The following is a 72,089-nucleotide window of genomic DNA, read 5'->3' as shown; positions in this document are numbered from 1 at the left end:
GAGATTTCCTCTCATCTACCAAGGGTTTTTCTCCATTTCTTTTGCTTCCTACCTTTGATTCTTGGAGTTATTTGGATTTCCGACTTGAGATCGACGTTCTCCTTGGTATAAGGAAGCTTAGGTAAGTTTTTGGTGCGATTCTATCATGGTTTTTGGAGATGTGATGCTATAGGTTGATGTATTGGTTGGTTCTATGGATTATTTGACTTGTATTCTTTGATTTAGAGTTGATTTTGGTGTTTTTTATAGATTATTGTTGTAGGTGGTGTACCAAGAGCTAAGTTTGAAGTGTTCTATTGGTTTGTAAGTGGAATTTCATCCTTTTTGCTCACATGATGATATATGTATTGTGTTTTAAAGGTTTCAAAGTGTTATTCCCTTCAATGGATTCATTGTTATGTATTGATCTCATTGATTATCTATTGGAGGCATTGATGTCTCACTATTGTTAAAAGGAAATACAAGAGAAAATATGAGATTGTGAAACGACGGCTTTAAATGATATTCAGAGTTCAAATGTTTTATTGGATTGATTAATCATAGTCAGAGCATTGCATGCAATTAGATGATCATCGACCATAGGCTTTTATCCCTCAGAGTTATCGGTTTATATCGATAGGGATATTAGCACCAGAGCAGAGATACTATTGATATCAATCCAACCAGAGAAAAGAGAATACCATCTTATTGTTATCTTATTGATATGCTATTGCTACAGTTATTGCTACAGTATTCATGTTTCAGAGTTGATGGTATTTATGATTTCAAAGTCATGTTTTACAGAGTATACTATGTATCATTGCTATGTAGAGTTCCACTTGCTGAGATTTATTCTCATTTCAGTTATTTTCATGTGATGCAGATAAGAGTGACCGACCAGGACAGTGATCGTGGATGGGGTCATATGCATACACCGTTGGAAGGAAGATTATTTTTTTGTATCATTTTGGGGACATGATCATAAGAATGATTATTTTGTATTTTGTATGTCATTTGAATGATCATGTGAATATTTTGTAAACATTTTTATGAAATGTATTTTGAAACTCCTTCCATATTTTAAAGAAAATTTTAAATTTCCGCTGTGTATTTTATCGTTACGGGTCAGGGTGTCACATATTTCCTTAAGAAGGATGAACAAGCTAGTGGGAGTTGGCATGTTTGATATGTCTGATATTAATGCTCTCACGACTTGTGAATCCTGTCTAAAAGGAAAGATGACCAAAATTCCATTTAAGGGCCATGTGGAGCGAGCCAAAGGGTTATTGGATTTGATCCATACCGATGTGTGCGGTCCGCTTAGCATCACCACTAAGCATGAACATGCCTACTTCATCACCTTTATCGATGATTTCTCGAGGTATGGGTATGTGTATTTGATGAAATACAAATCTGAAGCTTTTGAAAGGTTCAAAGAATTCAGAAGTGAAGTAGAGAATCAGTTGGGACGAAGCATCAAGACATTTCGATCGGATCGGGGTGGTGAGTACTTGAGTGCCGAGTTCCAAGAGTATCTAAGGGAGAATGGGATTCTCTCGCAGTGGACTCCGCCCGCTACACCACAGTTGAATGGTGTTTTGGAGCGTCGTAACCGAACTTTGATGGACATAGTTCGGTCTATGATGGGGTTCACGGAGTTGCCGCCATCCTTTTGGGGATATGCGCTTGAGACAGCGGCACTGTTGTTGAACAATGTCCATACAAAAGCAGTTGATAAGACACCATATGAGATATGGATGGGTAAGCCACCCAAATATTCATATTTTGGAATATGGGGGTGCCCTGCTTATGTGAAGCAGGTAGTGGGAGATAAATTGGATAGTCGATCCATTTTATGTTACTTTGTGGGATATCCAAAGAATTCTGTTGGATATTACTTCTATCATCCCCAAGAAACAAAGGTATTTGTTTTTAGGAATGCGACCTTTTTGGAAAGGGAATTTCTATTGAATAGAAAGGGAGAGATGATAGAAATCGAAGAAGTTCGAGAGACACCCACAATTGTAGAACCCACACCCGAAGAGCCAAGGGAGGAGATACAAGTTCCTAGAAGATCCGAGAGAGTCTCGAGACCACCTATGAGGTATGGTCTGCTTCTTGAAGAGGGCCGTGATGAGCCTAACCTTGGATGTGATCCAAGGACCTTCAAGGAAGCGTTATCTGATGCCGATTCATCCAAGTGGCTTGAAGCAATGGAATCTGAGATGAATTCCATGCATTCGAACCAAGTTTGGAATCTTGTGGATCCACCTGAGGGAACTGTTCCCATAGGGTGTAAATGGATTTACAAGAGGAAACTTGGGGCGGATGGGAAGGTATTGACCTTTAAAGCGCGATTGGTAGCAAAAGGATATACTCAAAGACAAGGAGTTGACTTTGAAGAAACCTTTTCTCCAGTCGCAATGTTCAAGTCCATAAGGATTTTGCTAGCCATAGCTGCATGGTATGACTATGAGATATGGCAGATGGATGTTAAGACAGCATTTCTTAATGGGGATATTAAGGAAGAAATTTACATGTCTCAACCCAAAGGGTTTACATCTGTAGGAAGTGAGCATATGGTATGCAAACTTCAGAGATCTATTTATGGTCTAAAACAGGCATCTAGGAGTTGGAACCTTAGATTCGATAGTACAATCAAAGAGTTTGATTTTACTAAGAATCCTGAGGAACCCTGTGTGTATAAGAAGGTCAGTGGGAGTGCTGTGACATTTTTGGTGTTGTATGTTGATGACATTCTACTCATTGAGAATGATGTAGGAATGTTGCAATCAACCAAGATATGGTTAGCAAGCAAGTTCTCGATGCAAGACTTGGGTGAAGCATCTTTTGTATTGGGAATACAAATCTATAGAGATAGATCAAAGAGATTGCTTGGTCTCACCCAGTCCACATACATTGATACCATCCTGAAGCGATTCTCGATGGATGAGTCCAAGAGAGGACATCTACCAATGTGTCATGGCGTGACCCTATCCAAGTCTATGTCTCCCAAGACTGATGCGGAGATAGCGGCGATGACACACATTCCGTATGCTTCGGCAATTGGTAGCATCATGTATGGAACGATATCCACACGTCCTGACGTGGCTTTTGCACTAAGTGTAGTGAGTAGATATCAATCGAACCCTGGTCTTCCACATTGGAAAGCTGTGAAGGACATCCTCAAGTACTTGAGGAGGACCAATAAATTGTTCTTGGTCTATGGGGGTGGAGAACTAAAATTGGAAGGCTATACCGACTCTAGCTTCCAAAGCGATATTGATGACTCAAAGTCAACCTCTGGATTCATATTCATGCTCAATGGTGCTGCTGTCTCTTGGAAGAGTTCCAAGCAAGACAGTACAGCAGATTCCACCACTGAGGCAGAATACATTGATGCATCAGCTGCAGCAAAGGAAGCAGTTTGGATAAGGAATTTCGTCCAAGAGTTGGGCGTCATTCCTAATGGAGTTGCTCCTGTCCCGGTGTTTTGTGACAACACGGGAGCCATTGCTCAAGCAAAGGAGCCGAGGTCTCATCAGAAGTCCAAACACGTATTGAGAAAGTACCACATCCTAAGAGAGATCGTGGAAAGAGGAGATGTCATGATTGACAAAGTCGACTCCGCAGATAATGTTGCTGATCCACTAACTAAGCCTTTACCTGGACCATTATTCGAGAAGCATCGCGAATCAATGGGTTTGAAGCATATGGGTAGTTGGCTCTAGTGCAAGTGGGAGATTGTTAGAGTAGGTGCCCGTCGAGCCAAGTGTTGGCCGAGTGTTCACAATGAAACTCTATGTGTAAACGATCTTTATTTTAATTATATTTGAAATTATTGTTTTGGCACATCTTTATCTGTATACCCATGCTAGTTGCATAGATAAAGTCCTTGAATATACAAATAGTAGAAAGAATATGAGATGCTCATATGATGAGTATCATGAAACTCATATTTGGAATACTGTATATTCTAAACAGTTCCTAGTCGATTCAGCCGCCGCTAAGAAGGATATAGGCCGCTAGAGTTAGAGACTAGTATCTGCGATGTGAGTACCATGTTTCATTGGTAGGGGACATTGTGATGTCCAAGCACGCAGACAGGTGCTCCTGGTAGAGTGCACTGAACAACCCTCCATTAAGGACTTTCCAAGTGGTTCTCACTTATCGAGTGGAAACGTCCTAGTTTATGGTTGTACACCATTAGTCCTTATGACCCGGGACAACATTGAGACTCTATGTGCTAGCATTGCACTTTGACTTGTTTACCGACTCTCAAGGGGTCATCAGGTGGCAAGGTTGGGTGTTCTGTCGAAACATATAGGAGTCAATGCATTGTAGTCGGGGATTCACCGCTTACCTTCGGGTATGGATATCCTATGTGTTTTCATGTATGTGTAGGTTGAAATCTCTGATCAGAGTATGGTGGTAATTATGAAAGGGGTTTCATAGATTACACCATCGATGCAACTACGGCATGACACATAGTATCGATTCATTGACAACTCTCGATAAACCAATGGTTGTCGAATCGGTCGGGATATATGAGTTGAAGGGACCGTACTGTACGCTAAGCATAATTGAATGGTTCTTGCAGACACTATCATTTGATACCTAGGGAATCATGTAAGCGATGCTGCTAGGCGTTTAACATGATTGGTTGGGTGCTATCAGACTTGAGTTCTGACGTTCTTGTTATCAAGGAGTTGATAAGTAAGAATGGAGCAATTGGGGTATGCTCATATAAGGACATGTTTAGTCCGAATCACATGGAGATGTGAACCCACGGCTAGTTGTATCAATGAACCATTGAGGGCCACACAAGTGCTGGCTTTCTACATCCCGTTGAGAAGTAAAAATAGTTCAATGTGTTGAACGGCTTATAAAGGAATTTATAAGTGTAAAGAAAAATAGAAGTATGACTTCTATGAGAGAAATGTAAATTTTAATTTATGGAAGTGTTCCTAAATTAAAAGTTGGCCAATTGAATAATGTATTTGAAAATTGTGATTTTCATAAACATTATTATGGACTAAATTAAATTAATTCAAGTGTTGAATTAATTAAACACTAGTGGACCTAGTAGAGTCCAAATAATTAAATTAATTCAAGTGTTGAATTAATTAAATTATATTGAGTCTTGTAGAGCTCAATTTAAATTAATTATTTAACTAGTGGAACTTGGGTAAATTCTAGTAATGTTTAATTAGTCTCAAATATGTTTGAGATAATTAAATTTAGTCCATGGTTTTTATTTTGATAAAAAAAACCATATAATATGCATGCATGGGAGGTGAAGGGTTGGAGACAACTTTTGCAACTATCAAGGCTTGGCATGCTACTTTTGTCTCTACTTTTTGCAAGTCCAAGACAAGTCTCCCTTCCCCCATTCAAGCTATGCAATGGCCGAAATATTGACACACAATTCTCTCAAGTTTTCTCTCAATTTTTCTCTTCAAGTGTTGAGGAAGAAAAATACTTCTCTTTGAAAAATCCTTTTATTTTTCTAGTGCAAAATAAGAGGGGTTCTAGTTTGCTAGTGGTGGGCCTAATTTTGAAGGAAAGAAAGGAGTCCAAGGAAGCTTGTAGATCTTCATTCCATTCAAGAGCCAAGTTGTTCACAACTTGGTTGGAGCCATCATCAACCTTAAGAGGTTGATAGGTAACTATTTCTAAACACACTATGAATGTCATTTTGGTATTTTATTGTATTTCCTACACAAAATCATGGTGGCCGAAATTTATATGCTAAAATCGAAAATTTTTGTGCTTCCGTTGCGTTTCCGACCACCGTAACCGATCCCCTTTCACATCTATTCCAGCACCACCTACTGCTTTTGTTTTCAAGCCATCATCTGGAATAGTGATTCGAGAATCAACTAGTGGGTCCTCTGCTTTCCGACCCATCGTGCCTATTTCTTCATCTGATAAAGGCAAAGGGAAAATGGTCGAAGAACCACCAATTTTTGGACACAAAATAACTGTAACCACCGGCGTTGATCTTCATCTAGCAGAAATTGAAACCTCTGCAAATGATGATATGAATTTTTTTGATGAGTGGCACTCAGTTCGTCTTTTCCATTCTTTTGCCTACTTTAAGACAAAAGGGAACAATGCCAAAATGATGAATGCAGAGAAGAGAATTTTTCACCTTGCAAAAGGAAAATGTCATCGAGGCCTTGCGCAGAAGGAGTTTCATCCTCGATCAGCTGAAATGTCAGAAGCTAGAATCGGTTCTGAAAGTTCTTGAATCGAATTTTGATCCTAGTGTTCCTACTGCTGTTCAGGATCAAAATGTTATTGCGATTCTATCTGACAAGTTCAAACAGATGCGTGAGCAACTTCTTGCTCAAGAACAAGGCTTTGGCGAGCCTATTGTTTATCACATTGGCCTTGTTCCAGACTTTCAACAGAATCAGACAGTTGAGGAAAGGACCACAGCCTCCCCAAAGGCTTCTGCTCTCAGTACTCCTGCATCTCCGACTAGGCCCATTCCGTCCTCGTCGCTATTATCTGTACATGAACTGGCTTCGGTTGAAGAAGTCATTGAGTTGATTGTTCCCACAGTCTCTACTACTCTAGAAGTAGCACCGGCTACTTCATTACCACCTTCTGCTTCTCCGACCCCAGTGCAACATATAGCAGAACCAGATGCTTCTTCTTTATTGCCAAATTTAGAGATATTTTCTGCTGCTCATCAAGTAGAAATGCACATTCTTCTGGATCAGCCTTCTGCACCTTCTACTGAAGAACCATCAGACTCACAGGCTGTTATTGCACCAACGAAAGAAACTTTGGCCTCTGACTTGGCCGTTCCCGCTGAAGAAATTGTTCTTCCACTGGTTGCTGCTGAACCTACTGTCTCTACACTTCCAGAAGAAAGCACAGCAGACCCTGGTCCTTCTACTACTTTGGTGGATACTAATCTTGTTTCTACTGCGTTGACTATCTCTCATCCTGTTCTGACTGAGACGAACTCTCGTCTTGCTGAGATTAAGCATCGCATGCTTGTGCGAACTCCCTCCCCGGAATCAGATGCATTTAACCTGGAATTTCAGATTGAGTCTCTACAACGGGAACTCAACAACATATCTGACTTATTGAAACGAATGTCCTGCGAAAACATTTCAGAATTCACTGGCGCTCAATCTTTCAGAGAACGCATGAGGAAATACATTTATAACACGGCGGAAACCATGGACAAGATGTATGCTGAAATCGTCGTTTTCAGACAGGCTATATCGAGAACTCACAGTAACATCGTGCTTGCTCAAACTGACATACTCAACCGAATCACCGAGCATGATGATCTCTTTCGATCATTTTCCACTTCTTTGGAACTTATGGATGCCAAGATTGATTTACAAAATCAATCTCTCACTACACTAAATGATCGCATATCTTCTCACACTCCGTATCTGGAGATGCTAACCAACGGCATTCAGAACATATCTGGAAGAATGAATGATCTCTTCGCCCATGTCGTTGCGGCTGATGCCAAAAAAGGGGAAGACAATCAGAAGATGAAGCTGAACCTTCAAACAGATGAAGCTAGACAATCAGAAGATGAAGATGAACCTTCAAACAGAAGACTTCAAGAACCTCAGAATGAAGAAGTCATCTACAGGGATATTGAAACTGATTGATCATTTTCTTTGCTACTTTATTGACATTATCTTTTTGTTTAAATGATTATCTGCTTTATTTAACGACTTTCTACTGTTTAGGTTTTGGCATCACCACAAAGGGAGAAATTGTTAGACATGAATTTTATTGTGGCGATGATTAACTAAAACCAGCAGACCAGAACAGTAGACTATCTTATCAGAAGCTACTGGTCTAATAAAACTAAACCTGTACAAAGGATAGTATTACAAAACCAGTAGAGGAAGTTTCTTAACGTTGCTACCTTTATTGTTAGCGTTAAAGAGTTCCTAGTACTAGTATTAATTGCAGCATTAAATACTATACGGAGTCATTTAATGCACTTTACCCAATTAAGTATAAAACAAGACTGATTGTTTTATAGCTTTTCTGCAGGAACCTCTTTTGGTAATAAAGCTGATTGTATCAGCTATCTGAAGACATCCTCTGATTGTGAACGTTGAACTCAGTCGATTATATATACTTGGATCAAATCCTTATACGACACGACTCTTTGCTTAACATTATTCTTCAAGGATCAAAGCTATTTTTTTCTGATAAGACAATCTCGATATTCCTTGAATACTTAGAGTTCAACACAAAGAAAAGTAGCACACCCTTCATAGCTTTTATCTGATCTTTCGAAGATCATCTTGTGCTATTGATTCTTAGACTCATTACATTACTTACACTTTATCAAGAAGAGTTTGTAATCTGAAAAGAGTCTTTTCAAAACTTTGTGTTTCTCATTTTTGCGAGTTGAGAAACTAAGAATTTCAGTAGGCCGAGGTATAAGTCCTTCTGAATTGGGTGTGTACAAGAGTTGTACTGTAATATCCAAAGTCTTTTAGTTATACCTTCTGGAAACAGGAGAAGGGGAGACGTAGAAGAGTTTATCTTCGAACTTCCATAAACAACTGCTGCCTACTGTTTTATTGTCCTTTCAACTACTTCATCAGATTGTTTCCGCACGTTTTATTGTAATCAGGTGAAAGTATACGCACAAGATAAACTACTATCCCTAACAGGATTTTAGTACCTCATCAGAATTGAAAGAAAAACGAGTTGATTTTATTCACCCCCCCTCCCCCTCTAAACTCAACTTCGATCCTGAACAGTTGGTGATATAAAAGTTGAGAGAATAATTACCTAGAAAAAGATTTAGGGAAAGATAGTAAAGAATGAGTTGTAAATCCAAAATTAAATCTTTGAAATAGAGGGGTGGCTGATTTTCTTATTAATCAAATGGGGTGGGAACTTGCTTAATTAATTAATATAGAAAATTTATTGAGATATAATTATCTCCCAAGAAAATGGATAAGGAGAGAATCAAAGTTGAGTTGTAAATCAAAAGACTAAATCTTTTTTAAATATAATAAGGGTTGGCCGATTTTAATTAATTAAAATAGGGTAGGGAATTGATTAATTACTAATTATTGGAGAATTAAAAGTGAGGGACTTATCTCCTAAAAATGGATAAGGAAAGAGATCAATTAAATTGTAAGTTGACAACTTTTAAATCCTAAAAATTGAGAGGGCCGAAAATTCTAAGTTAAATAAAGGGAAAATATTTTCTAAGTATTGTATTTTAAATCTTTAGTATTTTACCTACTCATTAAATATTTTAGAGAATTAAAGAATTAATTATTGAACTTTATTTGCTACTTATCTCAACTTATTTAAATAATTCCTTAAACTCTCTTTTACAATAAATTCACTTATTATTTAACTTAAATAAATTCTAGGAATATTTTTTAAATATTAAAATTTAATCTTTTATCTCTTTCATCTTAGCGGGTGTTAGACATTAAAATTTAATCTTTTATCTCTTTCATTAGGCCCATTAAGTAATATTTCAAATATTTTGTTAAGGAAATTTTGTGAAAATATTAGCCGACTTCTCGAAAAGTTCATATTTTCGTCGAAAATCGAATATCCTTTAAAAATACGACTCAGCGTATAAAAACATCTCAAAACACCTCATTTTCAAAAATTTCATTTAAAATACACTACACATTAAACAATTAAAACTAATTATTTAATAAAAATATTTTCTCTTATATGGTCCCCAGTCTCCGTTCTTTGATCGCGTCTCAAATAACTTTTGAGACACAATTTTATGCATTCTAATAAAAAAAAACCCTATTTTTAAACATATGATCATGTGCATCATAATTAATTGGTGTCATTAAAATCATTTAATTAGTCATTTTCTCTTTTTCTTATATTTACATGCAGTTGGATTACGCTATTGTATTTTGGACCTTGCATGTCGAGTTGGCTTGATCTAGCTTAAATCAAGCTCGAACTTAATCGACCACAAGCTTATGCTCGGATGTAGGCTTTCAAAAGCTTGTCCGATATCTAGCCATCTTTTATTGTTTAAAATATTATTATGTATTGTTTTTTTTATAATTTTAAAACTACTATATATATATATATACACAAGCTCGTGTGCGGTTAGTCTGCTAACCAAGCTTTCAATCTTTGTTTTTGAAATTGTCAGGAGTGGGCTCGAATTCTTGAAATTTCATGAATTCTTTAGGTTAAATCCCACAAGCAAAATGTAGAAATGGATTTGATTAATTGGAATGAGTTCAAATGACAATTTAGAATATGATTTTAATAAAAATGTCTTACAATATGTAGTTCACATATTCCTTTGCATCTTCTGACGTCACATTTTACATAGTAAATGGTCTGTTGAGGATCGAAGTTGAGTTTAGAGGGAGGGGTGAATAAACTCTACTCGTTTTTCCTTTCTTTTTTTGAGATACTAAAATCCTGTTAGAGATAGTAGTTTATCTTGTTGCGTATAACTTCACCTAGATTACAATTATAGGTGCGGAAACAATCTGATGAAGTAAGTGAAAGACAATAATAACAGTAGGCAGTAGTTGTTTATGGAAGTTCGAAGATGAAATCTTCTACGTCTCCCCTTCTCCTATTTCCAGAAGGTATATGTTGGGATCGGTTATTTGGGTAACATCGTTGAGCTATAATAGCTCGGTTCTTGAAATATTGAACACCGATGAATTAAATCGAGTTTGATATGAAATCAAGCGGAAAACACTCGAAATAATCCTTCGTAGAAACCGAATAAATATTTTATTAACCATTTAAGATATATGCAAGTTGAATGAGTAAAAAGATTTTCGGTTGAAGCATTTTATCAAACACTTGGTATGCAATATTTTGGTATTTGAAGAACACATAAAATGCTTCAACAATGCATCTTTAAAACTAATGGAAATGATAAGTAAATGCAATAAACAAATAGACACGAATTTGTTTATGGATGTTCGGAGATTTCAAACACTCCTACGTCACCCCTTCTTCCCCTTGGGAATGATTCACTAGAAGACTTTGATTCATACAACTCTTTGTACAAACCCGATCCGGAAGGGCAGCACCCAACTAGAACTCCTAGCACTCAAGATTGTAGGCAGCACCTCACAATCAGCATATTGTTTAATGTCTCATATGCAAAGACTACATACACAAGTTTTACGTCTTTGTGCAAGACTCACTCAACTAAACTTGTAAACTCAACTCTCTCATATATGTGTGAGTGATTGTGTGTGTGTGAGGAATTTATCTTTTACAGTGCACATCTCAAATGTATCCTCACACAAGGACTTGTGCTCTCAACTAGTTGATTTCTTCATGCTAACTGCCCATGCTTTGAATCCCCTTCCAAAGCTATTGTTTGATCTTCAATATGTTGTATTTATAAGCCCCAACATTGATATATACGTTAGACACAAGAATATGACCGTTTGGAAAGTTTTTGTGCTGTTTCGGGAATTGCAACGGTCAAATTCAGCAATTTTCCCGACTGGTCAACTCTGGTCAACTGGTCAACTCTGGTCAACTCAACTGATCTTTCAGTTCAACTGGTCAGCAGGTCAGCAGCTGGTTCAGTTCAGCAGGTATGGTTCAGTTGAGTTTCAACTGGTTTGCTGAAATCAGCCTAACTGATTTCAGTTGGTGCAGAACCAGTAGCTTCATCGTCATTTATCAGCATCGTAAGCTTCGATTCAGACTTTGACTTATAAGAATGATTTGTAGATCTTTGTCTTATCTTTCCAACGCATACTGAATCGCTTCGTTTCGATAACCGAGCTGAGAGATATGACCAAAATACCACAGCTGCTCAAAGCCAACTGATTGCTGTTTTCGTGCAATCAGTTCGTCACTTCAGCGATCAGTTAGCCCTTGATAACATCCGATTTTGCCCAACTGATGTGAAATACGATTTGTTTCAAATTGAGTTTTCTAATCACTCCAATTCGCGGATTGTCATTTGGATCATCCAGTTGAGATATATCTTCAAAACACCGAAGCTCGCCAGAAATTTAGTTTGTGCAAAATTCAGTTTCAGCTTGCTTCTTGTGTTTGCAACTTCACACTTGAGTAAATATGTTAGAAACACAATAAAAAGTTTTGTTAACATCAAAATCAAGATTGCGAACTTGAAAAGTTCCAACAGTATAACTAAAAGACTTTGGATATTACAGTACAACTCTTGTACACACCCACTTCAGAAGGACTTACACCTTTGCCTACTGAAACTCTTAGTTACTCGACTCAAAAAGAACGTGATACACAAAGTTCTGAACAGACTCTTTTCAGATTACAAGCTCTTCCTAATAAAGTATATGTAGTATCCCGATGCCTAATTTGAGTTAATTATTGGAATAATTATATTTCGGTGGGATCGGAAGGACCGAACAGAGTTCGGATCGTCCGAAGCGGGTTCGGATCGTCCGAAGAGGGTTCGAATTGTCCGAAGACAGGTGGCTGGACACGTGGAAGACATGCAGAGTTCGGATCGTCCGATCAGGGTTCGGATCGTCCGAAGACAGGTGTCTGGACACGTGGAAGACATGCAAGGTTCGGATCGTCCGATCAGAGTTCGGATCGACCGAAGTGTGCCGGATCGGATCTTCCGAAGTGGATCGGATCTTCCGATCGTTGTCTATAAATAGAGGCACGAGGCTTCATTTGTTACTCGCCAATTCCGAGTGTTCCAGAGCGTTTTAGTCGTTTCTGATGGGTTTCTAGTCTTTTCCCGAGGTTTAGGCACTAGCGGGGAGCTACTGGTTTTGTAGCGGAGCTGTGCTCTAGTTGGGAGCTAGCGGCATCAGTGGGCTGACTACGGACGCAGGCTTGATTCTAGGGCTGATTGCTAGGATCTACTGATTTGAGGTACGAAAGTACTATCCGAGATAGCAGGATTGAGTATGCTTTACTATGTGTTGCATGTTTATATGTTGCATTATTATCTGTCATATGATGCATGGTTTATTATGCGGCATTTGCATAATCATGTTGAGCCTGACTATTTTTGAGATAGCCTGTTGAGAGGGTGCTCAGCCCTCGTTTGTTGTGGATGGTTGGACCCCGTTGGCCGACGGTGGTCAGGTCACCGGTATATCCACAGGTTTATTTTGGTATGGGAGCCACCTCCTGGTGCGACGGCGCAGAGTGCTACATACCTTGACGTCATTTACCTGAGCAGTATTTCGATATACCCAGATCCTGGTATCCAGTACATTTTGCATACATGCATGTCATAGTCTTGAATACTCATGCTTTCGGTGCTGAGCGTTTTATGCTCACGTCCTCGGTTTATCTCTGTTTTGGACACCCTATTCGATGGGGCAGGTCTCAGGTTGGACGGTCCAGGAGGGAGTGGACAGGGAGCTGGCAGAGGTTGACCTGTAGTTGTTGGTATTTGTTCTTGGTATTTAGTTCGATCTGGTTGTTTAAGTATTTTGTACTTACAGACTCGATTGGGTTGTATTACTGTTTTTCCGCTGTTTACCTGATTCAGTTTTAAATGTTAATTTTGCATGCTTAAGTTCTGATTAGTAGGTGATTCTGGAACGGGTCACTACATTTATGGTATCAGAGCATGCATTAAGATTTTGGGATTTAGAACTGTTCTTTTGGGTTTAATCTCTGGTAACTTTTGTAGCTAAGAGATGTCTGGTTTTGACGACGATGCTAGTAGTCATGGCAGCGTTGGACGCTGGGGAGACCGCGACGATCGGGAGCGTCGTCGAGAGCATCGAGAACGTCGTCAACACCGTCGTGATGAGCCTCGGAGTGTTAGTATGCATCGGTTCTTGCAGATGGGGCCGAAACCTCTTTCGGGCGGTGAGACTCCGGATGTTGCGGAGAACTGGCTCGAGAGGATGGAGAGCTGCTTCAAGACTTTTCAGTGCTCGGCGGAGCAGCAGATTGATACCCTTGATTTCTTGCTGGAGGGTGGTGCGCGCAAGTGGTGGAGGTCTACCTCTGCACCGATAGTTCAGCGACAGGGTCGAGTTCTTTGGGCCGATTTCCGAGCCGCTTTCATGCTGCTTTACTTTCCGCCAGCTCTTCTGCAGACCAAGGCGATTGAGTTGATCAATCTGAAGCAGGGAAGTTTGTCTGTTGATGAGTATCAGCAGAAGTTCTTTGAGTTGCTTCCGTATGTTCCGCATGTCAGTGACAATGCTATGGCCAAGTATAACCATTTTCTTCAGGGCCTCAATCAGGAGATTTATGATCGGGTTGTTGTCTGCGATGATCCGACATCGTATGAGGGCCTTGTAAATCGTTGTCGCCAGGCTGAGGGCAGTTTGTTGAGAGGTCGAGCCATGCAGTCTGCTCGTCCTACTAGTTCTTTGGGTCCCCGCGCCCAAGCATTCAAGAAGGCTGGATCTACTTCTTCTTCCTCTGGATCTGGAGGAATTTACCATTTTGGGAAGAAGAAGGGCCCGTGTCAGCATTGCGGGAAGGATCATCCGACGGAGCGTTGTCGCAAGGTTGCAGGTGCTTGTTACAAGTGCGGTGAGATGGGCCACATGAAGAGAGATTGTCCACAGACGGGCAGAGGATCAGGATCTGGTTCTCAGGCTTCAGTTCATCAGAGGCCACAGCAGGGACAGTCTACTCAGGGTTCTAACCTCCGACCGCGTACTCAAGGGCAAGTCTTTGCTCTTAACCAAGATCAGGCGGCTGAGGAGAACGAGAGAGTTATCGCAGGTGTGTTTTTATTATGTGGATTACTTGCTTACGTTCTCATTGACACTGGTGCATCTCATTCATTCATATCTGCGAGATTTGCTAAGCGTCATAAGTTACCTTTCACTTCTTTGGACGTTATGGTATCTGTTTCCACGCCGATGGGTCATTCGGTGCTAGCTAAACGTCTAGTTTTGGGTTGTCCTCTAGAGTTTGAGGGTAATGTTTTAACTGCTAATTTGATGATTCTTGCGATGGAGGATTTCGATTGCATTCTGGGAATAGATGTGCTGACTGTGTTTAGAGCTACTGTGGACTGTTATCAGAAGTTTGTGCAGTTTCGTCCAGTTGAGGGCGACAGTTGGTTTTTCTATGGAGAGGGAGCGCGACCCCCGATGCCCGTGGTTTCTGCTCTGAAAGCCTGTCGTGCTTTAGAGTCGGGCGGGGAAGGCTACCTTATCTATGCTATTGATTCGTCCGCAGATAGTGTCGGTATCAGTGACATTCCAGTGGTTTGCGATTTTCCGGATGTTTTTCCCGAGGAGATTCCTGGTTTTCCTCCCGTTCGGGATGTGGATTTCGGCATTGATTTAGTGCCAGGCACGGCACCAATCTCTAGAGCTCCTTATCGTTTAGCTCCATCAGAGATGCAAGAATTGAAACAGCAGTTGCAGGATCTTCTTGACAAGGGGTATATTCGACCCAGTGTGTCCCCGTGGGGAGCACCAGTTCTTTTTGTCAAAAAGAAGGATGGTTCTATGCGGCTCTGCATAGATTATCGGCAGTTGAATCGTGCGACGATAAAGAATAAGTATCCGTTGCCACGGATTGATGATTTATTTGATCAACTGCAAGGTACCTCTGTGTATTCCAAAATTGATTTAAGGTCTGGTTATCATCAGCTTCGAGTTCATCAGGGAGATATATCGAAGACTGCATTCAGGACCCGGTATGGGCATTATGAGTTTCTGGTTATGCCTTTTGGGGTGACGAATGCACCAGCAGTTTTTATGGATCTGATGAATCGGGTTTTTCGGGAATTCTTGGATAAGTTTGTTGTGGTGTTTATAGATGATATCTTAATCTATTCGCATGATCAGCAAGAACACGCACAACACTTAAGGATTATTTTACAGACACTTCGCGAGAATCAGCTTTATGCGAAGTTGAGTAAATGTGAGTTTTGGATTGACAGGGTTGTATTCCTTGGTCATGTCATTTCTAGCGAGAGAGTTTCAGTTGACCCAAGCAAGGTGGAAGCGGTATTGAACTGGTCGCGTCCGACGACAGTAGCCGAGACCCGCAGTTTTCTGGGATTGGCTGGGTATTATCGCCGTTTCATTGTCAACTTCTCTCAGATTGCTAAGCCACTCACTCAGCTCACTCGGAAAGATGTTTCATTTGAATGGACATCAGAGTGCGAACAGAGTTTCTTGGAACTTCGCAGACGTTTGACATCTGCGCCTGTTTTGGCTTTACCGTCTGGATCTGGTGGTTTCAGTGTTTACACCGATGCCTCTTTACAGGGACTAGGGTGTGTTCTGATGCAGAATGAGCATGTGATTGCTTATGCATCGAGACAGTTGAAGCCTCATGAGGAAAACTATCCTGTTCATGATCTGGAATTAGCAGCGATCGTTTTTGCTTTGAAAATCTGGCGCCATTATCTGTATGGTGAGCGATTTGAGATCTTCACTGATCATAAGAGTTTGAAGTATCTGTTCACTCAGGCTGAGTTGAACATGCGTCAGCGTCGTTGGATGGATCTACTCAAGGATTACGATTGTGAGATCAAGTATCATCCAGGATCTGCGAATCTCACGGCCGATGCTCTTAGTCGCAAGGTGAGATTGTCTGCTCTTCAGACTTGTGCTGTATCTGGGATTATTCAGGATTTCTGTTCGATGGGATTCAATTGTAAGCATCGGAAGGGAACAGAGAGTATCCGTATAGCTACTATTTTGTCCGAGCCAGTTTTGTATTCTCGAATTAGAGATGCTCAGATGTCTGATTCTAAGTTCAGAAATTAGCTCGGTTGGCTGATGGAGATAATACTTCTGGTTTCCACTATCAGTCCGAGGGTCTTTTGTGCTTATCTGGTCGTGTTGTTGTACCGGAAGATGACACTTTGAGGGAGAAGATTTTGTCCCAGGCTCATCGTAGCAAGTTGAGTGTTCATCCAGGGAGCAACAAGATGTATAAGGATTTGAGGACTCGATTTTGGTGGAAAGGTATGAAACGTAATGTTTATCAGTATGTCTCCAAGTGCCTTGTCTGTCAGCAGGTGAAGGCTGAGTATCGACGACCTGGAGGTTTGTTGCAGAATCTTCCTATTCCGGAGTGGAAGTGGGAGCATATCACGATGGACTTCGTGACTCACTTGCCTATGTCTGTGGGGAATAGAGATGCTATCTGGGTGGTAGTGGATCGACTTACTAAGTCTGCCCATTTTCTTCCGTATAACAGAGATTTCACTTTCGATCGGATGGCACGGTTGTACATTCAGGAGATTGTACGGTTTCATGGTGTGCCCGTGAGTATCGTTAGTGACAGAGATCCTCGATTTACATCTAGATTTTGGGGCAGCTTTCAGCAAGCTTTGGGCACTACCTTGAGTTTGAGTACTGCATATCACCCAGAGACTGACGGTCAGTCAGAGAGGACTATTCGTACTCTTGAGGATATGTTGAGATCTTGTGTGATGGATTTCGGGCCAGCTTGGCAGGATCATCTGCCGCTGATAGAGTTTGCATACAACAACAGTTTTCATAGGAGTATTGGTATGTCTCCGTTTGAAGCATTGTATGGTCGATGTTGTCGTACTCCTCTGTTCTGGGAGGAAGTCGGAGAACGACAGGTCGAGGGTCCAGAATTGATTCAGCAGGCCATGGACAAAGTTCTTGTGATCAAACAGCGGATTAAGACTGCTCAGGATCGACAAGCGAGTTATGCGAACACCAAGCGCAGACCTCTTCATTTTGATGCAGGCGAGAAAGTGTTTCTCAAGGTATCACCTTTTCGGAGGATTCTGAGATTTGGACTCAAGGGTAAGCTATCTCCGAGATTCATTGGTCCTTTTGAGATCTTAGAATGTGTGGGAGATTTGGCCTACAGATTAGCTTTGCCACCGTATCTGTCTAGTGTTCACAATGTGTTTCATGTGTCCTTGTTGAGACGATACGTAGCGGATGAGCCTCATGTTTTGCATCCGACAGAAGTTCAGCTGAATCCGGATTTGTCTTTTGTGGAAAGACCGGTTTCGATCTTAGACCGGAAGGATAAGGTACTGCAGAATAAGACTATTCCTCTTGTCTTAGTGCAGTGGCAGCGCCGAGGTACTGAAGAAGCTACTTGGGAACTAGAGAGTCACATGCGGTCAGAGCATCCAGAGTTATTCTAGTTGTAGTATTTTCAGTTATGATTGTAATTTCAGTTGTGCTTTCAGTTGTAATTCATTCTTAAGTTGAATGTATTGTTGTTCAGAATTGTCATTCTTCAGACTCGATTTCGCGGACGAAATCCTTTTTAGGGGGGGAGAATGTAGTATCCCGATGCCTAATTTGAGTTAATTATTGGAATAATTATATTTCGGTGGGATCGGAAGGACCGAACAGAGTTCGGATCGTCCGAAGCGGGTTCGGATCGTCCGAAGAGGGTTCGAATCGTCCGAAGACAGGTGGCTGGACACGTGGAAGACATGCAGAGTTCGGATCGTCCGATCAGGGTTCGGATCGTCCGAAGACAGGTGTCTGGACACGTGGAAGACATGCAAGGTTCGGATCGTCCGATCAGAGTTCGGATCGACCGAAGTGTGCCGGATCGGATCTTCCGAAGTGGATCGGATCTTCCGATCGTTGTCTATAAATAGAGGCGCGAGGCTTCATTTGTTACTCGCCAATTCCGAGTGTTCCAGAGCGTTTTAGTCGTTTCTGATGGGTTTCTAGTCTTTTCCCGAGGTTTAGGCACTAGCGGGGAGCTACTGGTTTTGTAGCGGAGCTGTGCTCTAGTTGGGAGCTAGCGGCATCAGTGGGCTGACTACGGACGCAGGCTTGATTCTAGGGCTGATTGCTAGGATCTACTGATTTGAGGTACGAAAGTACTATCCGAGATAGCAGGATTGAGTATGCTTTACTATGTGTTGCATGTTTATATGTTGCATTATTATCTGTCATATGATGCATGGTTTATTATGCGGCATTTGCATAATCATGTTGAGCCTGACTATTTTTGAGATAGCCTGTTGAGAGGGTGCTCAGCCCTCGTTTGTTGTGGATGGTTGGACCCCGTTGGCCGACGGTGGTCAGGTCACCGGTATATCCACAGGTTTATTTTGGTATGGGAGCCACCTCCTGGTGCGACGGCGCAGAGTGCTACATACCTTGACGTCATTTACCTGAGCAGTATTTCGATATACCCAGATCCTGGTATCCAGTACATTTTGCATACATGCATGTCATAGTCTTGAATACTCATGCTTTCGGTGCTGAGCGTTTTATGCTCACGTCCTCGGTTTATCTCTGTTTTGGACACCCTATTCGATGGGGCAGGTCTCAGGTTGGACGGTCCAGGAGGGAGTGGACAGGGAGCTGGCAGAGGTTGACCTGTAGTTGTTGGTATTTGTTCTTGGTATTTAGTTCGATCTGGTTGTTTAAGTATTTTGTACTTACAGACTCGATTGGGTTGTATTACAGTTTTTCCGCTGTTTACCTGATTCAGTTTTAAATGTTAATTTTGCATGCTTAAGTTCTGATTAGTAGGTGATTCTGGAACGGGTCACTACAGTATAAGTGTTGTAAAAGATTGTGAAGAGTGTAAGAATCAGTAGCACAAGATGATCTTCAAAAGATCAGATATTTGCTATGAAGCGTGTGCTACTTTTCTTTGTGTTGAACTCAAAGTTATCAAGGAATTTCGAGATTGTCTCGTTGAGTGAAATAGCGTTGATCCTTGAAAAGATATTATGTGTAGCGTTCTTTTTCTGTAAGGGTTTGTTCCATGTATATATAAGCGACTGAGTTCAACGTTTATGATCAGAAGATGTTTTCAGAATTCTGATAGAGTCAGCTTTATTACCAAAAAAAGGTTCCTGCAGAAAAGCTATAAAACAATCAGTCATGTTTTATACTAAACTCGGTAAAGTGAATTAAATGACTCCGTATAGTAATTAATGCTGCAATTAATACTAGTACTTGGTAACTTTAACGGTAACATTTAAAGTAGTCACGTTAGGCAACATCTTCTACTGATTCTGTTTTTCTATCCTTTCTACTGCTTTTGTTTTACTAGACCAGTAGCTTCTGATTTTCTTAAAGAGTGCTGCTGGTCTGCTGATTTTTATTTTCATCGCCACAATTAATTCATGTCTATCAATTTTCCCCTTTGTGGTGATGCCAAAACCTAAACAGTAGGAAAGCGTTAAATAACAGATAATCAGTTAGAAAAAGGATAATATCAATGAAATTAACACAGTAAATTGTCAATCAGTTCCAATGTCCCTGTAAATGACTTCTTCATCTTGAGGATCCTGAAATCTTCTATCTGAAGGTTAAGCTTCTGATTTTCTTGGTTCTGCTTCATATGGATCTCTTCGTTTTTCTTCCCCTTTTTTGGCATCAGCGGCAATCACATGGGCCATAAGATCATCCATTCTTCCAGACAAGTTTTGAATGTCATTGGTTAACATCTCCAGATACGGAGCTTGAGTAGAAATACGATCATTGAGAGTAGTGAGAGATTGAATTTGAGAATCAATCTTGGCATCCATTACTGACATGGAGGTGGAATAGCAAAGACAGGTGGTTCAGCAGCAATTATTGTAGGAACAATCTCTTCATCAGGAGCAACCAAGTCGGAGACCAAGTTCTATTCTGTTGGAAAAATGGCAGTAGGTGAAGCTGATTGTTCTACAGTTATGGGTTCAGATTGCTGATCCAAAAGAGCTTTCATTTCTGCTTGATGAGCAGCAGAAAAGTTCTCTAGATTTGGCAAAAGAGATATAGAATCTGATTCTGCCATATGTTGTTTTGCGGTTGGAGAGGGTGATGGTGGCAATGAAGTAGCTGGAACTGCTTCCTGAGTAGTAGGGGACGTGGGAACAATTGACTTAATGACTTCTTCAACTGAAGTCAGTTCATGCACAGATAAAAGAGATGATGACTGAATAGGCCTTGTTGGTTGAATATCAGCAGCAGACTCTTGTGATATTGTTTTATCAGAATCAGTAGAGACGATCACTCTTTTCCTTTTAATCTTTCGTTGAGGTTTTTGAGCCTCAGAAAGAGTCTCTCCAATCTCCTTTTCAAGGCAACAAATTCAGCCACGGTTGTCTTGGGCCTCAAAGAGAGTACATTCTCAGCATCAATCATTGTTACCGAAACAGCATCCTGTTCACTTGTAAAAGCGAAACCAGCATCCTTTAGCATTGTGCTGATCTGAACAGCAAATCCAGAACTTTTCTCGGTGACCATGTCTTTCATGATTCGTAATATGAAATGACTCCAATCCACTTTAGTTACCTTAGTGATGGCAGTCATCACTTGAAATTTCTCCTTTGTTAACTTGTCGAACGTGCCAACTTTGACTAATATAGCTTTCGCCACCATATCATACAGAATTTGATATTCCATTTTGAGTCACTTTTGTGGCAAGAAGGAGACAATTCTTCTCCAGTGGCTGAGAAAATGCTGAGAGCAATAGACATTTCTAGCTTGGAAATATCAGATAGTTCATAAATACCTTAAAGTGGGAGGAGGAAGGTGTTGGATCCGGTTTTCTACACGCCCAAACGCAGCGGAAGATTTAAAATTTTTTTATTTTATTTTGAAAAACAAAATAATATTGCTCTAGGCGCTCGTATGATTTATCAAAACATACATAGGATGTTAGAAATCGTTATACCTTTGGTGAATTAATCACTGGACACCAACCGATCCGGTATAACAGATCTGGCTCTTGATGAATCCCTACGAACTTTCTTCAAGAAATCCTCCTATCAAGTCCACGACTAGATTGCTTGATCCTCTTCTAATTTGCACTAGAAAAGTAGAAGAGATTTTACGTAGGAGAGAAATAATTGAGAGACGGCTCAAACCCTAAAAATTAATCAAGGTGGCCGAATTCTCTCTCAAATAATGGAGGCTCACGTAACTTTTATATATTGGAGGCTAGGGTTTGACTTTGCATAGGTTATTTATAATTAAATAATAGCCTAATGACATAATTAACATTAATGGGCTTGATTTAATTAATTGAACTAGTCCAACTAGTTTAATTAATTTAATCAAAGCCTATTAAAACTTTAATTATTTATTATGTTGGACTTGTACTTCTACAAGCCCATTAAACATAATACCCACCATATTTAATTTATTAATTAATCAACTCGACTTTTGAGCTTAATAAATTAAATACATTATAAATTCAACATTTGAATTTATTATTTAAATTATAAATTCAACTACTTGAATTTACATCACCTCCAAAATTTAATATTTAATAAACCCAACATTTGAGTTTAATAAATTAAATTCTCAAATTTTATAAATTCAACTCTTTGAATTTATTCTCTCAAAATTTAATTATCATAAATTCAACTCCTTGAATTTACTATATAATATAAATTCAACTTTTGAATTTATTCTCTCAACGGGAACAAAAAATCAAGTACTTGTGTGACCCTCAATGGTTCAGGGATACAGCTAGCCGTGGGTTCACAACTCCTTGTGATTCAGAATAACATTTATTCTTATTCGGGCTTACCCTAGTTAGCCCCATTCTATTCATCAACACCTTGATCAAGAATGTCAGAACTCATTTCTGATTGCACCCATCGGATCATGGTAGGAGCGTCTAGTAGCATCGCCCCATGATCCCCTAGGTATCACTGATAGTGCCTGCAAGAACTAGTCGATTATGATTAACGTACAGTACGGTCCCTTCATCTCATATATCCCGATCGAATCTGCAACCATTGGTTCATCGAGGGTTGCATACTAATTCGATAACTATGTGTTACATATAATAGTGGCATCGCGTGTACTATTGGAGAACTCCTTCTCCAACGTACATCTCATACTCTGGCCAGAGATTCCATGCACTATTATTACATCAGATCACATAGGATATCCACACCCGTAGGTGAGCGGTGAATCCCCGACTACAATGCACTGGCTCCTATATGTGTCGCGACTGTACCCAACCTCGCCACCTGATGACTCTCCTGGAGCCGGTAAACGAGTCAAAGCACAGCCCTAGCATATAGAGCCTCAGAGTTGTCTCGGGTCATAAGGACTAATGGTGTACAATCATAACCACGGACTTATCCTCTCGATGAATGATAACCACATGGGAAGTCCGAGGGAGGGTTGTTCGGTATAATCATCATATGACTACCCATCTGTATGTTTGGACATCTCTATGCCCTTACCAAGAAACGCAGTACACAACATCACAGACGCTAGTCTCGAGCTCAAGCGACCTTTATCCCTGTTTTAGGCGGCTGAATCGACTAGGAACGAATTTAGAATATGCAGTGTTTACAAATGAGTTTCAATATCGAATTACGATTCATTTGTATTAAAGCATAATCAAGGACTTTATCTATGCTCCTTGCATGGGTATACAGATAAAGTATAACGAACCATGAAATAATGAATTATATTAAAATAAAGATTGTTTTTTACAACCGAGTCAATAAAATCCCTAGTCAACAGTTGACTTGTAGGGCATCTACTCTAACAGAAGGTTGCTCTCAGTAGTGCGGCATCAATAGAGATGGATGCATCTCCTTGAGAGTGAACGATCTTTCCTTCATGCATAGTTGCCTTAGCGTAGAAATCCAGAAGAGCATTTTTGTATATCACAACTGGTGCTTCCAAGAAGTTTTGAAGTTCTAATTTCTCAAGGACTTGAAACATTTTAACAAGGTTCTCATCTATGACATTGAGAACTGAAGCAAAGTTGACTTGATATGCATTAAGACTTAAGAGTGTATGCTCCGGTCATTTCTGTACGATGAAAGGATCAGATAAAATTTGCAGTAGATAGAAAATGATTAAGAGAAAGCAGTAGCTGAGTATCAACAGTTTTGAAACGGTAAAAGTGAAAAGTGAGAAGGTGATATTTTAAAATGAATGTACAGCCGTCAAGTAAACATAAGGACACGTGTCAGTATGTTTATGGTTGAATGTTTGAAAAGACTTGCAGAGTTTGTTAGAGACTGGAATTATTTTTTAAAATTTGAAACAGGCGGGCTGTCCAGACGGTTACTAAAAATAATCAGAAGAAGATTTGTCGTTTGATGATAACGTCTGTTGGAAGTTTCAGAGTGCTGAAATATTTGAGAACAATGACAGAACCAGCAGACTCGTTGTTTTATCGAAAAGACAAATACTCTATCTGTTTTCCAAAAAAAATATAAAAATCTTAGTCTGACTAAGATAATGTTCCCCCTCGGTAAATGCAACTAATAAGTGGATATTAAACACTAAGCGACTCTTGGCAATCTCTCAATCTGAACCGTTGAAAATTAACAGTCGCAAGAGTCTTTGTTTCTTCCGAAGATTACTATAAATGCCTGCAAAACTTAAACAAGGTTAAACATTCATAATCTAAAATGAAAGCTCAAGTTAAAGAAGAGTTAGAGTCTGATCCAGGAGCCGAAGCAAAAATGTTCAGAAGGAAGTTTGAAAATGTCATTCTTTACGTAATGATCCTTGGATCAAACTCCTGGAGTTGTAATGTCAACAATCAAAAAGATTTGTTGCTTCCATTTAGTCTGAGATGTAGCATCGATCTTTTCCAGAGGCTTTCTAATGCAATTAGAGAGTGCTGGTTGATTGATGATGCTGATGCCCTGTAAAGTATCTGATCATACATTAGTGCTAACAAGACCCAAGCTTGCTGGAATCTCTTTGAAGAAGACCATCCTTTTCCTGCTGAAGATACTACGATCTGCTGATATTACTGAATGCAAAAAGTTTAATGTAAAGCTTCTGGTTAAAGAGCATTTGTTGATCTACTGCTTTTACTTCTGCATCGTTTAATGTACTGGAATGGTTTCTAATAAAATTTCAGTTTAAGTACTTGATATTCCTTTCTGATTGCCTGCAAATAACTTACTGTTGGCTAAGTAAGATAAATAACTGATGAATAATGAATTAAATTTAGAAGAAAATAGGTCGTCTTGATAGCTTCTGCTGGAAGATAAGAAAAGCCATGTTTTGTTAATGAAACAAATTACTTTCTGCATCTGACAGAAATCTCATATAATCAGAAAAGTGTTCTTTCTAAATTAATGATAATTTTGATAAATGAACTGCCAATAGCCAGACATAGGACGTTTCAGTATCCCTTACTATAGGTATGATAATCTCGATTTTTGGTGCTTTTTGACATCTATAAATAAGAGCAATGGGTTAAGCCAAATAGTCACAAAACAAAATGTCAAAAGAAAATAGTTCTGATCTGGCCGAGGAGTTCATGAAGGAGGCGATCGCTGCACAGAAACAAGCGATTGAAGACAAAGTGCTGGAAAAGACACTTTCCACCTGGACTAAGATCCAGGAGCTTCAGGCCGACTTTGAAAGTGGGTTGTACGCTACTACCAAGCAGCTGGTAGTAATGGAGAAGTATTATCGACGTCTCCATAGTGCTGACAGCGCAGATGTCTTTTCTGATAATGGTGTTTACCTCCTTATGCTCTTAAAGGAGCATAGGACTCTGAAAAAGATTGCTTTCTCAGACGAGTGTTTGCGTACCTCCACCGGAGAGCTAACTACTTGGTTGGCCTTCTGGAGAGAGAATGTTAAGGATGAAGTCACGATTGTACGCCCCCGCCTTTATCGTTAATGAAGTTTTAAAATTTGTCTGCTGATTTTTCTTTTTCCTGTCTTTTATTTTCTGCAAAATAACTCTAAACAAACATAGGAAGTCACAACACAATCATGAAGATAACAGATAATTAATTTAAGTCTATCAATCCAAGAGAGTTTCGAAAATAAGAAAACTTATTTTTCGGCAAAGGTTTTGTGAAGATATCTGCTGTTTGTTGATCAGTAGAGACATATTCCAGACGAATGTTCTTCTTCTGCACATGATCTTTGATGAAATGATGTCTGATGTCTATGTGCTTCGTTCTGAAATGAATTACTGGATTTTGTGTGATTGCAATGGCACTGGTATTGTCATAGAAAATAGGTGATACGGAGGCTTAAATTCCATAGTCTTTTAACTGTTGCTGAATCCATAATATTTGAGAGCAGCAGCTTCCAGCAGCCAGATATTCTTCTTCTGCAGTAGATGTGGCTATGGAAGTCTGCTTTTTACTAAACCAGGATATTAGCCTATCACCAAAAAATTGACAAAAAACACTTGTGCTTTTTCTGTCTAGTTTGCAACCTGCGTAATCAGCATCTGAATATCCAATGAGATTTAACGATGAATCATTGGAATATCATAAACCGACATTTTGAGTTCCTTTTAAGTACTTCAAAATACGTTTAGCAGCAATATAATGAGATTGTTTGGGGTTAGATTGAAATCTTGCACTAATACAAACAGCAAACATGATATCTGGTCTACTGGCAGTCAGATATAACAATGAACCAATAAGACCGCGATACTGAGTTACCTCTACTGGAATTCCACTTTCATCTTTATCAAGTTTAATAGATGAGCTCATTGGAGTAGAAGCAGCAGAGCATGCTTCCATACCGAACTTTTTCAGAAGCTCCTTGGTGTACTTGGCTTGATTTATAAAAATTCCAGTATCAAGTTGTTTAATCTGTAATCCTAAGAAGAATGTTAATTCTCCCATCATGCTCATTTCGAATTTATCCTGCATCAATTTTCCAAACTTTGCACACAATTTGGGGTTAGTTGACCCAAAAATAATATCATCAACACAGATCTGTACTAAAAGTATATGCTTATTCTTGACTAAGTAAACAGAGTTTTGTCTACTGATCCAATTGTAAAGTCATGATTGATAAGAAATTGCGATATGGTGTCATACCATGCTCTAGGTGCCTGTTTTAGACCATATAATGCTTTGTGTAATTTGAATACATGGTGAGGTGAGAAATGATCGATAAAACCTGGAGGTTGTTCGACGTAGACTTCTTCTTGTAAAAGACTATTCAGAAAAGCACTCTTCACATCCATTTGATATACTTTGAAATTCTTGAAAGCAGCAAAGGCAAAAAATATTCTGATAGCTTCGATCCTTGCTACTGGTGCGTAGGTCTCATCATATTCTATTCCTTCTTCTTGTCTGAAACCTTGAGCTACCAATCTTGCTTTATTTCTGATCACTGTGCCTTCTTCATTGAGTTTGTTTCTGAATACCTACCGAGCTCCAATGACAGCTTGGTGAGATGATCTAGGTACTAGAAACCAAACTTCATTTCGTTTGAATTGATTCAGCTCTTCTTGCATAGCTTCAATCCAACTAGGATCCAGAAGAGCTTCTTCAATTTTCTTTGGTTCGTCCTGAGAGATAAAAGCAGCATGCATGTATTCATTAATAATTTGCCTTCTAGTTCTCAAAGGCACTGCTGGATTACCAATAACCAATGATGGAGGATGAGATTTTCTCCAAATAAAAAGATTTAAAAGGATATCTTCCTGATTTGATATGTTGAGATTGTTCTCGACGGAACCAGTAGTAGGTTCTTGAGTGTCTTCTACTGGTATTGGCAGATCTAATGTATGTACTTCTGGTTCCACTATTGGAATGTCTGGTTCTGGATTTTGAAGATCCTTGATGTTTGCTTCTACATCATCTTCACTGTCCAGTTCCAAGTGGAACCTGTCTAGCCTGTTACTTAAATCTGACGTGTTAGATATTTCAGGAGCACTGTTGTCTTCATCGAAGACAACATGAATCGACTCTTCAACATTAAGAGTTCTATTGTTGAAAATTCTAAAGGCTTTGCTTACAGCAGAGTAACCAAGAAATAGTCCAGCATCTGATTTTGAGTCAAATGCAGTTAAGTGATTTTTGCCATTATTTAGTACAAAACATTTGCAACCAAACACATGAAAATAAGATACGTTGGGTTTATTCCCTTTCCATATTTCAAAGGAGTTTGATTGTGCCTTTTGTTGACCATAGTTCTGTTTCGCGTGTAACAAGCAGTGTTAATTGCTTCAGCCCAGAAGCGCTGAGAGATGTCTACATCTGCTAGAATTGTTCTAACTGCTTCTTTTAGAGTTCTATTTTTCCTCTCAGCTAATCTGTTTTGTTGAGGTGTTCTGGCTGCTGAATATTCATGATGAATCCCCTGTTCATCCAAATATAACTCAAGATTTTTGTTAGTGAACTCAGTACCCCGATCACTTCTGATTTTAATGATGGAAGAAGATTTTTCATTTTGAATCCTTTTCACAAGCTTGATCAGGAGGCTACTGGTTTGATCTTTTCCTGTGAGAAATACTACCCAAGTGAATCTAGAAAAATCATCAATAACAACAAGTGTATATTTTTTATTCCCCCTAAGCTCATGATAGGGATTGGACCAAATAGATCCATATGCAGTAATTCCAGACATCTTGAAGTTGATTTGCTATCTTTGTTCTTGAAACTAGATCTTATCTGTTTCCCAAGCTGACAAGTAGAACAAACATGATTTTTAACAAAATTAATATTAGGTAAGCCATCAACTATATTCTGCTTTTTGAGATGATTGATTGACTTGAAATTCAGATGATTCAATTTCTTGTGCCATAGCCAGTGTTTATTACTAAGAGAGGCAACTAAGCATGTAGGAGTGTTGACATGATTTGAGTTCCAAGAGACTCTGTAGGTGTTGCCTTCTCTCTTTCCAGTTAATACAATAGTTTCAGCAGAATCTCTAACTCTACACGAGTGCTTCTGAAAGGCTACAGAAAAACCATGATCACATAGTTGACTAATGCTAATTAAATTGTAACAAAGGTTGTCAACTAATAACACATCATTAATGATTATGTTACCATGGATAATCTTACCTTTACCAACGGTTTTACATTTTGAGTTGTCTCCAAAAGGTATTTTTGGTCCAGTGCAACTTATTATCTCGGAAAGTAGGTTTTTCTGTCCAGTCATGTGTCTGGAACATCCACTGTTTAGATACCATGTGGAGTTACTGATTTCTGCTTTCTTCTGTTGTTCCTGCAAACACAAATTTTAGTATCTGGTACCCAAATCTATTTGGGTCAAAGCCTTATCAGTCCTTTGGGGACCCACATTTGTACAATTTTTGTACTTCGGGTATCCATGGAGGTGTGTGCAACAAAGGGTCTGTTGTTTTTAACATTGTGCATCCTAGTATGTTGTTCTTCCCTTCTGTTTCTTTTGTCCAGCCTATATCTCTTCTGAACAGGTTTAGAATTGTAGTACTGGTAGTTTTTAACCTTCATATGAGGTTGTCTTCCTGAGTTGAATCCTCTTCTGATTCTAGAACTCTGGTCAACTTTTTCCTTAGGTTCAACATAACCCAGACCATAATGCATTCTTCTGTTCATCTGATTTACATTCCTTTCTACTGAAGCAGTAGGTACTTCTGGTTTCTGTACCACGCTGGATTTCACAAAGTGAATATACTTCCCTTTGCACATATCCACTTTTGGCTTAGTATTTGTTTCAGAGGTGCCTTCATTATTACAAAATCCGAGACCACTCCTGTCTCCAGATTGTTTTTGTAACTCTAGCATCTTTTCCAGTGAAATAGAAGACTTGTTCCAAGCATTTACCAGTAGTGATAACTTCTGGTTATCAGAAAGCATCTTCTGGTAATCTGCTTTTGCTCTTTCATTCTCCATTTTTAATTTACTCATCTCAACTTGTAAATCATTACAGCCGTCTACTTGCAAGCAAGTTAACTTTCTGTTCTGATCCTTTAAGTTCTGATTTTCGATCTTAACTTCTTCGAATGATTGAGAAAGTCTAGAATACTCTTCTACCATGTCATGTAATGCATTAATCAGATCAGTTCGTGTGAATTCGTTAGAATCAAAATCAAATATCTCTCCAGATGTCGAGTTTGAATCAGTGTCTGCCATGAGACATTTAACTTCTTCTTCATCACTGTCACTGGAATGACTTTCTGAATCAGATGACTCAGAACTGGAGTCCGCCCATTTGGATTTGATTTCTTCAACAATCATTTCTTTTCGATCTGTTCTGGACTTTTTGTCATTCCTCTTGTGATCCTTTCTCTTCTGGTTCGATGGTTCTTTTTCATGAACCTGGATAATTTCTTTACAAACAAAGACATAGCATCACTACTGATTTGTTCAGCAGTCTTCTCCAATGTACTGTCAATGATCACAGTAGGTAATGCTTGAGGTACAGCTGTAGCAGCAGTAGAGGAGGTAGTAGCAGTAGCAGTAGTAGCAAGAGCTTTGGTAGGTAGACTTGAAGGCTCTTATCCACTTCTTACCTCCAATTCGAATTCGTATGCTTTCAGATCTGCAAACAAGTCGTGCAGTTCCAACTTGTTTAGATCTTTGGACACTCTCATAGCCATTGTTTTTACATCCCATTCTCTGGATAAGGCTCTCATCACCTTGAGAGCTATTTCTCTATTGCTATGCTCTTTACCCAGAGCTATTAGCTCATTTACCAAGCTACTGAATCTTTCATCGAACTCATTTATGGTTTCACCAGCTCTCATTTTTAGATTTTCGAACTTCTGCATTGCTACAGACAGTTTGTTTTCTTTCGTTTGCTCATTTCCCTCACATATCTGGATGAGCTTTTCCCAAATATCTTTTGCAGTAGAACACATTTTAATCTTGCTAAAGGTGTTCTTGTCGAGAGTTTTATATAATATATCCTTTGCAACATTATCAAGGTTGGCCTTCTTCTTATCTTCGCTGGTCCATTCACTTCTTGATTTTTCAACCATCTGTGGTGCACCCTCAGTAACAGTAACAGCTGTGTTAGGCTTTAATATTTTTAATGGACCATCTGTGATGACATACCACATGTCATCATCTTGTGCTGCAAGATGAGCTTGCATTCTAATCTTCCAATCATCAAAATCTTCCTTAGAGAACATAGGGATCTTGCTAAAGTGTGTCATCTGTTGTAGTTTTTCACGAACAAGAATAACCTACTCTGATACCAATTTTTGAGGATCGAAGTAGAGTTTAGAGGGGGGTGAATAAACTCTACTCGTTTTTTCTTTCTTTTCTTGAGGTACTAAAATCCTGTTAGAGATAGTTTATCTTGTTGCGTATACCTTCACCTAGATTACAATTACAGGTGCGGAAACAATCTGATGAAGTAAGTGAAAGACAATAATAACAGTAGGCAGTAGTTGTTTATGGAAGTTCGAAGATGAAATCTTCTACGTCTCCCCTTCTCCTGTTTCCAGAAGGTATAACTAAAAGACTTTGGATATTACAGTACAACTCTTGTACACACCCACTTCAGAAGGACTTACACCTTTGCCTACTGAAACTCTTAGTTACTCGACTCAAAAAGAACGTGATACACAAAGTTCTGAAAAGACTCTTTTCAGATTACAAGCTCTTCCTGATAAAGTATAAGTGTTGTAAAAGATTGTGAAGAGTGTAAGAATCAGTAGCACAAGATGATCTTCAAAAGATCAGATATTTTCTATGAAGCGTGTGCTACTTTTGTTTGTGTTGAACTCAAAGTTATCAAGGAATTTCGAGATTGTCTCGTTGAGTGAAATAGAGTTGATCCTTGGAAAGATATTATGTGTAGCGGTCTTTTTTCTGTAAGGGTTTGTTCCATGTATATATAAGCGACTGAGTTCAACGTTTATGATCAGAAGATGTCTTCAGATTTTTGATAGAGTCAGCTTTATTACCAAAAAAAAGGTTCCTGCAGAAAAACTATAAAACAATCAGTTTTGTTTTATACTAAACTCGGTAAAGTGAATTAAATGACTCCGTATAGTAATTAATGCTGCAATTAATACTAGTACTTGGTAACTTTAACGGTAACATTTAAAGTAGTCACGTTAGGCAACATCTTCTATTGATTCTGTTTTTCTATCTTTTCTACTGCTTTTGTTTTACTAGACCAGGAGCTTCTGATTTTCTTAAAGAGTGCTGCTGGTCTGCTGATTTTTATTTTTATCGCCACAATTAATTCATGTCTATCATGGTCAAACATTATGATGATTTTTACGGAGCTGAATTTCGAATCTTACTTTATGCTATATAATTTAATGATATAAAAATTAATTAATTATAGCAAATCGATTGTACATCTCAAAATTTTGGTCTATTCGATTTCTTCATCATAATAATCTGAATAAAATATGGTATTTTAAAATTACAATAAAAAATAATATATTAAAGGACCTCCCAAAAGGAAAAATTAAAATGAAACAACATTTCATATGTTGAACATAGAAGAATCTGAAATGTATTTAAATCTTTTAAAGTAAACTTACTAAATATTATGTAAATATATTTAATTTTAAGGTTGAAAAAAAACTATATCTATTGAACTAGTTTGTGCATGGCATTGATGATGGACTTCGAATTTAATTAACAGCCTAACGTTTTGTATTTTGTGAGACGGATCTCTTATTTGGATCATCCATAAAAAAATATTACTTTTTATGCTAAGTGTATTACTTTTTATTATTAATATCGGTAGGGTTGACCAAGGGCGGAGCCACACCATTTTTCACCCGGGCTTTAGCTCGGGTGTTCCAAAAATTTTAAAAAAAAATTATATGTAATTTTTTTTTATAATTTTTGTAACGTCCCGAAAATCGAAAAGTTTGTGTGAACCACATGCAATTAAATTATTAAATTTCTTTAGTATTTTATTAAATTCTTTTAAAGCATAAAATGCATGTTTATTTTATTAATTTGTGTTTAATTATTTTTATGAATTTTATACATAATTCACGCATGATAGAATTTATTCCATACATTTTATAAGTTCATGCATTAAGTTTTTTTTTAAGTTGCATTTCGCGCTCGAACGAGGAACGGAGGTCGCGGAATTATCAGAAAATTTATTTTATTACATGATTAATTTTTATTAATTAATATAAGATGTTTTAAAGGTATTTTTCAAGAATTGGGAAATATTGGGTATTTTTACCCGCAAGATTTTAATTTTTAACGGTGCGCAAAATTTATCGAATCGGGTGACTTTTTGAGGGTTCGACTAATATTTTCAAAAACTTTTCAACACGAAATATTTTTCGGGAGTGTGTTTGGATTTAATGGGCCTATTTTAAAAACCTTTTTTATTTTAATTGAGTCTCATTAGTAAACATTTTAATTAACCTAAACTACAATTAAACTAAACCTAAAGCTACCCTACCTATTAAATCAACCGACACCCTCTCCAACAACTCAACTCAATTATCTCAGTTTTCCGAAACCCCCCAGCTGCATTCTCTCTTGGCTTCAGCAGAAATTCTCCAGCAAAGGTTTCGGCTACCATTTCCTTGCAACAAACAATTCCCCAGCGTGTTCGATCTTCGTTATCCATGCGTGAAACATCACCAGGCATGCATGTTGGATCTCGGTTTTCTACACGCCCAAACGCAGCGGAAGTTTAAAAATTTTATTTTATTTTGACAATCAAAATATGTTTGGACGTTCGTATGATTTTAACTTAAACATATATTCATAGGATGTTAGAATCGTTATACTTTTGGTGAATTAATCACGTGGCTCCAACTATTCCGGGGTTAGCGGAGATAGCTCTTGTTGAAAATCCCTAGGAACTTTCTTCGATCTCCTTCTATTAAGTCCACGACCAGAAGATTTGTTCCTCTTCCAAATAGCACTAGAATATTTGGAAGAACTTTTAACGTTGGAGATTGAACACACTTTGATTCAAAATCTTTTTGAGAGCACAAAACATTGGAAGTGCCGAAAACCTTTTTTTGCGAAATTCCTTGAAGGGTTTCGTATGAATCTTGTGCAAATCAGAATAATATCCTTAATTATCCTTTTATTATCTTTTACTTAATTAATTTAATTAATTAAGTAAACTCAAGATTTTGGAGGAATTGTGGTATTTAACTTTCGAAAATCACACAATAACAAAATTAGTGGAAGTTATGGTTTTAGGTCAAAAATTTTAAAATAAAAAATTCCATGACCTAATTAACATAATTAACATTAATGGGCTTGATTAATTAATTGGGCTAGTCCAACTAGTTTAATTAATTAATCAAAGTCCATTAAAACTTTAATTATTTAAGACAACAGTTTTCCTTCAATCCGTTGTTAAAAAAAAAAAGACAACAGTTCTGCTTAAAAACGTTGTCTTTGGAGTGTGGTTGAATGTAGATTTTGTTGTAGTGACTCCTACAAGCTCATTAAACATACTTCCCACTTATTTAATTTAATATTTAATAAACTCAATTTTTGAGCTTAATAAATTAAATCGATTATAAATTCAACATTTGAATTTATTATTTAAATTATAAATTCAACTCTTTGAATTTTATCACCTCCAAAATTTAATATTTAATAAACCCAACTTTTGAGTTTAATAAATTAAATTCTCAGATTTCATAAATTCAACTCATTGAATTTATTCTCCCAAATTTTATAATCATAAATTCAATTCCTTGAATTTACTATATCATAATATAAATTCAACTCCTTGAATTTACTATATCATTATATAAATTCAACTCCTTGAATTTATTCTCTCAACGGGAACAAACGATCCAGTACTTGTGTGACCCTCAATGGTTTAGGGATACAGCTAGATGTGGGTTCACAACTCTTTGTGATTCAGGACATAATCCTTTATTCGGGCTTACCCTAGTTAGCCCCATTCTTTTCATCAACACCTTGATCAAGAATGTCAGAACTCATTTCTGATTGCACCCATCGGATCATGGTAAGAGCGTCTAGTAGCATCGCCCCATGATCCCCTAGGTATCACTGATAGTGCTTGCAAGAACCAGTCGATTATGATTAACGTATAGTACGGTCCCTTCATCTCATATATCCCGATCGAATCTGCAACCATTGGTTCATCGAGGGTTGCAAATTAATTCGATAACTATGTGATAACTATAATAGTGGCATCGCGTGTACTATTTTGGAGAACTCCTTCTCCAACGTACATCTTGTACTCTGGCCAGAGATTCGATGCACTATTATTTCATTAGATCACATAGGATATCCACACCCGTAGGTGAGCGGTGAATCCCCGACTACAATGCACTGGCTCCTATATGTGTCGCAATTGTACCCAACCTCGCCAACTGATGACTCTCCTGGAGCCGGTAAAAGAGTCAAAGCACAGCCCTAGCATATAGAGCCTCTGTGTTGTCCCGGGTCGTAAGGACTAATGGTGTACAATCATAACCACGGACTTATCCTCTCGATGAATGATAACCACTTGGAAAGTCCGAGGGAGGGTTGTTCAGTATAATCATCATATGACTACCCATCTGCATGTTTGGACATCTCTATGCCCTTACCAAGAAACGCAGTACACAACATCACAGATGCTAGTCTCGATCTCAAGCGGCCTTTATCCCTATTTTAGGCGGCTGAATCGACTAGGAACGAATTTAGAATATGCAGTGTTTACAAATGAGTTTCAACATCGAATTGCGATTCATTTGTATTAAAGCATAATCAAGGACTTTATCTATGCTGATTGCATGGGTATGCAGATAAAGTATAAAAAGACCATAAAAAGTTAAATATATTAAAATAAAGATTGTTTATTTCACTTGAGTCAATAAATTCTCTATCCAACCGTTGGCTTGCAGGGCATCTACTCTAACAATCTCCCACTTGCCCTAAAGCCAACTACCCTTAATGTAATAGCCCAACCTTTTATTATGCTAATCCTTATGGTTTATTATTGTTATGATCATGTTTTATGCTTTACTGGTTGAGATTATGTTGAATGGTTACTGGTTATGGATATCTTTACTGAAATGGTTATTGTTTTGGTATTATGTTCATAGTTGGTGATGATTATGGAAATGAATGGGTAGAATAGAAAGTTAATTTGAGCCAAATAGAAAATAGAAGTGCAGAAATGGTATGACAAACGTGGCAGTAGTTGTGGTTTTTAGTATAATGTTTTGTATATTAATCCAATTGATGTGAGGCCACTTCCATTAGAAAGATAAGATATAAGGCTATAACTTTCTTATTTTGAGTATTGTTCAAATCATTAGGGAAGACGAGCCAAAAGCGGCCCGAAGTGTGTCGTGTGTTTCGTTGTTCCTGCACTGACACATGTTGGGAGAATGGGCATAACTTTTTATTCAGACCTCCAAAGGACCTGAAATTTTGGGAGATTCAAGAAAACACATAGGGCTACAACTTTCATGTTGAACACTTTGGCACATTCTGTAACGAACCGTACTTCTCATACTTAAAATTTGCGGAAAATTAAAAATTTTCTTAAATAAAAACATCCATACGGTCGTCACTCAACATTCATAAAATAAATCTCACAATCATCCGTCACCAATAAAATTTTGCTAAAAGAAACTGTCTCAAAACGTCTCACATTCAAATCAAAACATCAGAGTATTTTAAAAATTTGCATAAACATAAACTTGCGGTCCTCGGGTTTAGCCTGCCACTCAGCCCAAGCCTGCCCCTTGGTCATCACCTCCTGTCTCCTCAACATAGTCACCTGCATCGATCAAGTCTAGTGAGTCTAAAGACTCAACACGTATAAACTGGAATAACGAGTACTACATAATAAGATCGCATGCAACTTTAAAATAGGACATACATAATTTGAAACTTGAACTTGCGCATTAAACTTGAACATACGTACATACATACTTCGACGTGCCATAATTTAAACTTTCATAAACATACTGCATACGTAAACATACATAACTTCATAATTTTGCGTAGAGGCATGTTTCCAAGCAAGTGACCCGTAACATAAATGAGCCTGATCAGACTATACCACAGTACTGGGCTGACAGTTGGTATCAGAGCGGTGTTCTTGTAAAGGGTTATGCCTACTGCCAGTCGCAAGAAGCTCACGAAGTCACACCTCAAGTCTGTAAGTTTTAAAGTTCTGAACTATGCTATGTATTACGCATTAAGTCATGATTTCAGCATGTCTATGTTTTAAGTTCAATTTACGCGCATCATAAAATATTGATATATGTTCATGCATGTTGGGTTTACGTGTTGGGTAATTTATTGGAACAGTATGCCTCCTAGACGTGTGATCGACCGTGAAACAAGGGATGAGAACAGAGAGCACCGAGTAGAGGACAGGGAACATCGAGATGAGGAGAGGGCCAATCCTCCTCCACCTCCACCACCAGATATGCAGGCACAGATTCTTGCTGGCATGACGCAATTCTTCGCACAATTTGCGAGGAACCAGACTGTTGCAGGCCACGAGGAGAGGCCTAGACCAGAGGCAGTATATGAGAGGTTCCGGAGGATGAGCCCGAAGGAGTTCTCGGGTACTACTGACCCGATGGTGGCGGAGGGATGGATCAAGTCCATCGAGGTGATATTTGACTTCATGGAGCTGACGGACGCTGACAGGATGCAGATGTTCACAAGACGGCCTTCAGGACCTGGTATGGGCATTTCGAGTTCTTAGTAATGCCATTCGGTTTGACGAATGCTCCAGCAATTTTCATGGACCTCATGAACCGAGTATTTCAGCCGTTCCTCGATCAATTCGTCATAGTATTCATTGACGACATTCTTATTTACTCGAAGAGCCATGAGGAGCACAACCAGCATTTGAGGACAATTTTGCAGACCTTGCAGAGTCGCAAGTTATTTGCGAAGTTCAGTAAGTGTGAATTTTGGCTGCAGAAAGTTGCATTTTTGGGGCATATAGTATCCAGCAGTGGTATTGAGGTGGACCCATAGAAGGTGGCAGCCATTAAGGAATGGGTTGAGCCAAAGAACGCATCTGAAATCCGCAGCTTTTTGGGTTTAGCAGGCTACTACCGTAAGTTTATTAAGGGATTTTCGTCCATAGCAGTGCCGCTCACCTCACTAACCAAGAAAAATGCAAAGTTTGTGTGGAGTGAGGAATGCCAGAAGAGCTTCGACACCTTGAAGCAAGCTCTTATTTCAGCGCCAGTGCTAGCCATGCCGACAGGGCAAGGCGAGTTTGTGCTTTATACCGATGCATCTAAGCTCGGATTAGGCGCAGTGTTGATGCAGCAAGGTCGGGTCATAGCTTATGCTTCCAGACAGTTAAAGGTGCACGAGAAGAACTACCCGACGCACGATCTTGAGTTAGCCGCCGTCGTCTTCGCACTGAAAATTTGGAGACACTATCTATACGGCGAGAAATGTCAGATTTTCACCGACCACAAGAGTCTCAAATATTTCTTCACACAGAAAGAGTTGAATATGAGACAGAGACGGTGGTTAGAACTTGTGAAAGATTACGACTGCGAGATTAGCTACCATCCGGGAAAAGCTAATGTTGTCGCAGACGCCTTGAGCAGAAAAGTGGCAGTGGTAGCTCAGTTGACAGCTCAGAGACCACTACAGTCGGAGATTCAGAAGTTTGGTCTAGAGATTTATCGTGATGGCAAGGCTCCTAGGCTGTCTAATCTGACAGTCAAATCTGATTTGCTAGACCGAATCCGAGCAGGTCAGTCTTCAGATGAGCAGTTACAGAAATGGAGACTGAAAGACGAAGCCAAGGGCAGTGTGCTGTACACAGTTTCAGACGGCATTGTGCGATACAGAGGTAGAATGTGGGTGCCTAGTGTTGGTTCGATCAGACAGGATATTCTGACAGAGGCACACGCATCTCCGTATTCTATCCATCCGGAAGGTACCAAGATGTATAAGGACCTTCAGATTTTGTATTGGTGGCCAGGGATGAAACGAGACATCCGTAGATTCGTATCGGAATGTCTCACTTGTCAGCAAGTAAAAGCTGAACATCAGAGACCAGCAGGATTGGTTAAGTCACTCCCCATTCCCGAGTGGAAGTGGGAGAACATTACTATGGATTTTGTTGTTGGGTTGCCGAGATCAGTCAGAGGATCAAATTCTATTTGGGTTATAGTGGACCGACTCACTAAATCAGCGCATTTCCTACCGGTGAAGACGACTTTCTCCATGACGTAGTATGCGGATCTTTATATCCAGGAGATCGTCCGGTTGCATGGTTTCCCAGTCTCTATTGTGTCCGACAGGGACCCGAGGTTTACATCGTCCTTCTGGAAGAGCTTACATGCAGCCATGGGGACGAAGTTGCTTTTCAGTACAGCTTTTCACCCACAGACAGATGGCCAGTCTGAGCGAGTGATTCAGGTTTTAGAGGACTTGCTAAGGGTGTGCATGATTGATTTTCAAGGAACTTGGGAGTCTAGACTACCTCTAGTGGAGTTCACATACAACAACAGCTTCCAAGCATCTATTAGTATGGCTCCCTATGAGGCGTTGTACGGGAGGAAGTGCAGATCACCAGTTCATTGGGATGAAGTTGGTGAGAGGACAGAACTTGGTCCAGAAATAGTTCAGCAGACTGCAGACGTGGTGATCAAGATTCGTGACAGAATGAAGACCGCCCAGAGCCGTCAGAAGAGCTATGCAGATAAAAGGAGGAGAGATCTCGAGTTTGCCGTAGGAGATCACGTTTTTATCAAGATAGCACCTATGAAGGGTGTTATGAGATTTGGAAAGAGAGGCAAGTTGAGTCTGAGGTTTATTGGACCGTTTGAGATCTTGGACAGAGTTGGGACGCTAGCGTATCGTGTAGCCCTTCCGCCGAATCTGGCCGGGGTGCACAATGTGTTCCATGTCTCGATGCTGAGAAAATATTTGGCTAATCCTTCTCATGTTCTGAGTTATGAGCCGCTGCAGTTGACTCCAGACCTATCTTACGAGGAGAAACCAGTCCAGACAGACAGGAGCGCAGACTTCGGAGCAAGACGACTAAGTTGGTCAAAGTTCAATGGCTGAATCAATCGGTGGAAGAAGCCACTTGGGAGTCAGAGGCCGACATGAGACTTCGCTACCCGGAGTTGTTCGGTAAGACTTAATTTCGAGGACGAAATTTTTATAAGTGGGGGAGGAACTGTAGTGCCCAAATTTAATACACGTATAACCCATACATTCATTTAATTATTAAATCATTTAAATTAATTTTAAATGAGTTTTGGCGATGCATGATTTATTTAAATACATTATTTTAAATTATTTATGTTTATGTGATGCACGTTAAAATGTCTTTCGAGCTTAATGTTTCAGGCGATTATTCGAGGCGAGATCGAGGAAGAGACCGGTGACGATTGTGACCATTTAAAATATGGTATTTTATTTTAAGTTGAGTTTGGGGGCATTTTAATTAATTTAGTGAGTTTTAGCATTTTTGAATCCTAAATTAATTATTTTGTGAGTTTATGATTTTAGAACTTTTAAAGTCTAGTATGGTGTGTGTTATATTTTAATTAAAGAGTTTTATTTAAAGAGGAGTAAGGATAGTATTTTAATTAAATTGTTATTTGAGTCAACCTTTTTAATTAGCATCTTGATTAGCATTGTTAATTATTAATTAGCAAATTTTACTCCTCCTAATTATCTAACTCACACACACACACACTTTTACACACACCGATGCACGCTCAAACACACACACTTCATCCATTCTAATTTTATTATTTTGAAAAGAGAAAAGGTTAGGGTTCTTGTGCACATAGCAGCCGTCCCCCTTCCCTCTCAAATTCCAGCAATTTTTGTGATTTATTTCAAGGAAAATCGGTGCCACGTTCGTCCCGGATCAAACCTCGCTCCATCTCCGCTTCGGTGTCGTCGTACGGTATTTTAAATATCAAAAAGGCACGTATATTCTGTTCTTGCTGTGTCGATCAAGTCATATTATGCGTTGCGTTGATTTTTATGCGTAAAAGTTATGTATCATGATAGTAGTTTGAGCGGATCATGAATCGGATCAATTGCGAAGGAAAATTTTTAGATCTAAAACTCGTTTTTACTGTTCATGTCAAAACTGCGATTTTTCTGTTCATATTTTGGGAAAACTTTCAACGGAAAAAACGTAGAACTCTTCGATACCTTCGATTTGATATATGATTCGAAATTTTTGGACGCAAAATGAGTGAGTTATGATATTTTCCGTGCGACTGCGCAAACTGAAATTTTCAGAAAAATTATGTTATTGATACGTTTCTTGAAGTTTTATGTTGCAGGCTTCGTTGGAAACCGACGGGCGGTCGTTGCTGCGTACGAGTATGTTAGTATCGAGGTTTGTGGTATTTTTAAGGTTTTGATGTATGTCGTTAGGCGTTTGAATTAGTTTAAGGTCGTAGGAAATCGATCAATGTCAATTGCGTAATTGGTGTTGCATTGTGTTGTGTAGTGGACGTCGTATTTTTGAGGTGTTTGTATAAGTTTTGATGCAATATTATGGTGTCCTAAGAAGGGTCTTAAGGGGTCGAACCATTATAGTCAAGTGTCAATTTGGGTGTGTAGGCAGTGTATAAGATTTCTCGCAGGTTTCGACGTACAGTGGCCACACGGACCCGGACACGGACCCGAGCACGGGGTCCGTTCCTTTACTTTCCACTTAGTGCGTCTAGGCAGTACGTACACGGACCCCAACCCGGATCCTAACACGGGGTCCGTGTCTTCGAGTTTCAGTCGATGTCCTCTTCCAGAGCCTACACGGATCCCCATCCGGACCCAAGCACGGGGTCCGTGCCTCCTTCATTTTTTTCGACACGTACCTTACAGTAGGTAGACGGACCCGTACATGGACCCAGGCTAGAGGTCCGTGTACACACTGTTTGGGATCAATAATTTTTAATTATTTTTAAGTTTGGAGTTATGACTTAGTGCAAGGATTAATAAGGTCATGTCATGGAAAATTTTAGAAGGTCCTAAGTTATGATTGAGCTTGAGAGTAAGTATGATTTTCTACGTCTAAGTTATGCAAGATAAGAATGGAACTTCATGTTAGTATGTGCAGCAACGACTCCGATCGAAGTCCAACGAATCCCTCAACGCCAAGTAAGTATGTATGACGTGCAATAAAATATTTTAAGTTTTCGAGGTATGCTAAATGTCTTGTGACCAAATTATGTTAGGATTGGAAAGCGTTAAATTATGAACGGGGACCAATCCGCCCGTTAAATTATGAACGGGTTAGATCATGGTTGTGAAGCGTTAAATTATGAACGTGGATCAACTGGCCTGTTAAATTATGAACAGGGATCTTATGTATGCGGCAGTGGATACGTCCCTGTCAGCCCAGTACTGTGGTATAGTCTGATCAGGCTCATTTATGTTACGGGTCACTTGTTGGAAACATGCCTCTACGCAAAATTATGAAGTTATGTATGTTTACGTATGCAGTATGTTTATGAAAGTTTAAATTATGGCACGTCGAAGTATGTATGTACGTATGTTCAAGTTTTAATGCGCAAGTTCAAGTTTCAAATTATGTATGTCCTATTTTAAAGTTGCATGCGATCTTATTATGTAGTACTCGTTATTCCAGTTTATACGTGTTGAGTCTTTAGACTCACTAGACTTGATCGATGCAGGTGACTATGTTGAGGAGACAGGAGGTGATGACCAAGGGGCAGGCTTGGGCTGAGTGGCAGGCTAAACCCGAGGACCGCAAGTTTATGTTTATGCAAATTTTTAAAATACTCTGATGTTTTGATTTGAATGTGAGACGTTTTGAGATAGTTTCTTTTAGCAAAATTTTATTGGTGACGGATGATTGTGAGATTTATTTTATGAATGTTGAGTGACGACCGTATGGATGTTTTTATTTAAGAAAATTTTTAATTTTCCGCAAATTTTAAGTATGAGAAGTACGGTTCGTTACACATTCGGAAGTTAAAACCGAGTTTTTGACAGAATGAGGCGCGCCACCGCGCCAGAACTCGCGCCATGGCGCGCGGGGTACTGTTTTTTTGGGTTTTTGGCAGCAAGGGGCGCGCATATGCGCCGGAAAAGTCGCGCATATGCGCCCACCAGTCTGTATAAAAATTAAAAACACGTTTTTGGACAATAAAAGGTTTATATATTGCCTTGGATAGGGCTTATTCTTATTTCCACTTCTCCTTGATCGATCAAACCCTTCCTCTCTTAAGTTTCTTCCCTTCAATTCTTCACTCCAAATTTAAGGATCATAGCATATTTCTTAGTTGTTCCTACCTAAATCTTCAAACTTCAAGGTAAGAACTTACTATTCTTGGAGTTTATAAGGGTTTGGAGTAATGAGGGTTAAGTTGGGTTCATGATTCATTGAATTATTGGAGATGATTTATGATTGTGATTGTTATTATTGTTGTAGGATTCATTCAAACTCATCATAGCCATCATAGTGATTGTGGAGTGTAAGTAGAAGCTTTTCTCTTGTGCTCACATGATGAATATATGTATCCAAGCCATGTTTATTGATATATAGCTCCCTCCATTGATATGCTCTTGATATATAAGTTGTTATATATTCATTGTTCAAATATTTTCATTGAATTCATTGTCAAGGGAGCTAAGATTATATTGTGCTTACCAAGTGTTTGTTCTATTGTCTCAATGAACTTTCCTACGATTAAAGTCAAGGAATGATAGTAATTCATGCATGTCATTGGCCAATCACATGATTCTAAAGTATCTCTCACAATATTGATATTTATAACAAAGAGATACTTGCCACAGGTCACAGGTCACAGTACTGTCATTTCCTTCCTTTAATTCATGATATTATACCCTTTACATTGATTGGAGATTTATGATTCATTCTTTACCGCCATTTCCATAGCCATGATCTAAGCCAAGCTATGTATATGTAATTGCTATGTACAGCTTCTTACTTACTGAGATTATTCTCATTCCAATTATGTCATGTGATGCAGGTGATAAAAAGGACTGAAATGGATTGTTCAAGGTGGGGGAAGTCATATAAGAGGCCAAGGGAAAGACTTTCTATCATGTCTTTTTTTTTATTGGGGAGGAGTGAACATATATAAAGTTTTAAAAACATCATGTATTTGGTTGAATGTGTTGGCTTGTAGTTATGTGTTGGAGGATATTTTGTAATTGTTCATATATATTAGTGTAGATTATGTTTATGATGTAAAGGATATATTGTTCTTTCCCTTTTAAATGATAAGGCTTCCGCATATGGTAACTAGTTAATCTTATTGTCATGGGAGTGGGTTGTTTCACTTAATCCCATTGCTTCGCGATGCTTTTAAAAACAATGGTCCTGGCAAAGGTTTTGTAAGTGGATCAACAACATTATCTGCAGAGGGGACTCTTTCAACTGATATGTCTCCTCTTCCCACCATCTCCCGTATGATGTGGAACTTCCTCAGTACATGTTTGGATCGCTGATGAGACCTTGGTTCCTTTGCTTGCGCAATGGTACCAGTGTTGTCCCAGTACAACGGGACTGGATCAACTCCATTAGGAATAACACCCAACTCTTGGACAAAATTCCTTATCCAAACTACCTCTTTGGCTGCATCAGATGCAACAATGTATTCAGCTTCAGTGGTGGAATCCGCAACAGTGTCTTGCTTGGAACCTTTCCAAGAGACAGCCGCACCATATAGCATGAATACAAAATCAGAGTTAGATTTCGAATCATCTACGTCACATTGGAAGCTAGAATCCGTGTAGCCTTCCCATTTCAATTCTCCACCCCCATAGACCATAAACAAGTTCTTAGTCCTTCTCAAGTACTTAAGAATATCTTTCACGGCCTTCCAATACATTGGACCAGGGTTTGCCTAATATCTACTTTTAACACTCAGAGCGTAAGCAACATCAGGACGTGTCTATATCACACCATACATGATACTACCAATGGCTGACGCATATGGAATACGTGTCATCATCTCTATCTCTTCATCAGTTTTGGAACACAAAGCCTTAGATAGAGTAATACCATGACACATTGGTAAGTATCCTCTCTTGGACTCTTCCATAGAGAATCGTTTTATAATGGTATCGGTATAGGTGGCTTGGGTGAGTTAGAACATCCTCTTTGATCTATCTCTATAGATTTGTATTCCCAATACGTAGGATGCTTCACCCATGTCTTTCATGGAGAATTTACAGGCCAACCATACTTTAGTTGATTGCAATAATCCCACATCATTCCCAATGAGCAGGATATCATCAACATAAAGTACTAGGAATGTCACTACACTCCCACTAACCTTCTTGTACACGCACGGTTTCTCAGGATTCTTAGCAAAACCAAACTCTTTGATAGTGCTATAAAATTTGAGGTTCCTGAAAGGGGATCGGTTACGATGACCGGAAGCGCAACAGAAGTTCAAAAATCAAATTTTTAATTAAAATTTTCGGCCACCTCTACTATTTTGTGTAGCAAATACAACAAACACCAAATAATGTCATACATAGGGTGTTTAGAAATTTACCTATCAATCAAAAGGATTGATGTATGGCTCCAACTAAGGTGTAAACACCTTAGCTCTTGAATGGCATGAAACTATCTTCAAGCTTCCTTTGAGCACTCCTTGCTCAACTATTAAGCCCACCACCAACTAGGTAGATCCCCTCATATTTTGCACTAGCAAAATATGAGGATTTTTCTTTGAGAAGTGAGTGTTTTCTCCAACAATTGAAGAACACAAAAATGGGAGAAAAATGAATAGTATTTTCGGCACTATTCATGCTAGGAGAGAAGGAGAGACATTTTTTTGGTTGTGGGAAAAGTTAAAGTTAAAAAGTTGCATGCCAAGCCTTGATATTTGAAAAAGTTGTCTCCAACTCTTCACCTCCCATGCATGCATATATTATATGGTTTTTAACAAATTAAAAACCATGGACTATATTTAATTATCTCAAACATTTTTGAGACTAATTAAACATTACTTGAATTTACCCAAGTCCCACTAGCTAAATAATTAATTTAAATTGAGCTCTACAAGACTCAATATAATTTAATTAATTCAACACTTGAATTAATTTAATTATTTGGACTCTACTAGGTCCACTAGTGTTTAATTAATTCAACACTTGAATTAATTTAATTTAGTCCATTATAATGTTTATGAAAATCACAATTTTCAATTACATTATTCACTTGGCCAACTTTTAATTTAGGAACACTTCCATAAATTAAAATTTACATTTCTCTCATAGAAGTCATACTTCTATTTTTCTTTACACTTATAAACTCATTTATAAGTCGTTCAACACATTGAACTATTTTTCTCCTTTATAGAAGTCATACTTCTAATTTTCCTTACGCTTATAAACTCTTTTATAAGCCGTTCAACACATTGAACTATTTTTACTTCTCAACGGGATCTAGAAAGCTAGTACTTGTGTGGCCCTCAATGGTTCATTGATACAACTAGCTGTGGGTTCACATCTCCATGTGATTCGGACTAAACATGTCCTTATATGAGCATACCCCAATTGCTCCATTCTTACTTATCAACTCCTTGATAAAAAGAATGTCAGAACTCAAGTCTGATAGTACCCAACCAATCATGTTAAACGCCTAGCAGCATCGCTTACATGATTCCCTAGGTATCAAATGATAGTGCCTGCAAGAACCATTCAATTATGGTTAGCGTACAGTACGGTCCCTTCAACTCATATATCCCGATCGATTCGACAACCATTGGTTTATCGAGAGTTGTCAATGAATCGATACTATGTGTCATGTCATAGTTGCATCGATGGTGTAATCTATGAAACCCCTTTCATAATTACAACCATACTCTGGCCAGAGATTTCAACCTACATACACATGATAACACATAGGATATCCATACCCGAAGGTAAGCGGTGAATCCCCGACTACAATGCATCGACTCCTATGTGTTTCGACAGAACACCCAACCTTGCCACCTGATGACCCCATGAGAGTCGGTAAACAAGTCAAAGTGTAATTCTAGCACATAGAGTCTCAATGTTGTCCCGGGTCATAAGGACTAATGGTGTACAACCATAAACCAGGACGTTTCCACTCGATAAGTGAGAACCACTTGGAAAGTCCTTTAATGGAGGGTTGTTCAGTGCACTCTATTAGGAGCACCTATCTGCATGCTCGGACATCACAATGTCCCCTACCAATGAAACATGGTACTCACATCGCAGATACTAGTCTCTAACTCGAGCGGCCTATATCCTTCTTAGTGGCGGCTGAATCGACTAGGAACCGTTTAGAATATACAGTATTCCAAATATGAGTTTCATGATACTCATCATATGAGCATCTCATATTCTTTCTACCATTTGTATATTCAAGGGCTTTATCTATGCAACTAGCATGGGTATACAGATAAAGATGTGCCAAAATAATAATATCAAATATTACTAAAATAAAGATTGCTTATACATAGAGTTTCATTGTGAACACTCGGCCAACACTTGGCTCGACGGGCACCTACTCTAACAATCTCCCACTTGCACTAGAGCCAACTACCCATATGCTTTAAACCCATTGATTCGCGATGCTTGACGAATAATGGTCCAGGTAAAGGCTTAGCTAGTGGATCAACAACATTATCTGCGGAGCCGACTATGTCGAAAGACACTTCTCTACTTTCCACAATCTCTCCGAGGATGTGGTACTTTCTCAATACATGTTTGGACTTCTGATGAGACCTTGGCTCCTTTGCTTGAGCTAAAGCTCACGTGTTGTCACACAACACCGGGACAGGAGAAACTCCATTAGGAATGACGTCCAACTCTTAGACGAAATTCCTTATCCAAACAGCCTCCCTTGCTGCATCTGATGCAGCAATGTATTCGGCCTCTGTGCTGGAATCCGCAGTATTGTCTTGCTTGGAACTCTTCCAAGAGACAGCAGCACCATAGAGCATGAATACAAACCTAGAGGTTGACTTCGAGTAATCAATATCGCTTTGGAAGCTAGAGTCGGTATAGCCTTCCAATTTCAGTTCTCCACCCCATAGACCAAGAACAATTTATTGGTCCTTCTCAACTACTTGAGGATGTCTTTCACAGCTTTCCAATGTGGAAGACCGAGGTTCGATTGATATCTACTCACTACACTTAGTGCGAAAGCCACGTCAGGACGTGTAGATATCATCCCATACATGATGCTACCAATTGGCGAAGCATACGGAATGTGTGTCATCGCCACTATCTCTGCATCACTCTTGGGAGAAAGACTTGGATAGGGACACGCCATGACACATTGGTAAATGTCCTCTCATGGACTCACCCATCGAGAACCGCTTCACGATGGTATCAATGTATGTGGACTGGGTGAGATCAAGCAATCTTTTCGATCTATCTCTATAGATCTGTATCACAATACAAAAGATGCTTCACCCAAGTCCTGCATCGAGAACTTACTCGCTAACCATATCTTAGTTGATTGCAACATTCCTACATTATTCCCAATGATTAAAATGTCATCAACATAAAGTACCAGGAATGTCACAACACTCCCACTGACCTTCTTATACACACAGGGTTCCTCAGGATTCTTAGTAAATCAACTCTTTGATTGTACTATCGAATCTAGGGTTCCAACTCCTAGATGCCTGCTTTAGACCATAAATAGATCTCTGAAGTTTGCATACCATATGCTCACTTCCGATAGATTTAAACCCTCCAGGTTTGAGACATGTAAATCTCTTTTCCTTAATATCCCCATTAAGAAAGGCTGTCTTGACATCCATCTGCCATATCTCATAGTTATACCATGCAGCTATGGCTAGCAATATCCTTATAGACTTGAGCATTGCAACTGGTGAAAAGGTTTCCTCAAAGTCAACTCCTTGTATTTGAGTATATCCTTTTGCCACCAATCGCGCCTTGAAGGTCAATACCTTCCCATCCGCCCCAAGTCCCTATGGGAACCGTTCCCTCAGGTGGATCTATAAGATCCCACACTTGGTTCGAATGCATGGAATTCAACTCAGATTCCATAGCTTCAAGCCATTTGGATGAATCGGCATCAGATAACGCTTCCTTGAAGGTCCTTGGATCACATCCATGGTTAGGCTCATCATGGCCCTCTTCAAGAAGCTGACCATACCTCATAGGTGGTCTCGAGACTTTCTCGGATCTTTTAGGAGCTTGTATCTCCTCACTTGGCTCTTCGGGTGTGGGTTCTATAATTGTGGGTGTCTCTCGAACCTCTTCGAGTTCTATCATCTCCCATTTTCTATCCAATAGAAATTCCTTTTCCAAAAAGGTTGCATTCCTAGAAACAAACACCTTTGTTTCTTGAGGATGATAGAAGTAGTATCCAACCGAATTCATTGGATATCCCACAAAGTAGCATAAAATGGATCGACTATCCAATTTATCTCCCACTACCTGCTTCATAAGCAGGGCACCACCATATTCTAAGATAAGAATATTTTGGAGGCTTACCCATCCATATCTCATATGGTGTTTGCCTTTTGAATGGACATTTAATGGAATATCTTTCAATTTTAAGTTATAGAGATCGTTTTCAAGTTCTCAAGTACCAATTAAACATTCTTTCTTGTAAATGTTGCAAACACCTTTGCTAAATAAACAAGAATATCCATTTTTATCACAATAGAAATGGAAACAATGTTTTTCACCAAAATGGTACAAACAAAACATCTCTTAAAATTAACTTAAAATCATTGTTCAACAATAAGTAAACATTTCTTAAGGTCTTGGCAGCAACACTTCCTCCATAGCCATTCTCAAGAAGGTCTCACCTTCCCCTAAGCTACCTACTTCTTCCCATCACCTGTAACCCATTACAGAGATGTGTCATAACCGGTATCTAATACCCAAGAAGTAGAGTTAATTGAAATGTTTACTTCAATTTAGAACATACTGTTTCCAGAACTCTTCTGGGCCAGATATTCCTTGCAATTTCGTCTCCAATGTCCAGGCTTCTTGCAGTGATGACAAACATCACTAGTCTTGTCAGCCTTAACTGGTGTGGCTGCCACAACGGGATTCGGAGATTGCCTCATCAAGGGCACGTTCTTCTTGGGACGTTGGAAAGAACTTTTCTTTCCCTTCCCATGTGGATCAATCTTCGTACCAGATGAAGAACCCACATAAAGAACCAACTTCTCTTTCTTGATGGTTGATTCAAACGTAACAAGCATATTCACCAACTCCTCAAGGGTCGGCTCCATCTTGTTCATGTTGAAGTTCACCACAAAAGGATCAAATGAACTAGGCAATGATAACAGCAACACGTCGGTGGTCAACTCCGAAGGCAAGATCATATCCATGCCAACGAGCTTATCCACGAGCCCAATCAACTTCAGGCCATGCTCATGGACCGAGGCCCCATCTCGCATGCGCATAGTGATCAGCTCCTTGACGGTAGCATGCCTAAGAGGCCGAGTCTGCTCACCAAAGAGCTCTTTGAGGTGCTTATGAATGTCAGCAGCATTCTTTGCATCCTCAAAATGCCTCTGCAGCTCATCATTCATAGAATTCAGCATATAACACATGGCTATCAAGTCATGGTCACACCATTCCTTGTAAGCTTGCAATTCCTCAGGATTGCAGTCAGTCGGAGCCTCAACAGGGGGCGACTCAGTCAGTGTATATGCTACCCTTTCCGAATTCAAGACGTTTTTCAGGTTTCTTAGCAAAGTGAGGTAATTAGGTCAAGTTAATATGTGTTTGTCGAGTATTACGGATATCGGATTGCGAATCGAAGACATTGTCAATTTGTACTGAAAAGTAAAAACAGATAAATGTTGGTGACTATTTTAAAATATTTAGTAAGATATGAAGTTTGGACTTTTACTTCATAAATATTTGCTCCCACTGTTTTGACATCTTTCACTACCCTCTAGTGAAAACGGGAAACTCCTTTCCTCAGTAGGTACGTAAGGTCCAATTAGCGAATTATGATCCCGAATAATATCAGCCAATCACAATTCCTAAAAGGTAGTTTCCAATTGCATCACAATGCAACCCTCTACGTAAACTTTTGTCTCACGTTTGATTAGGACCCAATAATATGACGTCGTTCATCTTCACGTGTCAAGCCTTACCCATCGATGTTGAACCTTAATGGACGGTCGCCATGAGTTCCCCCAATAATATGAGCCGAAATCATGGGAGTTCCACGTAGTTCACATCACCATGTCAATGGATGTCATAGCTTTCCGGCACCCAAAGCTCCCCCAATAATATGAGCCGAGCCCCGAGTACGGGTAGCGTTCATCATGCACCCATTGTCGATGGAAGACATGAAAATTATAAACAAATTTATAATTCCATTTTTCGGGCTTGATATTAATTTTGAATCTTATTCAAAATGAGGGTTTTTTAATTTTGAAAGGTCTCATCATTAATTTTATTTTAAAAGCTCGCCATGTTTGATCGTATGTTTGCCGGATTCATGCAACTTTGTTATTATCATAATAATAACGCACATACTCATTATTTATAACATATCATGCATATATTATAAACAGTAAACAAACAAGGATGATCAATCGCCCCAATACTAACGGACCGTGTGAGCTAAACACGGGCCTAGGTCCAATCCTAGGGTAAATGCACGGGATGCAATGCAACTATTACATTAGCTTCCAATATTTACATGTCTTCGATCTTCATAATCATCATGGCCACCATCTTCCAATCTTGATCATCCACTATACTAATATTTACAATTAAATATCCATGGCAAATAGGGATACATCTCATGGGGTGGGAACGGACCATAAACCAAGCCCACTTTATAAATTGATAATTATTACAATCATTCAACATCAAATATCCTAGCATACACCTAGCAAATTGGGCTTGGGCTTTTGATCATCCTTCATGCATAATATCACATATCATACACCATCAATTAATTATCACAATAATTAATTGATCCAATATTATATATCTTGATCCAATCACTAACCGCCACGATTATAAACTAAATTAACAAAGTATACAAACACCTTTGTCTACTTTCCAATTAATTTATTTATAACCGAATTTCTTATAAATCACAATTTACTATAAATAATTAAAGTCCAACTTTAATTATTTATTTTATGAGAAAAATTTGCAACTTTTGTAATTTTAAACTTAAGGGCCCAAAAACTTATTTTTCACCAAAAACATTTTTGGCCCATTTAAAATTCACGAACATGTTAGCCATCCAATGGCCCAACAACTCAAGGCCCATGACACTTTGATAATTCAAAACATCTTTTGAAAACCCTAGTCGTCATCGCCGTCGCCGGAGCTCCGTCGCCGGATTCCGGCAACCAAAATTTTTTTTTTTATTTAAAAACAAGGGGCTGTTCGGGCAGCCCCTCGGGCTGCCCTTGCTGTCCGAAACGGGCAGCACACGGGCAGCAACATGCTGCCCGAAAAAATCCCCATCAAACCTTGAATTTTGTTGCAAAATTTCATTCTCATGCGGTTAGAAATCGACCTCAATATAATATCTTGTAAATGCTACACAAAAACGTAACCATAGCTCGGATACCACTTGAAAGGGGATCGGTTACGGTGACCGGAAGTGCAACGGAAGTTCAAAAATCAAATTTTTAATTAAAATTTTCGGCCACCTCTACTATTTTGTGTAGCAAATACAACAAACACCAAATAATGTCATACATAGGGTGTTTAGAAATTTACCTATCAATCAAAAGGATTGATGTATGGCTCCAACTAAGGTGTAAACACCTTAGCTCTTGAATGGCATGAAACTATCTTCAAGCTTCCTTTGAGCACTCCTTGCTCAACTATTAAGCCCACCACCAACTAGGTAGATCCCCTCATATTTTGCACTAGAAAAATATGAGGATTTTTCTTTGAGAAGTGAGTGTTTTCTCCAAGAACACAAAAATGGGAGAAAAATGAATAGTATTTTCGGCACTATTCATGCTAGGAGAGAAGGGAGAGACATTTTTTTGGTTGTGGGAAAAGTTAAAGTTAAAAATTTGCATGCCAAGCCTTGATATTTGAAAAAGTTGTCTCCAACTCTTCACCTCCCATGCATGCATATATTATATGGTTTTTAACAAATTAAAAACCATGGACTATATTTAATTATCTCAAACATTTTTGAGACTAATTAAACATTACTTGAATTTACCCAAGTCCCACTAGCTAAATAATTAATTTAAATTGAGCTCTACAAGACTCAATATAATTTAATTAATTCAACACTTGAATTAATTTAATTATTTGGACTCTACTAGGTCCACTAGTGTTTAATTAATTCAACACTTGAATTAATTTAATTTAGTCCATAATAATGTTTATGAAAATCACAATTTTCAATTACATTATTCACTTGGCCAACTTTTAATTTAGGAACACTTCCATAAATTAAAATTTACATTTCTCTCATAGAAGTCATACTTCTATTTTTCTTTACACTTATAAACTCATTTATAAGTCGTTCAACACATTGAACTATTTTTCTCCTTTATAGAAGTCATACTTCTAATTTTCCTTACGCTTATAAACTCTTTTATAAGCCGTTCAACACATTGAACTATTTTTACTTCTCAACGGGATCTAGAAAGCTAGTACTTGTGTGGCCCTCAATGGTTCATTGATACAACTAGCTGTGGGTTCACATCTCCATGTGATACGGACTAAACATGTCCTTATATGAGCATACCCCAATTGCTTCATTCTTACTTATCAACTCCTTGATAAAAAGAATGTCAGAACTCAAGTCTGATAGTACCCAACCAATCATGTTAAACGCCTAGCAGCATCGCTTACATGATTCCCTAGGTATCAAATGATAGTGCCTGCAAGAACCATTCAATTATGGTTAGCGTACAGTACGGTCCCTTCAACTCATATATCCCGATCGATTCGACAACCATTGGTTTATCGAGAGTTGTCAATGAATCGATACTATGTGTCATGTCGTAGTTGCATCGATGGTGTAATCTATGAAACCCCTTTCATAATTACAACCATACTCTGGCCAGAGATTTCAACCTACATACACATGATAACACATAGGATATCCATACCCGAAGGTAAGCGGTGAATCCCCGACTACAATGCATCGACTCCTATGTGTTTCGACAGAACACCCAACCTTGCCACCTGATGACCCCATGAGAGTCGGTAAACAAGTCAAAGTGTAATTCTAGCACATAGAGTCTCAATGTTGTCCCGGGTCATAAGGACTAATGGTGTACAACCATAAACCAGGACGTTTCCACTCGATAAGTGAGAACCACTTGGAAAGTCCTTTAATGGAGGGTTGTTCAGTGCACTCTACTAGGAGCACCTATCTGCATGCTCAGATATCACAATGTCCCCTACCAATGAAACATGGTACTCACATCGCAGATACTAGTCTCTAACTCGAGCGGCCTATATCCTTCTTAGTGGCGGCTGAATTGACTAGGAACCGTTTAGAATATACAGTATTCCAAATATGAGTTTCATGATACTCATCATATGAGCATCTCATATTCTTTCTACCATTTGTATATTCAAGGGTTTTATCTATGCAACTAGCATGGGTATACAGATAAAGATGTGCCAAAATAATAATATCAAATATTACTAAAATAAAGATTGCTTATACATAGAGTTTCATTGTGAACACTCGACCAACAATTGGCTCGACGGGCACCTACTCTAACAGTTCCAACTCCTTGACTACTGCTTGAGACCATATATTGATCTCTGATGTTTGCATACCTTATGCTCACTTCCTATTGATGTGTATCCCTCAGGTTGAGACATATAAATTTCTTCCTTCATTTCTCCATTGAGGAATGCAGTCTTTACATCCATTTGCCATATCTCATAGTCATACCATGCTTTTATGGCTAGTAGTTTTCTAATGGACTTAAACATAGCAACTGGTGAAAAAAGTTTCCTCATAGTCAACTCTTTGTCTTTGAGTATAACCTTTTGCAACCATCTTGCTTTGAAGGTCACTACCTTCCCATCCGCCCCAAGCGTTCTTTTGTAGATCCATTTGCATCCTATGGGAACAATTCCCTCAGGTGGATCCACTAATGTCCAGGCTTGGTTTGAATACATAGAGTCCATTTCTGACTGCATGGCTTCAAGCCATTTGATTGAATCAGTATCAGATATTGCTTCTTTGAAATTTATTGGATCACATCCAACACAAGGCTCATCATGGCCATGTTCATGAAGAAGTGTATATCTGGCAGGTGGTCTAATAACCCTATCAGACCTTCTAGGAGCTTGTACTTCAACTACTGGTTCTAGGGGATTAGGTTCAACTTCTAAAGTTGAGGGAGTATCTTGAATTTCTTCAAGTTCTATCATATTGCCTTTTCTATCTAATAGAAACTCCCTTTCCAAAAAGGTGGCATTTCTTGAAACAAACACTTTTGCTTCACTAGGATGATAGAAATAATATCCAACAGAATTCTATGGATATCTTACAAAGTAGCACAAAGTGGATCTACTATCCAATTTGTCTCCCACTGTCTGCTTCACATAAGCAGGACATCCCCATATTCTCATGTAAGAATACTTGGGAGGTTTCCCCATCCATATCTCATATGGTGTTTTATCCACTGCTTTAGTTTGGATATTATTCAACAACATTTCCGCAGTTTCAAGCGCAAAGCCCCAAAACGATGTAGGCAATTCACTGAATCCCATCATGGATCGAACCATGTCCAACAAGGTTCGATTTCGACATTCAGAAACACCATTCAATTGCGGTGTTGCTGGTGGAGTCCACTATGAGAGAATCTCATTCTCTTTTAGATAACCCAAAAATTCAGCACTTAAGTATTCTCCACCTCGATCAAATCGAAGTGCCTTAATACTTCTTTCTAGCTGATTTTCTACTTCAAATCTGAATTCTTTGAACTTTTCAAACGCTTCAGATTTGTGTTTCATCAAATAAACATACCCAAACCTCGAATGGTCTTCAGTAAAGGTAATGAAGTAGGATTGCCCATATTCTGTGCTAACACTTAGCAGGCCACAAATGTCTGTGTGGATCAAATCCAGTAGACCATGTGCACGTTCCACGTTTCCATCGAATGGAGTCTTGGTCATTTTTCTTTTCAGACAGGACTCACGCGTAAGTAGAGAATTTATGTCTGACAAGTCAAACATGCATTCTTCCACTATCTTGTGCATCCTTCTTTGAGAAATGTGACCTAGTCTAGCGTGCCATATTTGTGCGGGATTTGGATCATCTAACTTTCTTTAGTTCATTGTTGAAATATTGTTTACTTTGGACATTCACTTATCATTCCCAAAACATTTTTGGCCCAGATAATTTCTTATGTCCATTTTTCTTGCAGTGAAACAAATGTTTTCTGACTTTAACGGGCTTTGTGGACCCTTTAAGTATCTTTCGGAGTTTGTCTCTTATTGGGTTTTTCTTGTGAGCGGCAGAACATTTCTTTCCCTTACATTGCGGGCCACTTTTGTTCCTGACAACAAGCCCAACTAGGAATCAACATTTTCCTATTTTATGATGACTTCATAAGTCATAAGCATGTTGAATAGCTCTTCAAGGCTATCATCAATTTTATTCAAATTGAAGTTCAACAGAAACCCGTCAAATGAGAAAGAGAATGACAACAAATTGATTGTCATGAAGTAACTTGTTAGGAATCACCTATTCCAGGCCCACCACTTTCTCATTAAACCCAATCATATATACACCACGCTCATGGACCAAAGCCCCATCTTGCATTCGTGTAGTCATGAGCTTTTAAAAGTGGTGTGTATCACTGTACGAGTTTCTTGCACTATGCAACTCTTGCATGTGTATTCGAATGTCAGCAGCATTCAACATTTTCTCAAACTGTCCCTACAGTTCATTTGACATAGAAGCGAGCACATCACACTTTAGCTTGCACAATATGGTCCCACCATCTTGCATGCATTGTTAGTTCAACAATACTGACATTAGTGTGTATGTCATTTTCTCCGAATTCAGAACAATTTTCCCAACCAGTCTTGAAAATTAGATTTGGTTAGCTTTTTCATAACAAAATTGGATTATGTGACCAAATCGAAAAATATACTGATATGGAAACAGAATAATTGTTGCTGATTATTTTAAAATAATTTTAAGATATAAAATATGGATTTTTATTTTATGAATTCCCTCCCACTATTTTGACATTTCCACCACCCTCTGATGAAAAAGGGAAATCGTATTTCCTTAGTAGGCACGTAGAGTCCAATTAGCCAATTACAATCCCGAATAATATCAGCCAATTATAATTTCTAAAAGGTGGAGTCCAATTGCATCCCTATGCAACCTCCGCGTGTTTTGCCTCACGTTTAATAAGGACCCAATAATATGACGTCGTTTATTTTCGCGTGTCAAACCAACCCATCAATATTGAATTGTAGTAGACGGTCGCCATGAGTTCCCCTAATAATATGAGCCGAAGTCATTGGAGTTCCACTCAATTCACATCATATGTCCGGTGGAAGTCACAGCTTTCCGGCGTACAGGCCTCCCCAATAATATGAGCCAGACACTGTCCGCGGGTAGCGATCAACATGCAACCACGGTTGATGGAAGGCAAGGAAAAATTAAACTCCTTTAATTTTTACTTTTTCGGTTTGATATAAATTTTGAATCTTATTCAAAATGAGGGATTTTAATTTTAAAATTGTCTCATCATTTTAATTTAAAAATCGCGTGCCACGAGTTTGTATGTTTGCCGGATTCATGCAACTATATTATATAATAATATACATACATGCATACTACTATATATCGCATATATATCATAATATGACATTCAACAATAAATAAGGATGATCGATCGCCAACACTATTAGATCCATGTGAGCCAGACATGGATCCAGGTCCAAAACCTAGGTAAATGCAGGGATGCAAATGCAACAATTACAAGAGCTTCCAATATTTTACATGTCTTCATCTCGTTCATCGGGCCCACCATCTTCTAGTCTTGATCTCCCACTATTTCTAATAATTACATTTAAATAGCCATGGCACATAAGGGATACATCTCATGGGGTGGGAACGGGCCATAAACCAGACCCACTTTAATAATATCAAATATTAAAAAAACGAATAAAACAGTGAAATATCCTAACATATACCTAACACATTGGTCAAGGCTCTCGATCATCCTTCATGCATTTAATATCAAATATTAACATCAATTTAATTAAACAATTTAATTAATTGATAAATCATATATCTAATAATTTATCACTAACCACCACAATTATTAAAGAATTTAATAAATTAAATAAACTCTTTTATTTAATTTTCAATTAAATCAATAATAATTGATTTTTTGTAAAAACTCATTTTTACCATAAATAATTAAAATCATATTCTAATTATTTATTTCACAAGAAAATTACTAATTTTCCAAAAATTAATTTCCAAAAAAAAATTAAACCAATTTTCAAAAATATCAATTCTGCTCAAAAATTTGAAAAATCAGAAAATTGCACCCTAGGCCCAAACAATTCAGGCCCATCATCCAGCACGCTTCCCGAGACGATCCCGGGCAGCGGCTCACGCTGTCTGCCCGCTGCCCGAACGTTTCGGGCAGTGGCGGCAGCCCCTGTGCGCGCTGGGCGCACAGGTGCGGGCGGCGCCGCGCGGCGCGTGCGGACGTTCCGCACGCCGCGCTAGCGCAGCCGCCGCGCGCTGTGCGGACGTTCCGCACAGCGCGCTAGCGCAGCCGCCGAGCGCTGTGCGGACGCTCCGCACAGCTCGCGCGGCCGCTGCGCGCCCCCGTGCGCGGCCCTACGCGCACAGGCTGCCCGGAACAGTTCCGGGCAAAAACGAATTTTTTTTTTCTTTTTTGCGAAAATTAAATTTTCATGGTGCCATAATTTTCTGAAAAATTTTCTTGTGTGGTTAGAAATAAATTATTCAATATCAATACCATACGATCTAGAAAAAAACCTGGCTCTGATACCACTGTTGGATCTCGGTTTTCTACACGCCCAAATGCAGCGGAAGTTTATAAATTTTATTTTATTTTGACAATCAAAATATGTTTGGACGTTCATATGATTTTAACTTAAACATATATTCATAGGATGTTAGAATCGTTATACCTTTGGTGAATTAATCACGTGGCTCCAACTATTTCGGGGTTAGCGGAGATAGCTCTTGTTGAAAATCCCTACGAACTTTCTTCGATCTCCTTCTATTAAGTCCACGACCAGAAGATTTGTTCCTCTTCCAAATAGCACTAGAATATTTGGAAGAACTTTTAACGTTGGAGATTGAACACACTTTGATTCAAAATCTTTTTGAGAGCACAAAACATTGGAAGTGCCGAAAACCTTTTTTTGCAAAATTCCTTGAAGGGTTTCGTATGAATCTTGTGCAAATCAGAATAATATCCTTAATTATCCTTTTATTATCCTTTACTTAATTAATTAAAAGTAAACTCAAGATTTTGGAGGAATTGTGGTATTTTAACTTTCGAAAATCACACAATATCAAAATTAGTGGAAGTTATGGGTTTAGGTCAAAAATTTTAAAATAAAAAATTCCATGACCTAATTAACATTAATGGGCTTGATTAATTAATTGGGCTAGTCCAACTAGTTTAATTAATTAATCAAAGTCCATTAAAACTTTAATTATTTAGTATGTTGGACTTGTACTCCTACAAGCTCATTAAACATACTTCCCACTTATTTAATTTAATATTTAATAAACTCAACTTTTGAGCTTAGTAAATTAAATCGATTATAAATTCAACATTTGAATTTATTATTTAAATTATAAATTCAACTCTTTGAATTTTATCACCTCCAAAATTTAATATTTAATAAACCCAACTTTTGAGTTTAATAAATTAAATTCTCAGATTTCATAAATTCAACTCATTGAATTTATTCTCCCAAGTTTTATAATCATAAATTCAACTCCTTGAATTTACTATATCATAATATAAATTCAACTCCTTGAATTTATTCTCTCAAATTTTATAATCATAAATTCAACTCCTTGAATTTACTATATCATTATATAAATTCAACTCCTTGAATTTATTCTCTCAACGGGAACAAACGATCCAGCACTTGTGTGACCCTCAATGGTTCAGGGATACAGCTAACTGTGGGTACACAACTCTTTGTGATTCAGGACATAATCCTTTATTAGGGCTTACCCTAGTTAGCCCCATTGTTTTCATCAACACCTTGATCAAGAATGTCAGAACTCATTTCTGATTGCACCCATCGGATCATGGTAAGAGCGTCTAGTAGCATCGCCCCATGATCTCCTAGGTATCATTGATAGTGCCTGCAAGAACCAGTCGATTATGATTAACGTACAGTACGGTCCCTTCATCTCATATATCCCGATCGAATCTGCAACCATTGGTTCATCGAGGGTTGCATATTAATTCGATAACTATGTGATAACTATAATAGTGGCATCGCGTGTACTATTTTGGAGAACTCCTTCTCCAACGTACATCTCGTACTCTGGCCAGAGATTCGATGCACTATTATTTCATTAGATCACATAGGATATCCACACCCGTAGGTGAGCGGTGAATCCCCGACTACAATGCACTGGCTCTTATATGTGTCGCAATTGTACCCAACCTCGCCACCTGATGACTCTCTTGGAGCCGGTAAACGAGTCAAAGCACAGCCCTAGCATATAGAGCCTCAGTGTTGTCCCGGGTCGTAAGGACTAATGGTGTACAATCATAACCACGGACTTATCCTCTCGATGAATGATAACCACTTGGAAAGTACGAGGGAGGGTTGTTCAGTATAATCATCATATGACTACCCATCTGCATGTTTGGACATCTCTATGCCCTTACCAAGAAACGCAGTACACAACATCACAGATGCTAGTCTCGATCTCAAGCGGCCTTTATCCCTGTTTTAGGCGGCTGAATCCACTAAGAACGAATTTAGAATATGCAGTGTTTACAAATGAGTTTCAATATCGAATTACGATTCATTTGTATTAAAGCATAATCAAGGACTTTATCTATGCTGATTGCATGGGTATACAGATAAAGTATAACAAGACCATAAAAAGTTAAATTATATTAAAATAAAGATTGTTTATTTCACTCGAGTCAATAAATTCCCTAGCCAACCGTTGGCTTGCAGGGCATCTGCTCTAACAATGCCATGTTCTGTTTTTCCTGCATCATTCATGCTGTAAATACGATGTATGTGTGTGCCATGTTCGAATATTTTTAGATCTTGCATGTACAAAGCTTGTGGCTTCGACTGAAACGATTTTTGGTACATAACCTTTCGCATCTCACGTTTTGTTCTGAATTCTTGTGCAAGGGGGGCTGCTGCTCTTCGTGTTAGGGAAGGCTTTTGTCGATGGGAACCTGGATTTATGGGTCGGAGACGAGGGAGTGCTCGATCTAGGCGAAACCGAAGGGGACACCCGTGCAAGCTAGAGTTTCTTGGGACCGAGCGTGAGATCTAGAGATTCAGCTGTGCAGGAAGTTGCATGGGGCCACAGATCTGATCTGGAAGCGTCTGAAACGTGGCTTATGGCAGCTTGAGTGCAACGAAGCGTGAGCTAATTTAGATCGCGAGGCTAGTCGGTAGATCGAGTACAAGTGCATGAGTTCTTGGGAGATTTCCGTGTTCTAGCGTGCATGCCCTGCTGTAGGTGGTCCAAGCTGGTCCTTGGGGTTGTGGTCGAGGTCCTAGGGTGTTGAGTAGGCGCTGGACTAGTCGGTTTTAGTCTAGGATCGATGGTATTCGGGTTGGTGTTTAGAGTTCGGGAGTTCACGCAAGTGCTGGAAATTCCAGCAACTTTCTGGCCTAGGATTAAAATGTCTAAGGGTCTGATTTTGAGGTTTTTATGACCTTTTAGATGTCATTAGGGTGTGGTAAAAATTTGGGAGAATTTTGGTTAAGTTTCGAGTCGATTCGAGTGAAAACCGAGATCTTGGTCTGTAGTGACCCGTTCCAGAATCATCTACTAATCAAGAATTAAGCATGCAATTAACTTAATTAATAACAATCAGAGATAATTGCGGAAAATGGTCAAAAAACGATAGTTATACAACCCAAATGAAGTCCAGAATAACTCAGAATAAAAATATGCGGTACAACCATATCAAATCAAACAGTACTGAAGAACTAAACCAACCGGCTACTCAACGTCCTCATCATCCTCCTCCTGAGCCATCCAACCTGAGGCCTGCCCCGCGGGAATGGGGTGTCCAAGATAAACAAAACCGAGGACGTGAGCGATAAGAACGCCCAGTACAAAAGCATGAGTATACAAACCTATATGAAATGCATATGTTATGATATGATACCAGGGTATTCAAGGAACAAGAATCACAAAAGATCTCAACATGCTCAGTCTAGAGGCGCCAAGTGGATAGTGCCGCGCGGTACTCCTCTGGGTCACTACATCCACTACAAGATCAGACGTGGACATGAAATGTCCCGGATCACCGAAGCCCTCCCGACCCGTCGGCCACTGTGTACTCTCGGTGTCCATGCGTCCACAAGACAGGGCTGAGCGGCCCCATAAGATATAGCTTATCTCGAAAGAGATACAGATCAACAGTAAAGGCTATCTCGAAGGAGATACGGCTCAACATGAAATGCAACATGCATCATAAAGCGTGACATAATAGCATGCATCATATGACATATAACAATGCAGCAAATAATCATGCAACACATATATGAATGTATACTCAACCAGGATATCTCGGATAGTACTTTCGTACCTCTATCACTGCAATCCTAATCCACTGGAAAAACCAGACAAACAGGTCTAGTCCAAGCCTATTCATTAAGTGAAAACCATCACTAAAACTTATCTACCAGACTTAACTAGATAATCCTGAAATAATAATGATACAATTCCAAACCTTCGTCCGTCGCTAGCCCGCTGATGACGATGCTCCGAGTTCAACCTGTCCAAGTTCAAACAGTTCGTTCCCTAACTGCCCTGTCCGAACTGCTCTGCTCGGCTCGGGCTGCTCGGGTCGGACTGTTCTGCTCGGTCGGACTGCTCGGCTCGGACAGCTCTGCTCGGTCGGACTGCTCGGTTCGGACTGCTATGCTCGGACTGCTCTGTTCGGTCGGACTGCTCGGCTCGGACTGCTCTGCTCGGTCGGACTGCTCTGCTCTGTCCGGACCGCTCTGTCAGTCCGGACCACTCTGCTCTGTCCGAACTCACTAGGGTGGCTCGGACTTGCACTAAAACACACAATACCCCTTTCACAATGAGAAATCTCATGGCCTATTTATAGACCTCAGTTCGGGACTCCCGAGCCCTTGCATGCATTACGTGTCAACCCAATGCCATGCACTTCGACACCTGTCCGGACACATGTCACTCGGCCACATGCACAAAGACACATGTCCCGACTTGTGACACATTACTAGACACCTCAGGACATGTTCCCTAGCACCAGCTCCGTTCGGACATTCCCTAGCACTGCACTGGTTCGGACGTTCCCTAGCACTGCACTGGTTCGGACTTCCCTAGCACTGCATTGGTTCTGCTCAGCCATTTCTGCTCAGCCACTACCAAAGCTGCCATGACTTCTGAATTCAGGTATGGCTTCTGAAATCAGCTATGGCATGACCAATGTCAATTAACACATGATTTACTTAATTAAAGACACTTAATCATGTTTAGTTAACTTAGTATAATTCGGGCTACTACATTCTCCCCCACTTAAAAAGATTTCGTCCTCGAAATCAGGCTTAGAAGATGAACAAAACGGAATAACAACATTGTTATTACATCTCAATTGTTGTTAAATACAACTGATATTTAGATTACAACTGAAAACACAAATATATCCAAAGTACAACTACAGTACAACTTAAAAGAGCTCTGGATGCTCTGAACGCATACGACTCTCTAACTCCCAAGTGGCTTCTTCAGTGCCTCTGCGCTGCCACTGAATTAAGACAAGAGGAATGATCTTATTTCGCAACACCTTGTCTTTGCGATCGAGAATCCCAACTGGTAGTTCCACGTAAGACAAATCCGAATCAAGTTTAACTTCAGAGGGATGTAAGATGTGAGACTCATCTGCTACATATCGTCTCAACAAAGATACGTGGAACACATCATGAATACATGATAGGTACGGCGGCAATGCAAGTCTGTAAGCCAAATCTCCCACGCTTTCCAATATTTCAAATGGACCAATAAATCTCGGAGACAGTTTACCCTTGAGACCAAATCTCAAAATCCTGCGAAAAGGCGAAACTCGGAGAAACACTTTCTCACCTGGCTGAAATTGAAGAGGTCGACGCTTGGTGTTCGCATAACTAGCCTGTCGATCATGAGCAGTCTTAATCCGCTTCTTGATTACTGCAACCTTATCAATAGCCTGCTGGACTAACTCCGGTCCCTCAACATGTCGTTCCCCAACTTCGTCCCAGAATAACGGAGTACGACAACGTCGTCCATACAACGCCTCAAATTGTGCCATACCAATACTACGATGATAGCTGTTGTTGTACGCGAACTCAATCAAAGGCAAATGATCCTGCCAAGCGGTTCCGAAATCCATAACACAAGCTCGCAACATATCCTCAAGCGTACGGATAGTCCTCTCTGACTGACCGTCGGTCTTTGGATGATAAGCAGTACTCAAACTTAGTGAAGTACCCAATGCTGACTGGAAACTACCCCAAAATCGTGAGGTAAAACGAGGATCTCTGTCACTGACAATACTGACTGGCACTCCATGCAAACGTACAATCTCTTGAATGTACAATCGAGCCATACGATCGAAAGTGAAATCACGGTTATATGGCAGAAAATGAGCAGACTTGGTGAGTCGATCCACCACTACCCAAATAGCATCACTGTTCCTCGAAGACAATGGCAAGTGAGTAATGAAGTCCATCGTGATATACTCCCACTTCCATTCAGGAATAGATAGATTCAACAATAATCCTCCAGGTCGACGGTGCTCTGCCTTAACCTGCTGACAAATTAAACACCTGGAGACAAACTGATACACGCTGCGCTTCATCCCTTTCCACCAAAATCGTGTCCTCAAATCTTTATACATCTTTTTGCTTCCCGGATGAACACTCAACTTGCTTCGATGAGCCTGAGACAAGATCTCTTCCCTCAAAGTATCATCCTCTGGTACTACAACCCGATTAGACAAACACAGAAGACCATTAGACTGATAATGTAAATTGCTATCTCCACCAACTAACCGAGCTAATCTCTGAGTCTTGAGATCAGACATCTGAGCATCTCGAATCCGAGTGAACAAAATTGGCTCAGATAAAATGGTAGCAACACGAATGCTCTCCATACCTTTTCGATGTTTGAATTTAAACCCCAACGAACAACAATCCTGGACAGCACTAGACATAGCACTGGTCTGAAGTGCAGAGGCTCTCACCTTGCGACTAAGAGCATCGGCTGTGAGATTCGCAGAACCTGGATGGTACTTGATCACACAGTCATAATCCTTAAGTAGATCCATCCAACGACGTCGTCTCATGTTCAACTCAGCCTGAGTGAACATGTACTTCAGACTCTTATGATCAGTAAAGATTTCAAACTGAACACCGTACAAATAATGACGCCAGATCTTCAGCGCAAACACAATAGCTGCCAACTCTAGATCATGAATAGGATACTTTTCCTCGTGAGATTTTAACTGTCTGGAAGCATAAGCGATCACATGACCATTCTGCGTCAACACACACCCTAAGCATTGAAAGGAGGCATCGGTGTAAACACTGAAACCATCAGATCCTGACGGTAACGCCAAAACAGGTGCAGAAGTCAGAAGTCGACGAAGCTCTCTGAAACTATCTTCGCACTCAGATGACCACTCAAATGGAACATCCTTCCGAGTAAGCTGCGTCAATGGTCTAGCTACCTGAGAGAAATTCACGATGAAGCGACGATAATACCCTGCCAGACCTAGAAAACTACGGATCTCGGCCACTGTCGTCGGACGTGACCAATTCAGCACTGCCTCAATCTCGCTAGGATCCATAGAAACTCCTTCCTTGGAAATCACATGACCAAGGAATACTACACGATTAATCCAGAACTCGCACTTACTCAGCTTAGCATACAATTGCTTCTCGCGAAGAATCTGCAACACAATCCTCAAGTGCTGGGTATGCTCTTCCACACTGTGAGAATAGATCAAGATATCGTTGATGAAAACCACAACAAACTGATCTAGAAAATTCCGAAAGACTCGGTTCATCAGATCCATGAACACCGCTGGCGCATTTGTCAATCCGAATGGCATAACTAGAAACTCGTAATGCCCATATCGAGTACGAAATGCAGTCTTGGAAATATCATCATCTCTGACTCTCATCTGATGATAACCCGATCGCAAGTCAATCTTGGAGTAAACAGAGGTACCCTGAAGCTGATTGAACAAATCATCAATACGAGGTAATGGATACTTGTTTTTGATCGTCACACGATTCAGCTGGCGATAATCAATACACAATCGCATCGATCCATCCTTTTTCTTGACAAACAAGACTGGAGATCCCCAAGGTGAAACACTCGGGCGAATATAACCTTTATCAAGAAGATCCTGCAATTGCTGCTTCAATTCCCTCATCTCTGACGGAGCAAGACGATAGGGGGCACGAGAAATCGGTGTAGTCCCTGGCATTAACTCGATGCCAAATTCCACCTCTCTAATCGGAGGAAAACCAGGAATCTCATCTGGGAAAACATCAGGAAACTCACAAACCACTGGAATATCATCTGTACCAACACTACTTGTGGATGAATCAATCGCATAGATGAGGTAGCCTTCCCCGCCCGACTCTAAAGCACGACAGGCTTTCAGAGCAGATACCACTGGCATCGGAGGTCGCGCTCCCTTACCATAGAAAAACCAACTAGAGCTCTCAGTCGTACGAAACTGAACAAGCTTCTGGTAACAATCCACAGTAGCTCGGTAGGTAGTCAACAGGTCTATACCCAGAATACAATCAAAATCTTCCATCTCCAGGATCATAAGATTCGCAGTCAACTCGTTACCCTCAAAATCTAAAGGACAACCCATCACTAGACGCTTTGCTAACACCGAATGACACATCGGAGTAAAAACGGAAAGAATGACGTCTAGAGAAACATACGGTAACTTATGACGCTTAACAAATCGTGCAGAAATGAATGTGATGCTCCGGTATCAATAAAAACAAAAGCAGGAATACCGCATAAACAAAAAGTACCTGCTATGACTCTCCCTGTCTCATCTGCTGCCTGATCCTGGTTCAGCGCAAATACCTGACCTTGGGCACGAGGTCGAAGATTTGAACTGCCCATTGCCTGACCCTGCATCCTCTGCTGAACAGTCGTCTGAGATCCGGAACCAGATCCTGCTCCACCTCGCAACTGAGGACAATTCTTCTTAAGATGACCCATCTCTCCGCACTGAAAACAAGCTCCCGCGGCTGATCGGCACTGCTCCGATGGACGGTTCTTCCCACAATGCACACAAGAAACCTTCTTCTTACCAAAGCGAAAAACACCGCTAGACCGAGATCCAGATCCAGATCCAGAAGAAGAACCGGACTTCTTGAAAGACTGAGATCGAGGGCTCAAAGTATTCGAAGGTCGAGAAGATAGAATAGACCTACCACGCTGCAGACTGATCTCTGCCTGGCGACACCGGTTCACTAACCCCTCATAAGAAGTAGGATCATCGCAGACAGTGACTCGATCAAAGATCTCCTGGTTAAGACCCTGAAGGAAATGGTCATATTTGGCCTCAGAACTGCCACTAATATGAGAAGCAAAGGGCAACAACTCGAAGAACTTCTGCTGATATGCGTCAACAGACATACTACCCTGCTTAAGACTCAGAAGTTCAATCGTCTTTGCCTGGCGAAGGGCTGGAGGAAAATATAGCTGCATGAAAGCTGCACGGAATTCGGCCCAAGTCACCCTACCCTGAGACTGGACTATCGGCGCAGAAGTCGATCGCCACCACTTGCGCGCACGGCCCTCGAGAAGAAAACCAAGGGTCTCCATCTGCTGCTCTTCGGTGCACTGGAATGCACGGAAACAACTCTCCATGCGCTCTAACCAATCCTCAGCAACATCGGGAGTCTCACCACCAACTAAAGGCTTAGGCCCCATCAGAATGAAACGGTGCATCTCAAAACGCCTAGGGCCATCACGACGATGACGATGTTCACGATGACGCCTACGATCGTCCTGGTCACCCCAACGACTTACACTCCCCTGACTACTCTCATCACCAAGGTGGTCAGCCATCGCTACAAGATAGAATGGAGGAAAATGGTAAAATGGTCAACGGAAATCCCAAAGCAGAATCTATATCCCAAAATCATATGCATGCTCTGATACCATAAATGTAGTGACCCGTTCCAGAATCACCTACTAATCAAGAATTAAGCATGCAATTAACTTAATTAATAACAATCAGAGATAATTGCGGAAAATGGTCAACAAACGATAGTTATACAACCCAAATGAAGTCCAGAATAACTCAGAATAAAAATATGCGGTACAACCATATCAAATCAAACAGTACTGAAGAACTAAACCAACCGGCTACTCAACGTCCTCATCATCCTCCTCCTGAGCCATCCAACCTGAGGCCTGCCCCGCGGGAATGGGGTGTCCAAGATAAACAAAACCGAGGACGTGAGCGATAATAACGCCCAGTACAAAAGCATGAGTATACAAACCTATATGAAATGCATATGCTATGATATGATACCAGGGTATTCAAGGAACAAGAATCACAAAAGATCTCAACATGCTCAGTCTAGAGGCGCCAAGTGGATAGTGCCGCGCGGTACTCCTCTGGGTCACTACATCCACTACAAGATCAGACGTGGACATGAAATGTCCCGGATCACCGAAGCCCTCCCGACCCGTCGGCCACTGTGTACTCTCGATGTCCATGCGTCCACAAGACAGGGCTGAGCGGCCCCATAAGATATAGCTTATCTCGAAAGAGATACAGATCAATAGTAAAGGCTATCTCAAAAGAGATACGGCTCAACATGAAATGCAACATGCATCATAAAGCGTGACATAATAGCATGCATCATATGACATATAACAATGCAGCAAATAATCATGCAACACATATATGAATGTATACTCAACCAGGATATCTCGGATAGTACTTTCGTACCTCTACCACTGCAATCCTAATCCACTGGAAAAACCAGACAAACAGGTCTAGTCCAAGCCTATTCATTAAGTGAAAACCATCACTAAAACTTATCTACCAGACTTAACTAGATAATCCTGAAATAATAATGATACAATTCCAAACCTTCGTCCGTCGCTAGCCCGCTGATGACGATGCTCCGAGTTCAACCTGTCCAAGTTCAAACAGTTCGTTCCCTAACTGCCCTGTCCGAACTGCTCTGCTCGGCTCGGGCTGCTCGGGTCGGACTGCTCTGCTCGGGTCGGACTGTTCTGCTCGGTCGGACTGCTCGGCTTGGACTGCTCTACTCGGTCGGACTGCTCGGTTCGGACTGCTATGCTCGGACTGCTCTGTTCGGTCGGACTGCTCGGCTCGGACTGCTCTGCTCGGTCGGACTGCTCGGCTCTGTCCGGACCGCTCTGTCAGTCCGGACCACTCTGCTCTGTCCGAACTCACTAGGGTGGCTCGGACTTGCACTAAAACACACAATACCCCTTTCACAATGAGAAATCTCATGTCCTATTTATAGACCTCAGTTCGGGACTCCCGAGCCCTTGCATGCATTACGTGTCAACCCAATGCCATGCACTTCGACACCTGTCCGGACACATGTCACTCGGCCACATGCACAAAGACACCTGTCCCGACTTGTGACACATTACTAGACACCTCAGGACATGTTCCTAGCACCAGCTCCGTTCGGACATTCCCTAGCACTGCACTGGTTCGGACGTTCCCTAGCACTGCACTGGTTCGGACTTCCCTAGCACTGCATTGGTTCTGCTCAGCCATTTCTGCTCAGCCACTACCTAAGCTGCCATGACTTCTGAATTCAGGTATGGCTTCTGAAATCAGCTATGGCGTGACCAATGTCAATTAACACATGATTTACTTAATTAAAGACACTTAATCATGTTTAGTTAACTTAGTATAATTCGGGCTACTACATTCTCCCCCACTTAAAAAGATTTCGTCCTCGAAATCAGGCTTAGAAGATGAACAAAACGGAATAACAACATTGTTATTACATCTCAATTGTTGTTAAATACAACTGATATTTAGATTACAACTGAAAACACAAATATATCCAAAGTACAACTACAGTACAACTTAAAAGAGCTCTGGATGCTCTGAACGCATACGACTCTCTAACTCCCAAGTGGCTTCTTCAGTGCCTCTGCGCTGCCACTGAATTAAGACAAGAGGAATGATCTTATTTCGCAACACCTTGTCTTTGCGATCGAGAATCCCAACTGGTAGTTCCACGTAAGACAAATCCGAATCAAGTTTAACTTCAGAGGGATGTAAGATGTGAGACTCATCTGCTACATATCGTCTCAACAAAGATACGTGGAACACATCATGAATACATGATAGGTACGGCGGCAATGCAAGTCTGTAAGCCAAATCTCCCACGCTTTCCAATATTTCAAATGGACCAATAAATTTCGGAGACAGTTTACCCTTGAGACCAAATCTCAAAATCCTGCGAAAAGGCGAAACTCGGAGAAACACTTTCTCACCTGGCTGAAATTGAAGAGGTCGACGCTTGGTGTTCGCATAACTAGCCTGTCGATCATGAGCAGTCTTAATCCGCTTCTTGATTACTGCAACCTTATCAATAGCCTGCTGGACTAACTCCGGTCCCTCAACATGTCGTTCCCCAACTTCGTCCCAGAATAACGGAGTACGACAACGTCGTCCATACAACGCCTCAAATTGTGCCATACCAATACTACGATGATAGCTGTTGTTGTACGCGAACTCAATCAAAGGCAAATGATCCTGCCAAGCGGTTCCGAAATCCATAACACAAGCTCGCAACATATCCTCAAGCGTACGGATAGTCCTCTCTGACTGACCGTCGGTCTTTGGATGATAAGCAGTACTCAAACTTAGTGAAGTACCCAATGCTGACTGGAAACTACCCCAAAATCGTGAGGTAAAACGAGGATCTCTGTCACTGACAATACTGACTGGCACTCCATGCAAACGTACAATCTCTTGAATGTACAATCGAGCCATACGATCGAAAGTGAAATCACGGTTATATGGCAGAAAATGAGCAGACTTGGTGAGTCGATCCACCACTACCCAAATAGCATCACTGTTCCTCGAAGACAATGGCAAGTGAGTAATGAAGTCCATCGTGATATACTCCCACTTCCATTCAGGAATAGATAGATTCAACAATAATCCTCCAGGTCGACGGTGCTCTGCCTTAACCTGCTGACAAATTAAACACCTGGAGACAAACTGATACACGCTGCGCTTCATCCCTTTCCACCAAAATCGTGTCCTCAAATCTTTATACATCTTTTTGCTTCCCGGATGAACACTCAACTTGCTTCGATGAGCCTGAGACAAGATCTCTTCCCTCAAAGTATCATCCTCTGGTACTACAACCCGATTAGACAAACACAGAAGACCATTAGACTGATAATGTAAATTGCTATCTCCACCAACTAACCGAGCTAATCTCTGAGTCTTGAGATCAGACATCTGAGCATCTCGAATCCGAGTGAACAAAATTGGCTCAGATAAAATGGTAGCAACACGAATGCTCTCCATACCTTTTCGATGTTTGAATTTAAACCCCAACGAACAACAATCCTGGACAGCACTAGACATAGCACTGGTCTGAAGTGCAGAGGCTCTCACCTTGCGACTAAGAGCATCGGCTGTGAGATTCGCAGAACCTGGATGGTACTTGATCACACAGTCATAATCCTTAAGTAGATCCATCCAACGACGTCGTCTCATGTTCAACTCAGCCTGAGTGAACATGTACTTCAGACTCTTATGATCAGTAAAGATTTCAAACTGAACACCGTACAAATAATGACGCCAGATCTTCAGCGCAAACACAATAGCTGCCAACTCTAGATCATGAATAGGATACTTTTCCTCGTGAGATTTTAACTGTCTGGAAGCATAAGAGATCACATGACCATTCTGCGTCAACACACACCCTAAGCATTGAAAGGAGGCATCGGTGTAAACACTGAAACCATCAGATCCTGACGGTAACGCCAAAACAGGTGCAGAAGTCAGAAGTCGACGAAGCTCTCTGAAACTATCTTCGCACTCAGATGACCACTCAAATGGAACATCCTTCCGAGTAAGCTGCGTCAATGGTCTAGCTACCTGAGAGAAATTCACGATGAAGCGACGATAATACCCTGCCAGACCTAGAAAACTACGGATCTCGGCCACTGTCGTCGGACGTGACCAATTCAGCACTGCCTCAATCTTGCTAGGATCCATAGAAACTCCTTCCTTGGAAATCACATGACCAAGGAATACTACACGATTAATCCAGAACTCGCACTTACTCAGCTTAGCATACAATTGCTTCTCGCGAAGAATCTGCAACACAATCCTCAAGTGCTGGGTATGCTCTTCCACACTGTGAGAATAGATCAAGAT

Source organism: Primulina eburnea, chromosome 15, assembly GCF_022965805.1.
Source record: "Primulina eburnea isolate SZY01 chromosome 15, ASM2296580v1, whole genome shotgun sequence".
Taxonomy (NCBI): Eukaryota; Viridiplantae; Streptophyta; class Magnoliopsida; order Lamiales; family Gesneriaceae; genus Primulina; species Primulina eburnea.
Note: the sequence above shows the minus strand (reverse complement) of the source record.